Source organism: Myxocyprinus asiaticus, chromosome 14, assembly GCF_019703515.2.
Source record: "Myxocyprinus asiaticus isolate MX2 ecotype Aquarium Trade chromosome 14, UBuf_Myxa_2, whole genome shotgun sequence".
NCBI lineage: Eukaryota > Metazoa > Chordata > Actinopteri > Cypriniformes > Catostomidae > Myxocyprinus > Myxocyprinus asiaticus.
In genome coordinates this window covers 49,608,939-49,669,886 of record NC_059357.1, presented here as the reverse complement: position 1 = coordinate 49,669,886, position 60,948 = coordinate 49,608,939, and the positions used below count along the sequence as shown (strand labels likewise).

Genomic DNA, 60,948 nt, shown 5'->3' with positions numbered 1-60,948 from the left:
CTCTTTAAGAAAAATAACGAGGGCTTTATTCATCCTAGATGCCAACAAGATATTATGAGCACCTATTTCATCACCGATAGCATTTAAAACTTCTTCGACTGTGATCGATTCACCCGGAATGCATTTACATCCATGCCGTGCAGTTAATGAAGAGAAACCATCAGAATTTATCCCCATCTCAGCGACACTTAACACAAAAAGTTTAAATTACACCTTCAAAAAATTAACTGATCTACAAGAAAGTAGGAAGTGTAAAGAAAACTTACAGAAAGAACACCATCAGCACTCACTCAGATGCATAGAGAGAGAGAGAGAGAGAGAGAGAGAGAGAGAGAGAGAGAGAGAGAGAGATGGAGCTGTGTGTGTCTGCCGGCGCGTGTGTGCTAGATAGCACTTTGTATGTTGTGTCTGAGTTGACTGTTTGTAACTATGTCAAGTGTTCACCCGGTTCCAACTACCTCCTTCAATAGGGAAGGCAGGGGTCTGCCACAATATAGTTACTTTAAATATACAGTTAGTACAGCTTCAGGGGATAGTTCACCCAAGAATTATGATTTTTTGACCCTTATGCCAACTTCTGCAAAACACAAAGATTTCTTTTTTAAGAAAATATGACACATGAATTCAACCAGCCTATTTGTTTTACTCACAGACAAAAATATAGTGAGTAATAGCTAAGTGCATGTCGTTGTCCAGCATCATGGAACGCTAAACCAATTGTATTTGGATTCAGATCACTGCCACCCAGTGTTGGGTGTAATGCATTACTAAGTAATTAATTACTGTAATTAAAAAGTATGGGATTACTCTTAATTTTTCAGTAATTTAATTACAGTTACTTCTGATGTAATTGTGTTAAATACTGTATAGACTATAGAACAATTCTATATAAAACAATAGTGAATTTAAAATCGGAACTTAACGTCTAATGTTAAAATTTATGTTTTCTAGGGGGGGCCTTGGTAGCTCAACGAGTAAAGACACTGAATACCACCCCTGGAGTTAGCAAGTTAAAATCCCAGGGTATGCTGTGTGACTCCAGCCAGGTCTCCTAAGCAACCAAATTGGCCCAGTTGCTAGGGAAGGTAGAGTCACATGGGGTAACCTCCTCTTGGTCTTTGTAAGGGGGTTCAGTGGAAAGGAGGAGGCGAGAACCGGCTTGACAACTTAAATAATAATTTAATAAACAACTTAAACACACAACCAAAAACCACACAGTACAGCTGCCTGCAATTCTCTCTCTCTCGAACTGTCGTCCCCGGCCGCCTTTATCCCTCGCGCGCCCCATCAGGCTGATTAGGGACCGGGTGTGTCTCATTCCAGCCCAGCCCCGCCCTCCTCGGCTCTACAGCGGGTTAGCGCTGTTTTGGCGGCATGAGGGGGACCTACACAATATTAGGCAGGTGGTTTTAATGTTTTGGCTGATCGGTTTAATTCAAAATGGCTGACGCCCAAAATACCCGACATTCAGTAAGCGAACTACAAAAAGCTCTAGTACAACAGAAATTGATTCAAATTACTTGCTCAGGTAAGGATTGGAACCCAGGGCCTTTTGAACTACAGTCCAGTGCATTAACTACTCAGCTGACATACCCAATGAGTGGCAAAGAGACATCGCAAGGTTAGGTGGTGCTGTCTCTGAACTGCTCAGGGATCCTGTCACATGATGTAGATGATGCATTTCAATTTTCTTTTAAGTCTGACAATGCTTTTAAAAGATATATCACTTTTTAATAAAATTAAATATGGCGGAGGGATAGTATGGCTGATATGGAAAATGTGTATAGTTGAAATCCTCATGACCCAAGGAGTCCAAAGACACCAACCTCATGATTTTAGGACGTATGGTTCAAAAGATATGGGCAAAAATAGCTATTTTTCATAGGTGGTGCTGTCTCTTAACTTTGCATGTACCCTCAGATCATGGTCCTGATGAAGTATACCAAGTTTCACTTCGATAGGACAAACTGTTGCCGTGATACCACCTCAAATCCAGTTGTACATCAGCCTTGTTAACTTTGCGCTGTCGTAACTTAAACAATGGCGAAAATCACAGTTCTTTACTATCATTTCTGTGGCTTGGTCTAGAGATTTTTTTGAGCCATTGTTTGGACAAATCATACAAAGTTTGAAGGACATGAAACTTTTAAACTGTACACATCATTATCCAAGATGGCAGCTACTGTAATGAGCGGAGTTATAATGTATGGGGTTTCATTTGAAACATTAAGAGGAGAAATGGTTCAAAAATTACACGCAAAAGAAAATGTAATTTTTGAACTGGTGGTGGCGCTATGGAGTTTGTCCTAGAGGTCCCAAATTTGCTATGGGTACTATTCATGACCACCCCATCAGTGTGCCAAATTTCATAATTTTCCTACGAACGGTTCTATGGGCTGCTATAGACTGCCATTGTGGAGGAATAATAATAATACTAATGGATACAATAGGGGCTATGCACTTTCGTTGCTTGGCCCCTAATGATAATAAGAAAACCAACAAAAACCATAGGTGCCACAGCACCTTCAGTGCTTGGCCCCTAATAAGAATACTAACAGATACAATACGGGCTACGCACCTTCAGTGCTTGGCCCCTAATAATAATAATAATAATAATAATAATAATACTAATGAAAACCATGATCTTGACCACATGAACAATTAAACTGCATCAGGACTCTCATAGTGCAGTAATGTATAAATATGTCATGTACATATGTAAATTCACTCATTTTTAATTCAGTAACTGTACATACCCCTACCTTGCACATATATTACCACCTGCACATGTACATGTTATATGTCCTGTTTATTTTTTATTTTTTTTTTTGTACGTCTATTTATACTCTTACCTCACTGTCACTCTTTTACTCACTGTAATGTTCTGTGTGCACTTGCTTGTTTCTCCTATCACCAAAAAAATAAAAAAAAATAAAAATAAAAAATTCCTTGTGTACGTTAGCACACTTGGCAATAAAGCTCATTCTGATTCTGATACAATAGGTGCCACAACACCTTTGGTGCTAGGCCTCTAATAATAATACTAATGGATACAATAGGGGCTACAGCACTTTCGGTGCTTGGCCCCTAAATATAGGCTACAAATAAAAATAGACATAAGAGAAAAGGGATATGAAGGGAGTAATTAAATTATGAAAAATAAATCATAAGTGTACAGAGACAGATAAATAACAGAGCTATGGGGTCATATTATACCAAAAGTTATAAAGACACAGAACTTCGTTCACACATTCCGAGTTTTTATGTTATTGTTGATTTTTTTAAGAGATGGACAGAGTTTTAATGTAAATTCCAACATCTCTTCGGAAAAAAACAACAACTGCAGATAACAGTGGCTGTTGCATATGGACTAATGCAGTGTTTCACAAGCATTTCATGCTATCTATTGTTTATTTACCCATGTAAAAGCGAAAGAAGTGAGCATGATTTCTTTTGGTTGGAAAAATTAGAAAAAGTAGCTGTAACAGTTAACAGGACGGTCAAGGAGAAGGTGGGAACCAGCTGAACAGTAAACGTAAGTTTAATGCCAAAACTCAAAACAACATAAAACAGACACACATGCAACACAGCCACGTCTCTCTCTCAAACTGGCACCTCCGGCTCCCCTTTATCTCGCTCTCCCGCTGATCAGCTGATTCAGCACCAGCCGTGCATTATCACGGCCTGGCCACACCCTCCTCCTCATCACAGTAGCCTACACAAGCACAAAATTGTGTGATTTGAGCAGAGTGAAGTGGAGTGTTGAGGTTTTTATGTGTTGTTCGGACAATCAGACACCACAGCCTCATGTTTTGCAACATTTTCTGGAAGGACAAATAAAATTACTGTTAATGGACTGTCCATACTTTTGATTCAAGAGTGTAATATAGCATTACAGGCTTGCTATAATGTCACCTGTTCTATTGTATTTTGCCTGGTATTACAGTCAATTTCTTCTAATAATCCCAGATACAGACAAGCTAGCCTACTACTCCATTTCGACGTCGTCTTCTGATGTTTCTTATAATGCAATTATGTGAATTTAAAATGACAATAAGCTGGCAAATTTCAATAATTTACCTCAATACTCTCTCCATTTTATACAAATGTGGGGACATCTAGGACACGAAAGGTACACAATTTGCGATATACAGTACACAAAATTCTGTATGGAAACGGCTCAAGGGCAGATTTCTTTTGCACTAAACCAAAACTTATGTGCAAAACGCTGCGTACAAATATTCATACTTCTCTACTATACTGTATAGCAGTGGTTCCCAACCCTGTTCCTGGAGGCCCCCCAACACTACACTTTTTGGATATCTACCTAATCAAACACACCTGATTCAACTCATTAGCTCATTAGTGGAGACTCCAAGACCTGAATTGGGTGTGTCAGAAAAGGGAGATATACAAAATGTGCAGTGGTGGGGGACCTCCAGGTTGGGAACCGTTGCTGTATAGTATGCTGACAACAATATGCCAATGGAGTGCTGTAGTATGCCCAAATCCACAGTATTCGTAAAACAGTAAGTGAGAAATACCCGGATGACCTAATATTTCTAGTGAGATTTTTAAGTGCGGATTGACTGGGCACTTAACGATCCCACAATCCCTCGGGAGCTGAGGCATCGTCATGTTCAAAACACTAGATTTAAAAGAACGGCGGTGAATCGCGAAGTGGACGCCTCTTCTCAACTGTTAGTGCTATATATACCAAGATAATTGTTCCTTGTGCTTGAATGGTGCTTGTTTAACAAAACCAAAGCAGATAGTTTTTGCGGTTGTTGTTATTACGTCATATATTCAGGTCATGAGATGATGCCAACATGATGTCTTAAATCTATTCATTCTACTCGCATGCATACCTAAAAGAACATGCTGTTGGCAGATGTGTCCTTCATCAAATACATTACATACTGTGATAGCACACGGTTTTGGATGTGGCAGTAGTGCGTTTTTTTTTTTTTTTTTTTTTTCTTTTTTTTGAATTACGTCATCACGGACACCATTTTATCAGTAAAAGGCCATTTGAGTGGAAATTTCGCAAACATATTATTTTTTTTATTTTTTATATTGTTTGTCTCCTTTGTAACCCAATCCATTTAGTGTTGCATCATGTCATGAGAACGCATTTGGACAACATATCACCCTCCCTGTACTCTCAAATTGTAGAGGCATTAGCTACTCTTTAACTGATGATGATTACACTCGCATTAAAACACAATCACATTAGCGTTTACATAGTTGCTTTTTAGTGTGGCTACCACCAGAGATCGTTTTTCTTTCAAAAATTCACAAATTTGAAAACTCCAGCCAAAAACAGATTGGTGTAAAAACAGATTCACCACGAACGTCGAAGTCCAGTGAAGAGAAATAGAGGCGGGGTTTGTTTGTGAGTGAAAGAAAGAGGCGGAGGTTCATGTCTGAAGGACTTGTGTGTGACTGACAACGAGGGGCCTGGCTTGAGCCCTTCTGATTGATTGAATCAAACAGCTGAGAAGGCACGTTAACAGCCAAAGGGAATGTTGTGCTGCAGATGTTTGAAAGAAGAAACACAGAGAACACCGCAAAACACATTAAAACATTCACCCGTGAAGACGAACCTTCTGCGGTGAACGAACAAAAAAGAAGAAAGCGGACAATAGCCAAATGTGTATGTGTGTGTTTTTGAGGCGATGAAGAATGAGGACGACTGTCAAATGTCATATCGCGGTGGAAACTGATGAACAGCGCACGCAGCACTAATGTAGAAGCGCGAGAGGGAATCCGGTTTTTATAACGTTTATTATTATTAATAATAATAATAATCTCAACGCTTTTTGTTAATGTATGCATGACATCGTTTATTAATCAGATGAAGGGACGATTCAGCAAACGCTCTATTAAGCTGAATATTTTGGGGACAATCAAGTAACCATCTTAAAGAAGGATAGTGGGATTGTTCTTTTGTAAACCCAGCATAATCATCCACTGCATGAGCCGCAATGTGACATTTCCTACAAACGCGACACGCGCATTCATCGATCATTGGATTCTTTAATCGTTCAAGGTACGTGCACAGAGCAGCTACGAATAATGAAATAAATAATCACGGATCTGCTGTGTTCAGTGCTGTTTATTTTATGATTATTATTTTTATTATTGCAGTTATCATCTCTGTTCAATCTGACGCTATTTTTGAAATGTTGGCAGGGATTACTAGAGGTCTCATGCTGCTGTAAATGGACGTTTTAAAGAGAATATATTGAAGCTGAGTTGAAAATGAAAAGAGAGGGGCATGGGCACGTCAACAAAGCTTTATTTTCAATAAGAACTCAGGAGATCATGTCCTCTGGTACACGAAGGCTTTACTAAAAATGCCTTTTAGTATCTGAGCATCTGAATTAGGCTATACCTTACGTACTGACTAATAATTACATGAGACATAGAAGAGCACATTATGTGATTTTCTTTGAAAAAATAAATGATCTCATGCAGAAATGGAAGAGGGGTTAAATATTTTACATTTTAATTGCCATGTTAATTAGCATATGGCCATGCAATGAAGCAAGTAACATGTCAATGAGTTGTAATTAAGCAGGAGCTGGGATGCCTTCATACTACACCATTAAGAGACATTTGAAAGAACATTAATTGTTTCTCTCTCGGTCTCTGCATTTAATTTCACCAGCCATGTACAGTATGTGTATGCTTAAACCTTGCAGCTGGGGATCTGTGGAGTTGCGCTTCAACCCTAATCAAACACACTAGAATGTCATGTTCAAGTGAACCCAAAGGCGACGACGACGATTAGTTGGTTCATGTGGGTTATATACCTTGATAACACTGTCTTAATTGGGCAAAATAATTCCTGCCCTGAAATATTTAGAAAAGCTACATGCAAGCAGAATAAGGATAAGAGTTTAGTGCTATCAATAATTTCACATTATGTAAATGCAGAACTTGGCTTTGTAGTTAGTTAAGAAAACATTAGTCATCAAAAAGATACAACACTTTAGTCTCAGTGACTAGTCATCTTAATATCTTGATTTGTCAAGGGTTATGGGATTCAGGTCTTTCAATATGAGTGAAGTGACTTGGTAAGCAATTGCTTCTTAAAATGTTTACCACTGATTTTCAGAGCATAGGTTCAAATAGACATGCAATACTACAATGATTTTCTTTTAACAAAAACAACATGTTTTATCTGTCTAATAAAGATAGTGTTGTGCTAATGATTCAGAAATGCAGTCACTCAAAACAGTTTGAACATACAGTATCATTTAAAGTGAATATCTTTAACATCTCTCAAGATTGGACCTTAATGGCTCTAAACATAGGCTTCATTTTCTTAACACAAAAAATATAAATTTCATTTGATTTTTAGGTGAAATATATGCTATGCAATGTTGTTTGTATGTTATGATAAGGCATCTATGATTAATTTGGGCAGAAAATCTGTTTATCTGTCTGTCAGTTATTTGCTTTAGTTAGAAAGACTGCACAGGCTCATATTATGAAGCCTTAGTGTGAACCATGCAGCAGAACTGGTGTGAGCTGGATCCTTGTTATGTAATAGGAGACCAAAGCAGCACAAAAGAGTGGGAGCAGATTAAATGGGGGTGCTTTGGAAAGCTTTGGGCAGAGGAGGGCAAAACACGTCTCTCTCTGGATATCCTCAAATGGTGCAGAGATTTTAAAAAATGACAAATGATATGTGCATGGCAAACTTTTACAGAATATGATGTTCATATGTTGTGTTAAGGTTAGAAAGCTGTTGTTGATGCACAATGGAACAAGGCATCAGCTTTTCCCTATTTTTTTACATGGTGGAAAGGGGTGGAAAAAATAAAACACCATGACGGCATAGTCCAACTTAGAAGATACTACTTCACTGTTACAAATGTACAAACTACCACTTGAGAGTCTTTAAAGACACTGTAAAGTCAAAAGTTTGAAATTTGTTAAAATTTGTTTATTTTTTTAGGCTCATCTGTAGGCTAGTATACACCTAAAAGTTGACAGTAGTGATGTCAAAAGTACAGGTACTTGGGTACCAAGTCGATACTCAAATAAAAAAAGAGGTAATGATACCAGTGTTTCTGCAGTACCGTGTGCTGTCTGATTAACACAACTTTTAAATGCTCACAAGCTTATTTGAACGCATGCTCTGTTACTCATTTTACACTGAAATGGACAGTTAATCAAATTAAAATCGTGATATGTCCTTGTGTGATTGTTAAACCGTATTAAACTACCATTTTAATTCATCATTTTTATTTGTATAGCGCTTTTTACAACACACATCGTTTCAAAGCAGCTTTACAGAAAATCATGCATTGTCAAAAAATGAAAGCATAATATCTATAAGGTCTTAGTGATCATTGTGTAGTTTCATTAAATATGATTGAAAATTGTGTTTAAAAATTAAATAATTAAATAATAATTACATTTAGAACCCCTGTGCGCAAGCTGAAGGCGACTGTGGCAAGGAACACAAAACTCCATAAGATGTTGGTCTAACTAAAGCAGCCTAATTGAGAGTTGATGGATAAATTATGTGTATGCCTGGTTAAATAGATGAGTCTTTAGTCTAGACTTTGAGTGAGTGTGTCTGCGTCCTGAACAGTGTTAAGGAGACTATTCCATAGTTTAGGAGCCAAATTGGAAAAGGATCTACCTCCTTTTGTGGATTTTGATATTCTAAGAACTATTAACAAGCCAGAATTTTGTGATCGTTATGAACTTGATGGAATATAGCATGGTAGAAGGTCACTTAAGTACTGTGGAGCTAGACCATTCAAAGCTTTGTATATAGTTAACAGAATTTTAAAATTAATACAAAATTTAACAGGTAGCCAATGTAACGATGATAAAATGGGGCTAATATGATCATATTTCTTGGTTTTAGTCAGTTTACTGGCAGCTGCATTTTGAACCAATTGAAGTTTATTTATTTAACTTGCATTACAATACTCGAGGTCATGAGTGCATGAATTAGTTTTTCAGCATCAGAGAGCATGTGTTGCAACTTAGCAATATTTCTCAGGTGGAAGAATGCTGTTCCTCAAACATTGGAAATTTGATTTACAAAGGACAGATTGGTATCAAATGTAACAAGTTCTTCTCTGTCGAAGACGACAATACATCCATCGAGAGTCAAATTATATTTTAGCGGCTTAATTTTAGAGGTTTTTTTTGCCCAATAATTAGTACCTCTGTTTTGTTGGAATTGAGTAGAAGAAAATTTCTGGCCATCCAATCTTTGATTTCATTGATACACTCTACTGATTTGGAGAATTGTGAATTTTAAAGTTATATAAAGAAATAAAGTTGGGTATCATGGGCATAACAGTGGAAACTTATTCCATGATTCCTGAAAATATCTCCCAGGGGAAGCATGTATAAGGTGAAAACCAGAGGCCCTAAAACTGATCCCTGTGGCACTCCATACTTTTGTTTGATTTCACAATTCCTCGTTTACACATACAAAGTGGTAGCGTTCTGATAAATAGGACCTAAACCATGCTAATGCAAGTCCACTATTGCCAACATAATTCTCCAGCCTATTGAAGAGAATGTCGTGGTCTATCGTGTCAAATGCAGCACTAAGATCTAAAAGCACTAGAAGAGAAATGCAGCCACAATCTGATGATAAGAGCAAGTCATTTGTAACTCTGATAAATGCAGTGTCTGTACTGTGATGGGGCCTAAATCCTGACTAAATTTGTTCATATATACCATTTCTCTGTAGAAATGAACATAGTTGGGAGGACACCTTTTCTTTATACCTTTTCTAGTATTTTCGAAATGAACAGTGTTGGGCCTCATGTGTTCAGATAGAAGACAAAGGCAGGCCTAACAGTCATAAAAACATAACTCAAGCCCCCACCTTCTAAGTCGTAAATTTTACTGATAAAAATCACGCCAAACTCAAACAAAGGGAGTCCAAAACAGACTACAGATCCATGAAGCCTTGCCCTCTAAAGGATCGAGCTCTCAACTCCTATTGGATGAGGCACACCACAGAATGTCCCTCAAACATGACATCATCAGGACTTCAAATAATTCTAAAATGCATCCAGAGTTGCTTCCAGCGACTTAGTTCACCGAATACGGACGTAGCTTTTTGCTGCTCTCCGGTGCAACCTCGTGGCATAAGGAAGTAATGTCCGACTTGAAACTGTAGCCATACAATCTCCATCTCGCTGGACGAGTTGAGATTACTCTGTGTTCAACCGAACACTCTAACGGATCCGAAGGAGACCGCCGAGCAATTCGCATCTTCATCCGTTGGCCTACAGAAGTGACGAGATTAAAGATTTCTCTTCCATCTTCAATCAAGCCGACATTTCTGAGTTCTCCGCCAGCCCGCCGAGAATCAACAGCCGTACCGCCCGCCGACAGAGCGAGGAAACGGCCTCCCGTCATCACCCGAGCCTCAAGGAACCGGGTCAAAGTTAAAGGACGGAGGAAAACACATTCTACCTGTGTCCTCATGCGATTCAAGTAAGAGGTTACGTCTGGGCAGAGATAGAATATTATAGCGTGTTATTCTTGTGTTTCAAGGTTTTTGCTTGTATAGTTTACGGACCGCCATGTCCGCTCATTATTAATACACAGGGTATTAATTATCACGAATTTGTTTGCTGTATTGTGGTCCAACCAAATTGGATTGTTGTGCATTTTTGCCATCGCGGGTGAGACAGAAACTGAGTTAATCCATTAGAGTCAAATAACGCAGGACTTGTACGAGCCCCGCTCGTAAAACCGCGTCTCTGAGTGATGAACGCGGCTGCTTTATCTCCAGCTATCGTGAACTCAGCTTTCGGGCTGTCACTGAATAATCTCTCTCTCTCTCTCTCTCTCTCTCTCTCTCACTAACCACATTGACACACTGTCACACACACACCTTATGTGTTATAGGATTATTTTTATTTCCATATCTAATCATGTCACTTTTTAGTTTGTAGTTGTAAGTTGGAAGTTTATTGACTGCATTGTATTATTAATTGATGTTACTGCATAAATAAACTTTTGTTTATATTACAAAGAGAAGTGTTTTGGTTTGTTTTGCATATGCCTGTGTCATGCTGACGGGATGTCAGTGCTCGGATTCAAACCTTCATTCATTGTTTTTTTTTTCCCGAAAATCGATATTCTTCGGATGTCGATTTTCCTAAGAAAACAATCTAATATTGAGACTGTTTTAATATTCGGTTATTAGTCCCTGATTCCAGGGTGGTGCCCTGTCAATGTTAATCTTTATTAATATTCTATTGATTTTTGATAATTATCTTTGATTGAATTTGAATGATCAATAAGCTAGTGTTAATTTTAATGTTTCATCGATGTTAACAATTAATGATTATCTTTGATAAGTGTTGATTTTAAAGGATTAAAAAAAGCTAACATTGATTCTTATCAATGTTCTATTGATTTTTATAATTAATAATTATCTTTGATAATTATTAGTTATTGCTAATAACCAAACTTGCTCCTAAACGTAGCACACTACATTTACTGGAGTCCCATATGAGGTTTTAATGAATTAGATCCAATTAATTAATTTAAATATTGATTAATAACTACAGAAATAATTATTAATTATTTCTGATAGTAACACTGATCTAAACAACCAGTAAAGCCCGACAACAGGAGATTTGAAATCGGTCTATAATTGGCCAATTCTCCAAAGACTCAATTAAGAGCAGGGGAGTCATTACACTGATAAGTAAGCATCTACAATTCTCAAACAGATTAAAGATAAATTAAAGCTGCAAGCAGCGATTAACAGGCCCTTGCACCCTGGTGCACATTGGGGCTGCTGTGCCAGGGGAACGGCATTACATTTTTTGTAGCACTTTTTATGTTATAATGTATTTCATTCTTCAGGTCATGTATTTGTATGTAATTTTGAGAGGACAGGAGAGTTAAGGAGGTAAAGGCTTTTTATTTCACAACAAATTTTATCAAAGATACGGAAATAACATCAGAATAATGATCTCAACAAATTTCAAGATATTTAAACAAGACAACGCATTTTTCTCAGGCAGTTTAGTAGGCCTACTTCAGCTGCATCTGACTGGAAAGTTAATTTTTCCTGAGGTAAGATACTTATTACTTCACAACAAATACAACTTTTATAACTATACATCAAAACATGTCACATTCTGTTGCCAGTAGGTGGCGCTATGACTATAACTGAATATTGGTACGTAGGTGTATTCAAGCCGGGACTGTTATCAAATGTAAAGTTTTGGGCAGATTGGACATTGTATGTTTGAGTTACAACAACTTCCTGTTTCATGGCGAAACATCAAAATTTGTCAGGCTGCCACAGACACGCTGTGCAGTGAAAACTTGAAAGCTTCACAATTTAGCATCGTCAAGGCCTTTAGACTGACCAAATATGATGTTGATCTGATTTAATCTCTAGGAGGAGTTCGTTAAAGTACAAGGCCTGGAAATGGCAAAAACTGAGCAAAAAAAAAAAAAAGAAAAATAAAACTTCCTGTTGGGTTTAGGATATGGTTCTTAGAGACTTTTTTGTACGTGTTGACATGTTACAAATGCCTACTGATTTTCTTACGTGTAGGTGAAACGTGGCATGAGGGCTGCTTCGTTGAAATTTTGTAGGTGGTGCTATTGAGCCATTTTGCCACAATTCTAAAACCAGTATCAAATGTAAATTTTCCCTACTTCTGAGATGTGTGCAAAGTTTCATGAGTTTTCGAGCATGTTTAGGCCTCAAATGTAACTCATTTCATATTGAACTTTGTCAGGCCGCCACGGACACACCCTTCAACGAAAACTCAAAAGCTTTGCAATTTAACATCACCAAGGCCTCTAGATTAAGACTGACTAAATATAATGTTGATCTGATTAAATCTCTGGGAGGAGTTTGTTAAAGTACAAGACCTAGAATTGGCTGTTGCCAGTAGGTGGCGCTATGACTATAACTGAATATTGGCACGTATATGTATTCAGGCCAGGACTGTTATCAAACATGTGAAGTTTGGGGCAGATTGGACATTGTATGTATGAGTTATAACAACTTCCTGTTTCATGGCGAAACATGGAACTTTGTGAGACATCAAAAGTATTTAGCATCGCCAAGGCCTTTAGATTAGAATAACCAAACATGAAGTAGATCTGATGAAATCTCTAGGAGGAGTTCGTTAAAGTACGAGGCCTGGAAATGGCAAAAACTGAGCAAAAATTTAAGAGAAAAATCAAAATGGCTGACTTACTGTTGAGTTTAGGGCATGGGTCAGAGATACTTTTTTTTTGTAGGTTACACATGTGTACTGATTTTTGTATGTGTAGGTGAAACCAAGCGCACATCGTTGAAAGTTTGTAAGTGGCGCTATTGAGCCATTTTGCCACACCTAATTCTGAAACCCATATCAGATGTACATTTTTGTCACTTCTGCCACTTGTCCAAAGTTTTGTGAGTTTGAGTATGTTTAGGCCCTCAAAAATGCGATTCACTTTGGAAAAAAAGAATATGTAATAATAATAAACGGAGCAAATACAATAGGGTCCTCGCACCATCGGTGCTCGGGCCCTAATAAACGCCTAGAAGAACAATACGGTCCTCACACCATCTGTGCTCGGGCCCTAAATAGGAAGAGTCATTATTGTTTTAGCTGATTCAGGGGAAAAGTCTTATTTTGGCTAATATTTATGCACCTAACATTGATGATCAGGGCTTTTTTTATAGATCTTGAAGGGATGTTGCAAGCCGCTGGCACCCCTCTTGATATAATATTGGGAGGAGACTTTAATCTTTTGATGGACTCAGTCCTTGACCGTATTGAAGCAAAAGTTTGCAAGCCCCCTAGAGCAACATTGACACTTCACAGGATGTGTAAAAATCTTGGGTCTTGCAGATATTTGGAGACTTTTGAACCCATCTGGGAGGGACTATAAAAAAATGTTATCCATCCATAAGATTTACTCTAGATTTTGTTTTATTTTTTTATATCCAAGTCCCTCAATTGGAAACATTTTGGTCTCAGATCACACCCTGGTGTGTTTAGAGGTGTTGCCACATATGGAGAAAAGAAAATCATATAGTTGGTGCTTTAATGTATCCCTTTTCCAAAATCCTGAATTCCAACAAATGCTTAAGACTGAAATCAATGTCTATACAGAGACCAACAGGTTTTCAGTATCCTCTGGGCATGGCTTTGGAGGCACTTAAGGCAGTTCTTAGGGGCCGGATCATAGAATATGCCGCATTCACCAAAAAATCCAAAGCACAAGAACTCGTGGAATTGGAAGGGAATATTACAAGTGCTGAGGCAGAGCTGAAGCACCGAATGTCGTCCAGTGACCTCAGAGAATTGACCCGATTGAAATACAGATATAATATTATTTTGTCACGGAAGGTGGAATTTTGGCTATTCGGGGCAAGACAGTCATACTTTGTGTCGGGGGACAAAGTAGGGAAGTTGTTGGCTAGATACATAAAGCAGAGAGAGTCTTTCTACCATTCCCTGAGAAAAATCTGCTGGTGCTGAAATATTTACCTCAGCCATTGATGTTATTAATGCTTTAAAATAATATTATCTTGATTCTGAGATAACCTTGGAGGAGCTTGGTGAGGTAATTAAGGCCTTGCCTACAGGCAAGGCTCCAGGGCCAGGCGGCTTTGCTGCTGAGTTTTTTAGATCTTATGCTACAGAACTGGCTCCACTTTTGCTAGAAGTTTATATGGAATCATTAAAGAATGGAAAGCTTCCGCTAACCATGCCGCAAGCCTGGATCAGTCTGATTCTTAAAAAGGACAAATCCATGCCAGTGTAAGAGTTACCGTCTACATTCCTTGATCCAGCTAGACGTTAAAATATTGTCAAATATTTTGGCTAACCGATTAAGTTCTCTTATGACATCTCTTATACATATAGATCAGGTGGGGTTTATTCGGGCCGTAACTCTTCTGATAACATTAGGCATTTCGTTAATGTCATGTGGGCGTTGGCGAACGGTCAGACACCGGTCGCTGCCATCTCACTAATTTCAGATTATTTTACTCTGTATAGGGGCATCCGGCAGGGTTGCCCTCTTTCCCACTTATTGTTCTATTAGCAGCCGCGATAAGAAAGGAGGATTATTTTCCAGGGGTGGAGGCGGGAGGTGTGGCGCATAAGCTTTTGCTTTATGCAGATGATATTTTATTATTTGTCTCCGATCCTACTAGATCTATGCCTTGCCTCCACAGAATTATTAATTCCTTTTCTAAGTTCTCAGGATACAGAGTGAATTGGTCTAAATCCGAAGCTTTGGCTCTGATAGCATACTGCCTGGTAATGGCTTTTCAGCCAGGCGCCTTCCAGTAGCCCAAGCAGGGCATTAAGTATCTGAGTATTTTATTCCCATCAAATTTGTGTGATTTTAGTTAGAGGTAATTTGACCCTTTTTATTAAAGGTTTTCGAGCGATCTGGGCAGGTGGACTTAATTACATTTATTATCATGTTATTAAAATGAATTGTATTCCAAAGTTCAACTACCTGCTACAGCTCCCTGTAGATGTCCCCCTCTCTTATTAAGCAGTTTGATAGCATAGCAAAGTCCTTCATTTGGAATGGTAAGCATCCTAGATTGCATTTTTTATTAACATTTTTATTGATTCCATTCATAAACCAATAGACACAACATAAAATACGGAGTCAGTTATATAAATTAAACCCTTCCCTCCAAACATCTCCCCACCCGACACAAACACGCATTACAGTGGTCTCGTACAATTATAGCAAAAAATTAGAAACAAACTAAAAATAAAATACTTTCAAAAAGCAAGAGTGCATATACACATCAAACTAAAAGTTAAAAGAAAAAGCCCCTCCCCGAGAACCCTCCAAAAAATCAAAATATCCACCCCACTTCCTATTAAACAAATCCCACTTTCCTAACCTTCTGAAGATTGCCTCCTCAAATGCCGCAACCTCGCTCATCTCCCCGCACCACTCCCGAAACGAGGGTGCCCCAGCCATCTTCCACCCCCTGAGTATTATTCGCCTGGCCACCATAACTCCGGCCAGGACCCAACCTCTCCAGTGGCTATCCCCATCACCCAAAATGCAGAGTCTGGGGCAAAATGAAAACCTTGTGTCCAACACATCACACATAAATCTCTGAATCTTTAACCGAAATTCCTATATTTTAACACATCCCAAAAAAACATGGGTTGTGTCCCCGTCTTCTGATTGGCATCGCCAGCAGGTGGGTGTGTATTTAAGACCAAGTCTATACAATCTAGAGGGGGTCCAATATAATCGATTCAAAATCTTAAATTGCATCAGACGCACCCTCGGATCTCTAGATGTAGACTTGACGTTTTTTAGAATCTTAGCCCACACTCCCTCCTCCAATACCAAATTTAAATCTCTCTCCCATAATCTTTTGAGAGAAGTTGAAGCTCCATTCCCCAGACTATGAATTAACAGGGAGTAATACACTGATGCCTCATGACCTTTTCCAAAAGCAGTAATCATCGTTTCTAGAGTATCTGCCCTTTTAGCGGGGTGTATGCTACTCCCAAAAATAGTACAAAGCAGGCGGCACAGCTTTAAGTACCTGAAGAACTGCGATCTAGGAATCCTGAAATGTTGGACCAAATTTTCAAACGATCTCAACCCACCACTCTCATATAGGTCACCGAGTGTATTAACACCCCTCTCAATCCACTCTGACCAACAGAAAGAATGGGTTTAGCCATATGCTTGAGGCAACATTTAAATAAATGTCTGAATTAAACACTCTGTACACTTGTCCATAGCACGTGCAGATGCGAGATAATGGGGTGCGACTTCTCCAATTAGTTTAATAGGCTTTGTAATAGTAAAATAGGGGCAATAACTTACTGTTCAATTCCAAACCAGGGAGGGGCTCTCTCAGGTGGAAGTGACCAATGAGCTAAATGTCTGAGACTGAACGCATAATAATAAAACAAAATCTTGGGTAGGCCTAGCCCACCTTTGTCAATCGGCCTATGTAACTTGTTGCAATGTAACCTGGGATGCTTTCCATTCCAAATTAAGGACTTCGCTATACTATCAAATTGCTTAAAATAAGAGAGGGGGACATCTACAAGGAGAGATTGTAGTAGGTAGTTGAATTTTGGAATACAATTAATTTTAATAACATTAACCTTCCCAATCATCGATAAATGTAATGAAGCCCACCTGTCCACATCATTTGGAAACCTTTTTATTAAGGGGTCAAAATTAACTAACTAAATTAGAAAAAATTGCTGGGAATAAAATTCCCAAATACTTAATTCCCTGTTTGGGCCACTGGAAGGTGCCAGGCTGAAAAGCCGTTATTGGGCAGTACGCTGTCAAAGCCAAAGCTTCGGATTTAGACCAATTGACTTTTGTATCCTGAGAACTTGGAAAAGGAATTAATAATTCTTTGGAGGCAAGGCATAGATCTAGTAGGGTCAGAGACGAATAATAAAATATCATCTGCGTAAAGCAAACGCTTATGCGCCATACCTCCCGCAATCACCCCTGGAAAATCATCCTCATTTCTTATCGTGGCTGCTAATGGTTCCAGGGCAAGACAGAACAACAATGGGGAAAGAGGGCAACCCTGCCGGGTGCCCCTATCCAGAGTAAATAATCTGAAATTAGTCCATTTGTTTGTACCGCCGCTACAGGGTGTCTATAAAGTAGCTTAATCCAACCAATAAAAGTACTTCCGAACCCATTTCCAAAATCTTAAAGATAATCCCATTCTACTATATCAAACACCTTTTCGGCATCAAGTGAGATGGCAGCGACCGGAGATTGTTCGTTCGCTGCTGACCACATGATATTGATGAGATGCCAAATGTTATCAGAAGAGCTACGGCCTCGAATAAACCCCACCTGATCTATATGTATAAGAGATGTCATAACTTAATCGATTAGCCAGAATTTTTGACAATTTTTACATCTAACTGGATCAGGGAAATTGGACGGTAACTTTTACACTCGCTTGGATCTTTGTCCTTTTTAAGAATCGGACTGATCCGGGCTTGTGTCATGGTTGGCGGGAGCTTTCCATTCTTTAATGATTCAGTATAAACTTCTAACAAAAGTGGAGCCAAATTCTGTAGCATAAGATTTGAAAAACTCAGCGGCAAAGCCGTCAGGCCCCGGAGCCTTGCCTGTAGGTAGGCCTTAATAACCTCGCCAAGCTCCTCCAAACTTATCTCAGAATCATGAGAATTTTTTTGCTCAGTCGTCAGTTTAGGGAGATCTAATGGTTCCACAAAGTTTCTAATATCTTCATCAGTAGACGAAGACATGGAACTATAGAGATCGGAGTAGAATTCTTTAAAAGCATTATTAATATTAATGGCTGAGGTAAATATTACACCACCAGCAGATTTCACCGAGGGAATGGTAGAAAAAGACTCTCTCTGATTTATATATCTAGCCAAAAGTTTTCCTGCTTTGTCCCCCAAGTCAAAGTATGACTGTCTTGTCCTGAATAGCTAAAACTCCACTTTCCGTGACAAAATAGTATTATATCTGTATTTCAATCGGGTCAATTCTCTGAGGCCATCAGATGACAAATGGCACTTCAGCTCTGCCTCTGAATTTTTAATATTTCCTTCCAACTCCAAGTTCTCGTACTTGGATTTTTTTGATGAATGAGGCATACTGTATGATCCGACCCCTAAGAACTGCCTTAAGTGCCTCCCAAGCCACACCCACAGAGGATACTGAGGACCAGTTGGTCTCCATATAAACATTGATTTCAGCCTTTAACATTTGTTGGAAATCAGGATTTTGCAAAAGGGACACATTAAGGCACCAACTATATGATTTCTTTTTCTCTGTATATGGCAACACCTCTAAACTCACCAGGGTATGATCTGAGACTAAGATATTTTCAATTGAGCAATCAACAACAGATGAAATGAGGGATTTGAATATTAAAAAAAACAATCTATTCTAGAATAAATCTTATGGACTGTTGGAAAAAAAATTTATAGTCCCTACCAGATGGGTTCAAAAGTCTCCAAATATCCGTAAGACCTAGATTTTTACACATCCAGTGAAGCGTCAGTGTTGCTCTAGGGGGTTTACACACTTTTGCTTCACTGTGATCAAGGACTGAGTCCATCAAAAGATTAAAGTCTCCTCCCAATATTATATCATGAGGGGTGCCAGCGGTTTGCAGCATCCCTTCAAGATCTATAAAAAAGCCCTGATCATCAGCATTAGGTGTATAAATATTAGCCAAAATCAACCTTTGCCCTTGAATTTCAGCTAAAACAATAATGACTCTCCCTAATATATCTTTAATCTGTTTGAGACATTTGAATTGTAGATGCTTGCGTATCAGAGTAATGACTCCCCTGCTCTTACCTGAGCCAGCAATAAAGAAAACATGTCCACCCCATATCTTCCCAAATTTTTCAGCTTCTTGCAGGGAAAGATGCATTTCTTGAAGAAACACTATATCATATTTCTTGTGCTTAAGAAGAGAAATAACCTTCCTTCTTTTTATGGGGTGCCCCAACCCATTTGCATTCCACGTGGAGAGAGACAATCCGCTCATATTAAAATTTGACATTTTGACATAATAGAAAAAATAGATTGTGTGTCAAAAACAAAATTATAAAGACCACATTAGTGCAACAATCAAACCCCAAACTTCCCCCCCACAAAACCAAACAAACAGAAAAAAGAAAAACATGTGCATTAATCCTGCACATGACAGCGCCAACTGGCGTCCATCGCTCTAAACTCGAGAGCCCCCGTGACAACTTTGCTGTCGGATTGCTGAAGTTCGGTGTTTCTATACAAATTTGTGAGACAGAATTACAAAAATAAAAGATCATCTATAAAACAAACTCTAGCCAATATGTGGAATAAACACAAAGAATGTGTAGATTCATCCACATAAGTGTCCCGAAGGTGTGTTCCTCCACAAAACAAACTCCAGCCGCTAGGTGGAAGCAGCACAAATAAAAAAAAGGCACTCAGTTTCCTCGGACAGTCAAACGAATGTTCAGCGAGCCGGCCCATTCGGCTGCTACATGAGTGCAACAAATGGACCTAATCACTCCAATGACTTTATGAAGGACATCGCTTGCTGGGGACATGTGAATGTTTTATGGCCATCCTTAGCATCTATTCTCAATTTGGCCGGGAACATCAGTGCAAATGCGACCTTCCATTGATGTTAGAGTTTCTTGCATTCCTTGAATCGATCATATTTCTCTCGTCAAATTCGCAAAGTCTGGGAACAAGAAAATGCTGTGGTTCTTCCAAGAAAGCCTTCCTTTACTCCTCGCCTCATGTAACACGAGATCATTATCGGATGATCTCAGAAATGTGGCCAGAATTGATCAAGGCCTATCTCCCTCAGTGGATCGCCAAGCCGGAACCCTGTGAGCTTGCTCAATTTCCAGTTTATAGCCTGTTATGTCGAGCAGATTCAGAAAGAGCCCGTCCAGGAATTTCACCATATCCTGACCCACTTCGGCCTCAGGAATTCCAACAATACAGACATTATTCCTCTGGCTACAGTTCTCCAAGTCCTCCAACTTCTCCCAGACATGCTCCAAATCCACCTTAGTCGCTAGCGGATTAGCAGATAATGCTAATTTTTCGACATCCCCATCTCAGTGAATTTTGTCTCCATGGCAGTGATCGATCAATATATTACAGCACGATCCTCCAAGACAGCAATGACCTTCGTCAGCATTGCTGACATGTTCAACATTTCTCACAGAATTTCCAGCACTTCACCAACCAAATCGACTCCCTGGCTCAGGGCCTGCTGCTCGGGGGTGTCAACTTGAGCACATAAGTGTCTTTTTCATTTCTCCAGAGCCCGAGGATTTTGAATTCTTTGACACATTGTCCACCTAGAACAGTTATGGAACAGAGTATATCGAATCTCACCGGTTTATGACATTAATAGTGTTAAAACTAGCAAAGTGTGCAGAGCTCACCATTCACACATCTGAACCTCGCATGGCATCCATGTTCCTCCCTAACTCAACGTTTTAAATTAATTTCTGCATTATTACGCTACATGCATCAACAAAGTGCATTTCGAACTCAACGTATATTCAACATTCAAAATCTGTATAGACTAAAACTTGCTATTAAAATGAATACGAGAATGGATTTCGTAACGCGACTCGAGTATGTTAATCATACGTGGAAATCCCACATCTTCATCAACCGAGTAAGGGCAACATAACTTTGGCTATGAACACCCCAAACGCTTTTAGTTCTTGTTTCATGTCTGTCTGAACTAGCACCGAGTGCCTGCTTCAAGACGGAAGGCCCGAAGCTGTGTCTGTGTGCAGTTTCGGGCTCACCTGCGACTCTGTGCGCACCGCGTGTTATATATCCTCGGGTGATGTCAGCATAAATAGCTTATCAAACATCGATGTATTACCAGTATACAGCAATCGTGTCGAGCAATGTCTACAAACATTGTTGTAAAAGTTTTTTGACCATCACTGTTGTAAGTGACTGCATAAAGAAAAAGTTCCCAGACAGGAGACTTAAATGACGCAGGGGCTTCTCACTAGTGGCTTGTTTTATCCACTTGCCATTTTGCCAACTAACACGTGCAGAACTGTGATGTCATCAACTGATTTAACATACCAACAGTTAATAGGACAGCTTCTCTCTGTAGAAAGTTGACCCACGTGAAACGCAGGTGGAGTGTGTCCATCTACAGAGCCATAACTGTGCATTAGCGGAGGTTACAACTGCGCATGACTATATGGTGCTTTTATTTTCTTCGCCAAACTGTATGATCCAGATGCGTCATTAAACTAGAGATGAACCGCGGAGCAAATGCTTACTGAACCGTGGTTGGCAAACCGTACAGTTCCTTTTTTTTTTTACCGAGAACTGTTACACCCCTAGTGAGAACTCACTCTTAAAGATACAGATCTATGCCATCATTACAGAGTAAATTACTGATCCAAAAACAAGGTACTACAAAAAATTATAAGCGAACAGATAAAAGATACATGAAACATGCTTGTTGCTGTATTATTGTAAGTATTATTTTTGAAGCAATATAAAAAATAATATCAGATTTTTGTATGGAAAGGTATATGAAATACCTTTTATCTTACACTGTTTATTAGCATTCTATAAAATGTTTGTATAGTCATATTAACAAACTATTTAAGTCAAACCTTTCCATACAAAAATATGTATGGCCAAGTAAACTTCAAATGAGTGAAATATGAATATACATTGGACTAAAAAAAAACTCTGCCTCATTTGAAAAGCCTAACAACAAATTATACATTTTTGTCTGTAAAAAGTATTTGGAAACTTAAGTCACACTTAAAATGTGTGGATGTTGTTGTATTAGAAATATCAAAGCGTCATCTGCATATGTCTTTTGGAATCAAATGTTCACATATCTAAAGTTCAATACTGGTTTTAAAGTTCATGAAATCCCCCTAGTTCTGCACCACTCGTTCACAACTTAGACTGAAAAAAGACTCACGGAATTAGGCACCTATGTAAAAATGTGACCTGTTTTGGAATGGGGCAGGATGGGAGGATGACGAGAGCTTCTTCCAAAAAAAAAAAAAAAACACACAATAGAGATGGCTGAACATCACATTATGAGTGGAGATGAAAACAAAAGAGTTTTGGGGATCTTTGCTGTATATCAGTCATGGGACAAAAATGAGGAGTGAAAATGGTTGAACAGTTTTCAAATTTGCAAAAAGATTTGCAAATGTTTTTTGGATGTTTTGTTCAAACTTTTGAAAATGAAGTGTGAACAGCACTCAGAGCAGACATTACCATCAAAACCAGCACTTTTTTTGAGACTTTACATTAATTCATAGATATTTAGTCTTACAAGGGGTGTGTTTCAGCATTTGTGGCATAATGTAGATTTACCACAGAAAATAATTTAGAAAAAAATCACATTCAGTAAGGCACACACAATGAAAAGTAAACGGATCCCATACATAAAACATTAAATAAACACTGGGTATATTGCGTAAATGCACACACATTATTTATTTTTTTAACTTATACGCACAGGAAAAGTTTTTACGACAGGTTCATCGTAAATGAATTTGTTTTTATCCTCATTCTTATGTTAATGAATCCGGACTAATCAAAATGGGGTGCGTGCACGAAGTTAGTAATTTGCATAAAACGCACCCAAACCATCTAAAAATAAGGGCTTTCAGCACCATTGCACCTGTACAGTTTCAAACGTGAAGGGAAAGATGCCACCGAAGCAAAAAAAAAAATAAAAATAAAAAACACACACACAAAATACACACTATAAAATGCAGTACATTACAATTTAGAAATATTTTATAGTATGTACCGCATACCTACCGTAGATGTTGGATGAACTGCGCTGCTAGAGCAGGAGGATTTATCTGTGCCTGATTGTCCACTAATTCAGGCTGTACATGTGGTGAATATGGCAGTGCTCGACATGGGAAGAAACCTTTAGCGGTCCTCCCCCTTGTCGTGATCCTTTCACGAACAGGACACCGGACTTACACCTTATAAGAGTTAGAATCGCTGCCAGTATTGTGACACGAATTTGGCACTTTGAGCACTGCCATGAGAAAAAAAAATGTATTTTAAGAATGTGAAATGTCAGAATAATAGTAGAGAGAATTATTTATTTCAGCTTTTATTTCTTTCATCACATTCCCAGTGGGTCAGAAGTTTACATACACTTTGTTAGTATTTGGTAGCATTGCCTTTAAATTGTTTAACATTTGGGTAGCCTTCCACAAACTTCTCACAATAAGTTGCTGGAATTTTGGCCCATTCCTCCAGACAGAACTGGTGTAACTGAGTCAGGTTTGTAGGCCTCCTTGCTCGCACACGCTTTTTCAGTTCTCCCCGCAAATTTTCTGTCAGATTGAGGTCAGGGCTTTGTGATGGCCACTCCAATACCTTGACTTTGTTATCCTTAAGACATTTTGCCACAACTTTGGAGGTATGCTTGGGGTCATTGTCCATTTGGAAGACCCATTTGCGACCAAGCTTTAACTTCCTGGCTGAAGTCTTGAGATATTGCTTCAATATATCCACATAATTTTCCTTCCTCATGATGGCATCTATTTTGTGAAGTGCACCAGTCCCTCCTGCAGCAAAGCACCCCCACAACATGATGCTGCCACCCCCATGCTTCACGGTTGGGATGGTGTTCTTCTACTTGCAAGCCTCACCCTTTTCCCTCCAAACATAACGATGGTCATTATGGCCAAACAGTTCCATTTTTTTTGTTTTTGTTTCATTAGACCAGAGGAAATTTCTCCAAAAAGTAAGATCTTTGTCCCCTTATCCACTTGCAAACTGTAGTCTGGCTTTTTATGGCGGTTTTGGAGCAGTGGCTTCTTCCTTGCTGAGCAGCCTTTTTTTCTGTGGATATAGATGCTTGTCTTTCTGTTTCCTCCAGCATCTTCACAAGGTCCTTTGATTTTCACTTTTCGTGCCAAACTACGTTCATCTCTAGGAGACAGAATGCATCTCCTTCCTGAGTGGTATGATGGCTGTGTGGTTTATACTTGTGTACTATTGTTTGTACAGATGAACATGGTACCTTCAGGTGTTTGGAAATTGCTCCCAAGGATGAACCAGACTTGTGGAGGTCCACAATTTTTTTTTTCTGAGGTCTTGAATGATTTCTTTTGATTTTCCCATGATTTCAAGCAAAGAAGCCCTGAGTTTGAAGGTAGGCCTTAAAATACATCCACAGGTATACCTCCAATTCAGTACACCTCCTATCAGAAGCTAATTGTCTAGAGGCTTGACATCATTTTCTGGAATTTTCCAAGCTGCTTAAAGGCACAGTTAACTTAGTGTAGGTATACTTCTGACCCACTGGAATTGTGATATAGTTAATTAAAAGTGAAACAATCTGTCTGTAAGCCTATTCCATGTTTATAAGGCCACCGGGAGTATGCATTTTTTGTGTACGTGTGGTTTCAGTTGATCCTTGATTATTGATGAATCATGATTTATTCATGAAAATGTTTGTACGCAGATTTCACACACCAATACGTGTGTACGCACAGTTATTTAATGATGCTTGTTAACATGACTCGTGTGATAAAATCACTTACTAACCTTGTCTGCGCAAAGTTATCCAGTATTTTGACTCCATTATCATGACAACTTAATGCTGGTAAACCATGTAGGCTTAAATCCTGGGAACTTTTGCACGATGTAAAGGATGCAAGAGAATTGACGTCTTTGAGTTTCGGTTTTCATCATTGTCTTCTGTTTTTAAACATACGTTGTGTTATCCTGTTTATGATTAGACACACCAAGAACAAGCGAAGGAATCGGCTAAACTAAACAACAGCCTCCCCTCATAAATTGCTGCTTCATGTCTGCAACCAAGAAACGCTCGCGCTGGTCTGGTTATGGACTGTGGTCAATTTTGATGTGTGATTTCAATCACATCAAGGTGTTTAGTTGTAAAAGTCTGCTCCCATGCCTGTTCCGCGAGTGCTGTTAAAGTCTCCCGCATGCCTGGAAGAGCCGCTATGTCCATGCTTTTGAATTCTCTGCTATAATAACCTGCTCCTGTATGAGGCAACACTGTGATTGGATAGAATGAATTATGTCAAAAAAATGTAGAATCTACTGACGTACAGTGGCAAGAAAGTATGTGAACCCTTTGGAATTAGCTGGTTTTCTGCATTAATTGATCATAAAACGTGATCTCATCTTCATCAAACTCAAAAGTATAGACAAAGCACAATGTGCTTAAGCTACCAACACACATACAATTATAATCTTTCAGGTCTTTATTGAACACATCCCATTAAACATTACACCTGCACAACGTTCAGAAGGAATTTTGGACCATTCTTCCTTACAGAACTGCTTCAGTTCAGCCCTATCCTTGATGTCTGGTGTGAACGGCTCTCTTGAGGTCATTCCACAGCATCTCTATTGGGTTAAGGTCTGAGATCTGACTGGGCCACTTTGACTTGGTGTCCTGCCATGGACACCATGGTTGTTTTAATATTTTCCATATAGTAGACTCATGAACAGAGATGTTAATCAGTTCCAATGATTCCTTCAAGTCTTTGGCAGTCACTCTAGGTTTCTTTTTTTTTTAAACTCACTGAGCATCTTGGCTGGACAACCACTTCTAGGGAGAGTAGCCACAGTACTAAATCATCTCTAACTATGGACAGATGAATATTCAAGATAACTTATTAACCCTTTTCAGCTTTATGCATAGGAAACATTCTTGATCGTAGGTCTTTTGAAATCTCTCTTTTTGTGAGCATGGTCCACGTCAGCAGATGCTTTTTGTGAATAGCAAATTCAACATTTTTGAGTGCTTTTTTATCAGTCAAAGTAACCTTAAATCTCGTTTTATTTATTGGAGGCCAGGTTTGCCAACTCCTGACTCCAATTAGCTTTTGTTGATTTCTTTAGCAAGGCCCTATGATTTCCGTGTAAATTCTTTTTATAATTAACTATAAAACAAAGTGTGTCACAGAATTGGACATATTTGGATTAAATGAATGTATAAATGCGCAGTTAATCAAACTAAAATTGTGATCTGTCCCAGTGTGATGATTAAACCACAAAAGGTTGAGATTTAATTAAACAAATAGCCTATACGATCTGCATATGCTTCAACAGAAAGTGAATGTGAGAAACCACTACTTATACACTAACCCCATGATAAACATCACGTGCGCTGTGTGTGTGTGTATTAATGACAAAGAGTAGATCACTTTATTCGATGTGAAGCGGAGCACATATAGACTCTATATTGTGGCAGGGTGATCAAGATACATACACAGTGGGTGTGGCATCAAGTCTCAGAGAGGCATTTATTGGAAACAGTAATAAACGTAAAATGTCCAAAAGAGGTAATAAAGTGTCCAAGGGGGAATAGTGTTCATAGGATAGCCCAGGCATGGGCTGGGTCAGTTGGCCGCTCGCGCTCCCCTCCAAAGTCCATGGCGTGAGGGGCGGCGGCATTGGCCTGTCTTCCCAGGCCCACAGCAAGCGTGAGAGGAAAGCGGCCCGGCATCTAGCCTGTCGGTGGCAATGTGAGATGTTCACCCTCAGCGACTCATTAACAAGTCCGGTTGGTCTGAGGAACGGGTCCAGCAGCACACCATCTCGTCCAGCTCCCTCCCAGCTCTGGTCCTGGGCGTGCGAGGATGCCAGTGTGTGCACACGTGGAGATTTGATGCCGGCTCCCCGAGAAGAGGTGCGCCCTGCGTTTTAAAGACAGCGGTGATGAAGCATTATCCCCATCAGGTGTGCTTCATTCACCGCTGACTAGATGAGGCTTATTAATTATGCACCCCTACTCACTCTCCCGCCCAACTCCCGTCATGAGCCTGGCTTAAGGGTGGCCCTAAGAGGCGGGCTGACGATGACGAGCTGGAGGGGCGGATCATTCCACCACAATATATTTATAGAATGAAATCATAGCCTTTTGCAGTTTAATGAGCACATTAGCCCATTTAGCGAACTGTTTTCCTGAGGTGAGAAGTGAAGCCATCAAAAACATTAGATTTTCCGGCAAAATGCCAAAATAAAAGCTCCATTTAAATAGACCCGGTAAATTGAAAAAATGCGACAGCAATATTTTATTTCTGTATAGTAAAATGTAATATTCAATGTAGTAGTAGTAGTAATAATAATAATGATGATCACCTTCTTTGTCTGCTCCTGTTAGGGGTTGCCACAGCGGACCATCTGTGATATGCATATTTGACTTGGCACAGGTTTTATGTGTAGGGCTTTACTGGTTGTTTAGATCAGTGTTACTATCAGAAATAATTAATAATTAATATTTATATTAATTAATTGAATCTAACTCATTAAAACCTCATATGGGGCTCCAGTAAATGTAGTGTGCTACGTTTAGGAGCAATTTTGTTATTAGCAATAATTAATAATTATCAAAGATAATTATTAATTATTAAAATCAATAGAACATTGATAAGAATCAATGTTATCTTATTTAATCCTTTAAATCAACAATTATCAAAGATAATCGTTAATTGTTAACATCGATGAAACATTAATTAAAATTAACACTAGCTTATTGATCATTCAAATTCAACAACCATCAAAGATAATTATCAGTTATCAAAAATCGATAGAATATTAATAAGGATTAACATTGACGGAGCACCACCCTGAAATCAGGGACTAATAACCAGATAGTAAAACAGTCTCAATATTTGTTTTCTTAGGAAAATCGACATCCGAAGAATATCGATTTTCGGGGAAAAAAAACAATGAATGAAGGTTTGAATCCGAGCACTTGACATCCCGTCAGCATGACACAGGCGTTTGCAAAACAAACCAAAACACTTCTCTTTGTAATATAAACAAAGTTTATTTATGCAGTAATATCAATTAATAATTAATACAATGCAGTCAATAAACTTCCGACTTACAACTACAAACTAAACGGTGATATAGGATTATTTTGATTTCCATATCTAATCATAACACATATGGTGTGTGTGTGTGTGTGTGTGTGTGTGTGTGTGTGTGTGTGTGTGTGGCTAGTACGAGAGAGAGAGAGATGACTGCCCTAAAGCCGATTTCGCGATAGTGGGAGAGAAAGCAGCTGTCAGTTTATCACTCAGGTGGACGGCTCGTAAAAGTCCCGCATTATTTGACTCTTTAATGGATGAACTCAGTTGCTGTCTCACCCGCGATGGTGAAATTGCACAAAAATCCAATTTGGTTGGACGACAATACAGCAAAACAAATTCATGATAATAAATACCCTGAGTATTAATAATGAGCAGACATGGCGGTCCATAAACTGTACAAGCAAAGAAACCTTGAAACACAAGAATAACACACTATAATATTCTATCTCTGCCCAGACGTAAACCTCTTACTTGAATCGCATGAGGACACAGGTAGAATGTGTTTTCCTCCGTCCTTTAACTCTGACCCGGTTGCTTGAGGCTCGGGTGATGACGGGAGGCCGTTTCCTCGCTCTGTCGGCGGGCGGTACGGCTGTTGATTCTCGGCGGGCTGGCGGAGTACTCAGAAATGTCGACTTGATTGAAGATGGAAGAGAAATCTTTAATCTCTTCAATTCTGTAGGCAAACGGATGAAGATGCGAATTGCTTGGCAGTCTCCTTTGGATCCGTTAGAGTAACCTCAACTCGTCCAGCAAGATGGAGATTGTATGGCCACAGTTTCAAGTCGGATGATACTTCCTTGTGCCATGAGGTTGCACCTGAGAGCAGTGATAAACTACGTCTATATTCGGTGAACAAAGTCACTGGAAGTAAATCCCGAAAGCATTTCAGAGGTATTTCAACTCCTGATGATGTCATGGTTTGAGGTGCGTTCTGTTGTGTGCCTCATCCAATAGGAGTTGAGAGTTCGATCCTTTAGTGAGCAAGGCTTCATGGGATTTGTAGTCTGTTTTGGACTCCCTTTGTTTGATTTTGGCGCAATTTTTATCAGTATAATTTATGACTTGGAATGTGGGGACTTGAGTTAGGTTTTTACGACTGTGTTAGGCCTGCCTTTGTCTTCTATCTGAATACATGAGGCCCAACATATGCCAGATGCCCTTCCTGACACAACCCTCAGTGGCTGGGGGACTCTCACTTACACCTACGGGGCAATTTAGAGTCTCCAATTCACTTAACCTGCATGTTTTTTTGGACTTGTGGGGCACCCAGAGGAAACCCACACGAACACAGGGAGAACATGCAAACTCCACACAGAAAGGCCCAGTTCAGCCAGGACCTTCTTGCTGTGAGGCGACAATGCTAACCACTGAGCCATATGACACTGAGCAATACTAATTTTAATAATATGCTTTACTGTGCAGCACTGTATTTGAACATAATAATAATAAAATAAGAAAACTTCGGTTTCGGATTGACGCTCTTCATTTAATAAAAAATAATGCAATGGTATGTTATAAAGTAATTGTTCTGTTTTTATTTTATTAAAATTCTATTAATGTGATTTTTTTTTTTTTTTGTTTTTTTGTTGATAAAATGAAATTAAACTTTAATCCCGGAATTCAGAAAAAAATTAAATGGAAAATTTGGGGTAAAATAAAATTTAGCCTTTAGCCTAGGGGGCTCGCTCACTTTTTCCACAGCACTGTGAATGTTTGAGATGTGTTCAATATAGATATGAAAGATTCTAATTGTTTTTGTGTTGTTGGCTTAAGCACATCACCAGCTAATTCCAAAGGGTTCACATACTTTTTCTTGACACTGTACATGTGTACTGTCCTACCAAACATACCTCATTTTTGTGACATTCGTTTTTAAACCAGAAGAACAAAATGGCTCAATAAAAGGAAAAGGAAAAAATAACCACTTTCCCTTTAACTACAAACATAACGAGTGCTATCATTTTTAATGATGTGTAAATTTGTTAACATCTCAAATTTTGGGCGGGGGGGGGGGTTTCATGTAGTGGTCAACCGATATGGGTTTTTTAATGGCCGATGATCCAGAGAGCAGGGTAGCTGATTGGCCGATTCAATGCTGATATATCACACAGTATAATAAAGTAAATTACAAACATAATATTGCTCAAATATAACTCGTATTTAGCACTATATTTACTCAGTTTCACACAGAACTAAAAAGTAATATTGTATTTTAAATGGTAGATAGCAGTTTCTTCAGATTTCTGTTTAGTCATCAAATTTTAGTAATTTATTTGTACATGAAGAAATTGTTAATATATTAGGAAGAAGGAAATAACAGTACACACAGTAGTCCAGGAACCATGGATGGCATGTCCACATTAGCAGTCGCATTTACGCAGAAAATACCGACTCAAACCAGTGCATAGTGAATAATACATTTACTCATAGCACACATTTTTTTTACCTTGGGCTGCATCTGAAAACATTTTCAGATTACCTTGGGCTGCATCTGAAAACATTTGCTACATTTTTGCCTAATCAGTTAATGGCTTAACTGACAGCTGTTTTGAATGAATGGAACTCTTTAGGAAACTGGTCTCCGAACAGTTTGAAAAGCACTTTATTTTCATCCTACCTCCGTATACAGCCTCTGGAGGCAGCATGTTCCTGGTTTTGGATGCAGCCTTGAAGTTGCATTCACACGCTCGTGCAGATCCAGTGCGAGCAGCAATCTCTTGACAGTTTAAATGGCCTGGATTGACACAGAGTGACCGTCATGATTTGTGAATCAGAGGAACATTTGATCCTGACGTTTTTGATTCTGGCTGATGGAATACACGCTTCAGAGGAAGAAATTAGATGAGTGCTCGATGGGAAGAAAACGCTGGATTTTCGTGAGGTTTGTGAATTACATCTTTTAAACAAGATATCTGCATATTTGCAAACGGTATATAATATAAGTTTTATTGTTATTTAGCTTTTATCATTAGAAAAGAAAGTTAAGTGACAGGGAACTGCTGAGGAGAGGCTGATAGAACACGTGCTTTAGAGGTAAATAAATGAGTGCTCCACAGGATGCTGGATGGATCTGCTGAATTTTTGTGAGGTTGGGTTATTACATTTGTTTAAACAAGATATGCGCATATTTGCAGACTGTATATGATATTAGTTTTATTGATATTTGCCTTTTTATCATTAGGCAAGACAGTTAAAAGTTACAGGGAACTGTTGAGGAGCTAGAGGGAGAATGAAACAGATGAGTACTTTAACATTATGAGCTCAAACCTTGACTGGTCAAACGATCATGTCTCAGTTGCTTCACATGCAAGCAGGCGATTCTCAGTGCCCTCAAGAAACAAATCGGCCAAACGGGAAAATTTATCAGCAGATGCCGATAATTAAAAAAGTCAGAATATCGGCCGATTTATCGGTTGACCACTAGTTTTAAGTAATTTTAGTGGATCTACGAAGTCTGTTCCCCTTACGTTCACACAAGTGTCCAAGAAAAGTAACCACAGGTGTAGTTCATCACATTAACTAAGGACATGTTCCACTAATGTTTGACAACCATGAAGTTTCACAATACTTTTTCTTGTCATTTTCAACACTTATCTTTTTTTTATTTTTTTTTAAACAAATTTCTTTTTGTGAAGTGTTTTGCTTGAGTGTGTTTGTGCTATTGTTCTTTTAAAAAATACATTTGGTTTCATACTTTATTTAATGCTACCAAAAGCATTATTTGTGTGTTCAGATTTTCAAGGAAGTTAGTGTATAAAATTGTATTTTATTTTTCTATTTGACTGAAAAATACTCTAAATGTGCAGTGACCCCAAAATGTATTTGGACACTCTGAATGTCTCTGAATGTCATTGCATTAGATAAAAAAATCTGAGAAAAGCTCTAGCATCATTTGTTTGCAGAACACACGTGATTTGATGCTGTTATCTAATGCAATGAAATTGGGATATTTTTAAAAGTGACTTGCATGTTGAAATACGTTATGGGGCTACTGTATGTGTTATTAGATGAGTTAGACCAAAATTGAAAAGAAGACATTCTATTTTTCTCATTTGATGTGTTTTCTCTCTTTCTCAGATGTCGCTTGTCCATGTGTTTATGCTCGTCGCGGGGTTACATGCGAGTTTGTCTCAAGATGAGAAGCCGACGGTCCCGTGGGGCTGCGGATTTGGTTTTTCACCACCTTACACTCTCTTATGTGACCTGGATGCCTTGTGGGGTGTAGTGGTGGAGGCTGTAGCTGTGGCTGGTGTGTTAGCTGCCATCTTACTGTCTGTGGTGTTACTATGTCGCTTGCACTCAGTGACAGACACGGCGAAGCGAAGCGGCATCGCCCTGATTCTCCTGCTGTTGATGGGCATTATTGGGCTGTTTGGGCTGAGCTTTGTTTACCTTATCGAGCACAATGAGAGTCTTTGCGTGGTGCGACGTGCCCTGTGGGGGGTGTTCTTTTCCCTCTGTTTTTCCTGCATGTTGGCCCAGGGTGTGAGGCTACGCAGGCTCGCGCAGGAGTCTAACAGCCCCAGTGGGTGTGCTCTGGCTGGGTTAGCACTTGGGCTGATGGCAGTGCAAGGCATCATCGCCACGGAGTGGCTTCTACTAACAGTGCTGCGTGAGGGTCACCCAGCTTGCCAGTACCAGCCACTTGACTTTGCACTTGCTTGTTCCTACGTGCTAGCGCTCCTGTTGGCCGCTCTCGTAACTGCATCATTAGCAATGTGTGGAGAGATGCGACAGTGGCGCTGTAATGCTGTGTGGCTGCTGGTCTCTTGCTTGCTGTCCGGTCTTCTGTGGGTGGCTTGGGTTGGCTTCTATATCTACGGAAACCAAGTGCTCATGAAGTCTCCAGAATGGGACGACCCGGCGCTGGCTGTAGCGCTGGTGGCACAGGGTTGGTTGTTGTTGCTGTTCCATGCAGTTCCTGAAGCTCACGCCTGCATGCAATCTCCACCTCAGCCTTCAGCTCCAGACTACTTTGACACATCCCAGAACTCCACATGCATGCGGGAGGCCAGCCTTGATGGAGACATCCCACTTTCACACAGGCAGTTTGTGGAGAACCAGGGATATGCTTTCGATGAAAACACTGCAGGTAGATTTTAACATAAAGATTTCTAGAATGTTCATACCAGAAACACATGCTTACTTATCCTCTACTGTTTTAGGGTTGAGGAGTGGCAGCCATCATAATGGCAACACAGGGGCAAGACCAAGTGCACCCTTCCGAAGTAATGTCTACCAACCAACTGAGATGACCATGATACTAAATGGTGGAGCAGTGAGTATATTTTCATAAATAATACACTGAGCTATAGCAACCCTATTCCTCACTTCTTTACTACATTTGAAATACCAAGTGGGTGGACATTGGTGAAAGACCCCTTTTCTCTGCCTTCTCTGTAATTTCATTGTGAATATGTAATTGTACCCCTGTTCTCAACTGTTAGTACACAGCCTAATATACTGTATAGCCATAATTATTGATACAATAACAATAATTAATTTAATTATTTGCTAGTTATTTTTAATGTTTTCTTTGCTACTACTGAGCTCTCTGTTCTTATATATGTGGCTGAGTGTTCACGTCATAGTGTAACACACTGGTTTGTGTAAGTGTAATAAGCACGATCCACTTAGCATTGGAGTCCTGATCATGGTTTTATTTTGCGATAAAAATGGCTGACTATTCAACTCCTTACATACATTAATCAAACACAGACAGATGAAACATTAGAATTAAAATTGCAGCTCACCATGTCCAATATAGTTTTCACTGCTCCATCTTTCAATAAAAGTTTCTTTGCAAAGCCTGAATCTTGGTTCTCAAAAGAATCCATAGAGAAATGTGCTTAACAAAAATAGTATAATCCCACATTGACGCGTTCAGAGAATTTGTTTGAATAAGCCACTCATTCCTAACATTAGAATCCTTCTGAAGGCTATGCAGAGATGCATAGGGACATCCTCACCTTTTCACTGGTTAAAAGCAAACTACAGTAACAATATTACCACTTTCAGAGTTTGAGTACCTCAGCAGCTCTTTCTCTTTTATCATGACGATGTTGTGGAGGTAGGGCTATTCAAATGAACACCACATGCTGACATCACAATGCAGGTGATTTCAAAACGAGTCGTTTTTGCAAAGTGGAAACAATAAACTCTCTTTTTGGACTGGAGATGTTTTAAGTTCTGAAACTTGCAGTATGTTTTTAAAGTACCACTTAGTCTCCCCATAAGTTAAACTGTCATTCTCAACAATATTAATCTGCTGGTAGACTGTGGCTGTCCGCTTTCCTACAGCAATTGTGAAGCTGCGTTCATGATTCGAGTCAGAGCATCAACGGCTTTGAACTCCACATAAAAAGCGATTGCAACGTGCGTTTTGGTGATAGTTGAGACTAGGGATGTGCCCGAAGCCGAATACCTTATTCGGTAAGGATGAATAATGACTTCAAAATGAATAACGGATTCATCCGAATAATAGAAAAAAATATTAGTTTGACTGATTATCCAAGAAGCACAAGGATAAAGCGACATTTTAAATAAACATATCCAAAATTATAACAAATGTATTAATCTGTAAAGCCAATATTTCTAAAATGGAAACCTTATGAATGAAACCTTACGGTTGGATTTCAGATCGGATGGGTGCGGTCTCAACTGCTTTTGCGGTCTCCGTTAATTGTGCATGTCTGGAGCTTGTCAAGTGTAACATTAACTAAGATATGACATCATGTACATGTTCCACTTCTTGAAATGTCTATGTTAATGTATCACATGATTCGCACGTAATGATTCCCATGTATTCGTTTATAGCCTAAACTGAGCAGAACAGGATTTTAAAGTCCTGGCCAGAAGTGATGATTTCACCACATTTTGACTTTTAATTATCTGGTTAAGACTTTATTCTGAAAAAAAAAGTTCAAATGTTCCATAAAGGTTTAGATGCTCCATAGAGTATTCATCTATTCAGAATATCCCTGCTCATGTAAAACGAAGAAACTGAAACATGCTCAGTCTTTTTTTTTTTTTTCTTCTTCTTCTTTAAACTGTGCTAAATTTGAAAATGGTAAGTGTTTTTGAGCTCTGGAATGACACTATATAAATGTAGTAATAATAATAATAATAATTATTATTATTTATTTAACTAAATAATGGTGTTCTATCGTAAAAATTCCTGATAGGCTTACTTTCACCTGCTTTTAGGCTATATCAATTTATTGTAATTTATTTTAATGTATGAATTTGTATTTAATATTCACTGCAAAATGTGTGCTTGACATTTCACATTTTGCTTGACACCTCCTGCCTCCAGAATAGCATTATACATGCACTGACAGAAATGAAAATACTGTTTCAGCAGATATTAATGTCAGAAATACCAAGAGAAACCACAGTTAACAACATATTCCACAGTTAATGTAGCCTACAAATTCAGTTTCAGCTCGGAAGAAAAACTAAAATAGCCTAAATTCAATTAAATAATATTTGTAGCCTACAATAATAATCGTTGTTGTTGTTGTTGTTATTATTAGGCTATTATTATGAAAAGGCATATAAAAGGCATATTTTATTTATAGAAACTATAAATGTAAGAGTAACATTTAAAAATTGGCGTTTCATTTAGTTTCTAGAAAAATTTCCAGTTTAAGCCCTGCCCACATCTGGTTCTATCCAAATACAGAGACAGATACAGATAATTTTGTCATATGAACAAGTACAAAACAATTCCAGATGGGACATCAGATTGCGCCAAGAGGTCCTTTCTCTGTCATTTTTATCACTGACAGGGAAGCACTAGTGTGTGCGTGCGTGCGTGCGTGCGTTGCGGAATGTGCATGAGTGTAATGAATCCGGGCGGACACATTAGAAAGGTTCCTCCCTCTCAACAAGTGTTTATGCTGGTTTATTCTGTATTAATGGTAAATGCATTAATCAATAATTCATAATAAAATTATTTAAAAAAGAAATAGCATTTCATGACCCCTTTAATAATAGAGGTCAGAATTAAGGTGCACTGATAATGTTATTAAAGTGTTTTGTTTTGTTTTTTTTTGCACCAGAACTTGTCATATTTGGTCATATGTGATTTTCATTTTCATATATTCATTTTTCACCCAGTCTCTGGCTCTCTGACTGAAACGCTCAGTTTTGGCCTAAGCACCTCCTTAAAACTTCAACAGAAACGGCCACTGTTATGATCCGCTAACATCGGGGAGCCCTCAAATACAGCCATATTTGAAACTCAATCGGAAGAGAATGAACAAAGCTCCAAAACATTATAAAACATCCAACACATTGCATCCGAATATTGTATAAGCACAATTGTTAACACTCAGCACCATAAACTATAAAACAGTCCTGACATTTGAAATATTCATGTAGGAAACGGTTTACTCACTGTTTTGCTTTCAGTTCTAAGTGTTTTTAACTGCCCCATCTTTCAATAACCGTTCCTTTGCAAAGCTTGAGTTGTATTATGACTGGTTCACAAACAATGCACGCTGATATGAGCCAAAAAAAAAAAAAAAAACGGACATATAGGTGCACTGAGGCACACGTCATTGGAAACACATCAAAATGGTCAAAGATGTCCATATAGTGCATGTTTACAAACACCAATAATTAAAAATGGAGCAGATGGGCACGAGAAGGCCAAAATAAAGAGCGTCCATGATGCATTTGTGCTCAAAACAACAAGAGGCTGAATGAAAGAGAATGGCTTCTCTACAGAGTTGTAACTTGACATCATGTCTTTTAAAAGCAACAAGATACATGATAGCAGTCAAAGATGTCTGTGGTAGTGCATGTTAATATAGAAAAACAATTCAAAATAGTCAGATGGGTCTCCTTTGGTGTTCAGGAATAGTTAGCCACACTAGGCATTTCTGTAAAAAAAACATCTGTAAAGAAGTTCAAATTAATGAGAGAGGACTCTAATGGCTTTACCTCATCCATGCTATGCATGATTCGAATTTTTGTTGTCTCTTTGATGAACAACTGACTGTACAGAACAGAAAGGATATTAAAAGAGACATTATTCAGAGACAAATGAGTTGTGTGGATCTCGTCTTTGGACACGCATTACACGGAACTTGTACTCTCAACATGCAGTGAAAGGATCTCAATGCTGTATAATTTACCACTATACTACACAATCACTGGTGAGTAAAATCTAAACATTTACCAGCCAGCTGCCAAATACATTTTAGTTGCATAGCGGGAAATTTGGTTGCAAATGCGAGCGATTTCCTCTCATTGTAGTAGTGTTGCGCGTAGAGTAAAAGATCGATCTTTGGATTTAAGAATCAATATCAAGATTGTTCAAATGAAGATTGAAATGCATCGAAAAATCTATATTTTTTACCCACCCCTTGTGTTCATTGTTCATAATAATACAGGGGATATTGAATGTCCTGTTGGGTGGGGGTGCAGGTGTCTCCTCTGTCTTGACCCCAACTATAAATAGAAGAAAAGCTCCAAACAATGCAGCTCCGGAGCCTCTTAAAAAGCTGAGCTAACATTCATGCAAACAACAACAGTATTTCAGCACACAGAGGATGAGTCGCTGCAGTCACAGAGATGTTATACACATGAAGCCCTGGAGGAACACTAACATTTCCACTTCAGTTTTATTTCTATAGTGATTTTACATATTACTCCAAAGCAATTTACTGAAAACAGTGCCTTAAAACACTCAGTGAACAAGCCAAATGTGATTTGTAGTAAAGAAATTTCCCATTTGAAGAGAAGAACATTTACTTTTAGGAAAGAATTTACTTTGTTTGTCCACTTATGAAAAGCTAGACCTTTCACTGAGTCAAGACATTTTGTCATAGACAAAATGTATAGACCTTATATAATGTGGGTGCCATATTTAAGAGAGAGTCCATTAAGTAACAGGAAAAAATAACTAAATGGACACTGCTCTATTGTAGTGTTTACACTTCAATACAAATCACGTAGACATGAAACTGGACCTGCCTGCTTGTCTTGTGTGTCATTGGCTAATTGTGGTTGTGGTTGTCACAGGTTCCATCTGCCCCCCCCACATACACAGGAAGACAGCTGTGGTGAAGGAGGAAGAGAATGAGGACAATGTCAACAGCCATCAGCGGTGCAGTGTCACTGAAACAAGACTTGTGTGTGTGTGTGTCCCAGAGCAATCTGACATGCATGACAGGAGGACTGCTAACAACTTTAAAAACGATCAATAGCTGTAGTGATTTTTAGTTAGTGAACTGGTGAAAATATTGACCCATTTTCAAGCAATTCTATAGTAAAAGCTTTAAAAAAGCATTCAAACACTAATTTATTCCATTACTATTGATTGCACCAAAATATATCTGTGATTTATTATGGAAAAGTTTACCGGTCTCTGTATTTTTTTTTTTTATATATATTTTATTTTACAAAAGTAGAGCTTGGACATGTGAGTATCCTGTTAGGACATGACGCTTTGGTCTCTCTGGTGAAAGCTGTTTTCTTTGTGCGGTTGTCTGTGTGTGAATGGTGTGACTGCAGTGCCGGGGCTCCATGCGGCAAATCAAAAATCAAGAGTCCAAATCTCACTCAATTCTCAGTGACTTTCCAGTCTGGTCCATCTGATCCATCAGGGGTCTTGCATGTAAAATGACTGGAGTGCTGAAATATCCCCTTAGTTTGGTTTGAACTGTTTGATTTAACACAGTAACATAGTTAACTACCTGCTATTGCTGTATAGATGGGATGGTGTGAACCGTTGATGTGAGAACCGAGTGGGAGTAAATGAATCGATTGTGGTGATATAGAGAGGGTTGTTCATATAGATCAGACATCTGCTTGTAGACTCAGTATGCTGCTTTTGTCTGAAACTTAATTTAGAAATAGCCAAAAGGAAAATTGTCACACAAAAGAAGATGTGAAGCAGAATGATAGCCTCAGTCACCATTTACCTTTTGTTTTGCATTTGGAATGACATGAGGATCTGTAAATAATGACAGAATTATGATTTTTGGGTGAACTATCCATTTAGGAACGGCAACCCTCAACTGACACATTGCAAAGTTTTTGGAGTGACAGCTGCATTTAAATTTAGAAATGATCCTCTAAATTGTTTTTCCGTGTGTGTATGGAATATAGGAGTCTTCAAAGGATGACATGGTGATATCTACAGAAACGATAACAAGAAACATGGATGCCAACAATTTATTTAGTTTGGTGTTGGCTGTTCTTGACCAAACTAACGTTAGAGACTGGATATGTATTATATTCTGCCATTTATTAGTAAACTGCTGTTGACAGAGATGCTGTGTTTTGTTTGATCTTTAAGCTGCTGCTTTTAAACCATGCACTCTTGCTGAACTGTAATATATGGTTTAATGCTAGACTGCAGGGCTGGTGTGAGAAACTAAGATGGAGAGACACACTGTTATGAGTTTAGACACACCTGTTTGTGTGATTTTTCTAGCACAGCACCTCAGACCAGCTGTCAGTGTCCAAAAGAGAGTGAGGTCACTACATTAACAACAAGTTCTTCAGTTCTGTACACACTGTGTGAATTAAATGTAAATGCATATGTCACTAATTGAATTTTTTGGGAAAACTGTTGTAGAATGTGGTTGTCATAATTGAACTCTGGGCACACAGAACAGATTGAACAGTCAGGCCCTGTTTACACCTAGTATTAAGATGTGTTGTGGGTGATCAATTTGAAGCGGGATGACACTAAAGACATATTTCAAAACATTTTGATATTTGTCCACTTCAACCACTCGGAGGTTGTCAAAAATGCGGGTGACACATTCATGTGTTCAAACAGCAATGAAGCGCCTATACACTTGTTAAGTAACCGCTGCTAAAAATATTTGAAACGTTGCCGGTTTTGATATAACCATCCGATCTGAAAATGTGAAAAAAGCGCATTCGTGCAAAATAACTTAATGGAACTTTTTCAGTGTGCTTGAAGCTCGGTTAATACATTTACTCCATTTAAATAACTTGAGAATTCTGCTTGTAACTTATTTTAATTAAAACAAGTATAATTGGAAAAATAGGTGCGGTTATTTCTTTCACGCTTTTTCTTTTACTTTTTTGCACTTTATCGTCACGATAACGCACTGATGTGATACTTATGTATGTATGCTGCATGAAATCCGAACACAATTGGTCAAAGGAGGCGAATATTATAACCAGGAGTAAACAGCGATGTGTCTCACCTGAGCACATCGGATCTTGTGATCGCTCGAAGTCTTAATACCAGGGCTCCGTTCTTCGCACGTTATCTGTATTAAATTGTTGACTATTTGACTCGATTCTGGATTGATCCATTATTAAAAGAACATCTCGGTAACTTATCTCTTCCGAGATAAGTTACATCTCGGAATTGCCGACCTAGCAACAGGTCCATAGACTGAAACCTGCTCTGAAGAATGTTTAATAAATGTAAACCTGATTAGATCGCAGCTTTTTTTGTGTGGAAATGATACTGGAACTCTGTCCGAGTCACTGCATCATTCTTACGAGAGCTCCCTTTGGAGCAATGGGCAATAGTTATTTTGTATAAAAATAATAATTATAATAGGCACACCCCATTTTATTCATTGAGAGTACCGCTTTAGTCGTGAGGGAGTAATTTACATTAGAAATTTATTGGAGCATTAAATGTTGTACAGATCGTCTCAGCCATGCATTAACAGTCTGTGTTGGCCTTGGTACTTTCTGCGCTCTACAGCTCAAAAGATGCAGAGAGGTTAGCAGGCTTTTAAAGAGAGATTATGCCATCGCACAACTCGCATTACTATACAATTAAATTATTTATTAAATTAATCTCAGTACATGACTTTTTTTTTTTTTTTTTTTTTAAATGTGAGAAAAAGTAAAACCTGTAAAAACCAAAAATACAGACATAATGCAATTGGAAATAATGTACTGTAACAGTTACACTTTCTTTTTTTTTTTTAGAACACAAGTCAGGTCTTTCTCTTTATGTTGGCCACTTTGGTGGTTTTCCTTGCTCTTATAAGGTCCAAGAATTATTCGTAACCTTCTAAAATGACCTTTTTTTTCAGCCAGTTTTAAGAATCAAGTCCTATTCACACCAAGTCCGTTTTTTCGGTGCAAAAGTTCGTTCCAGATGTGCTTTTGATTTGGAACAAGCACAGAGTCTGACAAATCATCCGCCAACAATCCACTAAGTTTTTCAGGTTTTTTTTACAGAGAGCAGTCTGATTTTTTTTATTTTTGGACTGCAGTGAAAACTGACTGACCAATGAGATTAGAGCTTTTTGTCATTTTTCAGAGTTGCTGCTGCTGCTGCACACTCTTTTAGCTCTTGGTGGCGCTACTCAACTGGCAAACACAGGTGCTGTGCTTTTTACTTGTCTCAATTCAATGCAAATATGCAGTAAATAAATAAAATAGAAGCTGTAAACACATTCTTTCTTTTTTAGAATATAACTGTATTGTGCTGATACCTCATATTATATAATACCTGGTGTTTTGTCTTAATGTATATGTATATCACTGTGCCTGTTATAGTATCCAGGCATTAGAAATAGCAGTGAGATTCCGCAATTTGTTTTGACTAGCTCGTAGTAAAATATCTCATGAAAAGCAATATTTTACTATGAGTGTCTACAAACAAATTGCAGAACATCACTGTATTTTTCTTGCAAGGATAATATAACACAAATTATTCTTGTAATTGTGCCGTTTTCTCTCCATACACAAGACACCCTGAATTAAATACAAATATGCAATAAACAAATAAAGAAAAGACAGTGAGCCTGTGTTTTCTTTTATAATGTTTTGCATTATATTTTCTATACATTTTTTCCCTTTAATGTGCTTTATTCTACATGTATTTATATCACTGTACCTTGTGTTTTATCTAGGCATTAAAAAAAGAGATCCTTGGTTCGGGAATCCGTTTGGAATATTCTCGTAGCAAAATACATGTGCAAATATAAAGAGTATTTATATTTATACAACATTGCTCTTGACTCACCTCACTGGTATAAAAAAAAAACTGATTCTATATTCCTGAAAATGCAGTAAAAACATGGAAAAAACATAATTAAAAAGTTACTCCAAATTAGTTAAATAAATGTCTTAACATTAAAAATATAAATTTTATGCATTGATAGCTGAATAAGGTCCGAGCAGGGAAACAAAATAAATATGTTTGTAGATTTTATTTGTTACGGTCTTGGTGTGACTAGACCTTTCGTTGGCAGTTCGTCCCACAAATTCATCACGAATTTGGTGTGAATAGACCTTTAGTCTTAAAAATCCTACAGTTTCATTTGAGTATTATGACTGCAATTTATTTTAAATATGTGCAAAATAAATCTCTCATAAGTTTATATAAATAAAGTGATAAATTACTACTTAAAAAAAAAAAAAAAATATGATGTCATCACATTGGTCTACTTTGTCACCAACCAATTGCTGCATTGCTGATCATGGTTTTGAGTAGTGGTACTTGTGTCCTTCTTCAGTTAACACAGGAAAGCACTGTTATCTCAGACAACTCGATCCAAATATACTAATCAAATCTGCACTTCTGTTTGAAGAACAAAATTAGCTACAGAGGAATTGTCACAATTAGAAAAAATGGTATGCATCATATAATCTCAGATGTATTACGCAATGTACAAAGAATGGGCCCCTGGAGTAAATAGGGCCTCAAAGGACGAGTCATGCTATATTTAGCTGTAATATGAACATGGCCACATCAGTGAGCTATAGTTAAAGGGTATGATTACTTCATTTTGTATTTATTTTATTTCATTTTAAGTTTAGCTTTGAGACTGATAATGCTATAAGTCAGTTGTTTTTTATTTTATTTTATTTTTTATTTTTTTTAAATGAAAGTGTGTGTGGTTGTTGGCTTCTGACAGTGTGTTGTGAGCCTGTGACCCTCTGAAAGAGACAGTGTGTGTTAGAGAGCTTAATTACTGATGTGTTGTTTGTAGATGTGAACACTCTCCTTTTCCTTAATATATAAATGCTTTACTCTCACATTAGTATTCATCATTCTGTGCCATAATTGGAGTTTTAAACTCAATGTCAGTGTCAGTGCAACAGTGTCTTAAAGATATTATTATTATTATTTTATTATTACAATAGTTGAACACATATTTGGTGTTGTATTGTGTTGTATATGCTCATTGTTTTCAGTTTTGTTTTTATTTTAGAGGTTGGTTCATCGTAACAGGATATCAGGCCTAAACCCTAAATAGGCAACCACAGGGTGACTAGGGATGGTCAATATACTGTAGCTAAATAAAATTATATACTGATATTTTTAAACTTTTTGACAATATTTGAAATGTATCTTGATAATTATTGATCTGCTCTAAAATAGCTTAGAAGGGTGTGTGTGGTTTTTACAATCAGCAGAACCTCATTATGACCAAACAGATGTTCAGAAGATTAAAAATGTTTAATGCAAGAAGTAAAATACAGTAAAAATCTAGTTTAAAATAAAGTTTTTTTTTTCCACATGCCAGAAAAATCATTGCAACTATATTGCAAATATTTACCCAGCCCTCAGTGTGACACAAAAGCTACTGAGAGTAAAGAAAATCCCATCTTCCTGTTATGCATCATAAACCAGTAGGTTACTATTACTAGTAGAAACTGAAATTATGGACTGAAGAGTGAACGTCATTCTTATAACTGTTGTGATAAATGTACCTGCTTGATTTTAACAATCTTTCTAAATATAGTATATACTAACACATTTGTGTAATTATTTACTTCATCACATTAAGTAAATAATTACAAATGCAAAATTGGTGTGCTACATTGTTTATTGTCATTCTAGAGAACTATATGTCAGTTTTAAAAGACACAAGCGTAGCTTATGTTGCATTTTCAGCATTGTCACAAGAGGCACTATAGCAGGCATTAGTGTAAACTGCCACTTTCAACTCAACTACTGTCATGGCAGAGCAATAGTTTGAAGAGAATCTGCCTAAAATGTTTACAACTAGATAACTGAATAATGCAAGTGGTTTAATGTCACAGACATCTGAAGGTAACTCAAGAGGTCACCCTCTTGACCTGGTATTTTATCGCCACAATAATGCAAAAACACTCGTTAAGTACAATGGGACTTTACATATGCATTTGTCAAGTTTGTCTGCGTTTGAGTACTTTCCGGCCTCGTTCCAATCTTGTTGACAAGTACAATATTCCACTACATAGTTCAGGACACCTGAAAGTATAGCAGGCTGGTATCCTTTAGTATAGCTGTTATAAAGGTTGAGAAAGGGCCTGACTGATTTTTAGGGCCTTTATATTGATAAAATGTTCATTGTTTGTCATTTTGTCAAGCTCCTTTATATACATATATTGTGTGTGTGTGTGTGTGTGTGTGTGTGTCTGTTTATGTTGGGGTTTACATGAAAGTCATAAATTAAGCTCACATGCGTTTAAGTGAAATTAAGTGTTTTCGCATGACTCACAAACAATATTTGCTGTACTGTATGTATCACAACATTGAGAAAAAGGCATATGTGTTTCAAATGGCCATTGACATGTGACCGTTAAAGAAAAATATTTATATTATAAAGATATCATATTCTTGAAAATATTTATATGTAATCCATGTTCATAAAGTTAGTAAAACAATGGTGAGCGTTGCACATCATGTCAGTTTCCACAGTACTGAATTGCCCTTGTTTCTGTATTCTTCAATTTTCTCACCAACTCTGGATTGTTTTGCCCTCAGACTGTTTTTGGAGCTGTGCTGTTATGTCTGTGCACAGAACAATTCCCACCAAAAAACAAGAAATATATAAGGATTAAAACAGTTCAACAACCAGTGGTAGTGTGCTCTATATTTTGTTTTTTATTTTAATATTTAAAAGCCAGCATGATCACATGGGAAGTCAGCATGTTGTTTCTGAGAGTTTCGTACCCTTAGATCGGACACATTAAGCCGACTCAAGCGCCATCTCCTATCAGATATTTTTGCATTGGCTCCAGTGAGTTTTCCTTACCCTGTGGTGCATATTTTTACTCCACTTATGGTTAGGTTTAGGTTTGGGGTTTGGGTTGGAGGGTAGTTTATAAAAAAATTAATTTATCTTTACTGTACCACTCAAAACAACTTGCTTTTGGCACCTCTCCTTTTACATTACACCAGGAAAATGGAGCTTACACGTGAACTGACACCCAACAGTTACTGCTTTGGCCTTTGGGAGTAGTGTTTAGGATTACGGTAATCACAGACCGAATTTAGCAAAAGAAAAGTCAACCTACGGTTTATGATTTCACTGTCAGATCAGTCTTATAAAGCAGAGCATAATTAGACACCTTGGTCATGGAATTTTTCCAGGTTTCCCATGAGGTTGGCAACCCTGTCGAATGTACATTTTTATTTGTAGATGATTTTCTTTTTAAAATTTGCCCAGAATTCCAAACATCTATTGTTCCTTATATACAAATTCAGCTAAGCAGAAGTAAAATTACAAGATAAATATTATAGATGAGAATCCAAGAGGACTTTTGTAGTGAAGAACACGCCAATCACCAAACTCTCTTTTGGTTTGATAATGATCACCATTATACTTTCTCTAAATGAATGAATGAACACCTCATTGCATTTCTTTTTATCTGGAGGCAGGAGAAGAAAATTTGATGTTATTAATGATCACAAAAATGATTTGAATACTTTTGTAATTGTAGCCACTTTCGGAAAGACTCCAATTTCCTTACTTTTGTAAAAGTGTGACAATGGAGGGAGTCACATGGCACCATGCAAGGTTCGAACGTGTGAATGGTGAGCTCTGTGCATTTTGCTAGTTTTAATACTTTCTGTGTCATAAACCGGTGGGATTCGATACACACTTAACTGTTCTAGGGAGACAATATGTCAAAGAATTCAAAATCCTCGAGCTCTGGAGACATTAAAAGACACTTACGAGCTCAAGCTGAAGCCCCCGAGCAGCAGACCGCAAGCCTGGAAGTTGATTTGGCCGGTGAGGTGAAGGAAATTTGGTGACAATTAATGAACATGTCTGCAATGCTGATGAAGGTCGTTGCTGACTTGGAGGAGCTTGCTGTAATATGTTGATTGATCACTGCCATGGAGAGGAAATTCACTGAGATGGTTACAAGAGTGGCGGATGTTGAGAAATGGATTGATTATTTGGAGTCATCGGAGAGGGAATTAGCTGCTAATTCGCTAGCGACCAAGGTAGAAAAGTTGGAAGATATGGAGAACCGTAACCGGCGGAATAACATCTGAATTGTTGGAATTCCTGAGGGAGCAGAGGGTCAGAATATGGTGAAATTCCTTTCAGAGTCTGCTTGACATAACAGGCCATAAGCTGGAAATCTAGCGAGCTCCTAGAGTTCCGGCTCGGCGATCCACTGAGGGAGACAGGCCCTGATCAATTCTGGCCAAATTTCGACAGGTGGGCTTCACTACATTTATCGATGATTGGGAAGGTCAATGTAATTAAAATGAATTGTATTCCAAAATTCAACAACCTACTACAGTCACTCCTCTCTTATATAGATGTCCCCCTCTCTTATTTTAAGCAATTTGAAAGTATAGCAAAGTCCTTCATTTGGAATGGTAATGAAGTCCCAGATTGCACTTCAACAAATTACATAGGCCGATTGACAAAGGTGGTCTAGGCCTACCCAAGATTTTGTTTTATTATTATGCTTTCGGTCTCAGACATTTGGCTCACTGGTCGCTTCCACCTGAAAGGGCCCCTCCTTGGTTTTGTATTGAACAAGAAGTTCTTGCCCCTGTTTCGCCATTGCAGGGCCTGTCTATCAAATTAACCGGTGAAATTAAGTTACACCCAGTCATCTCGCATTTGAACTCGATATAGACAGAGTATTTAATTCGGACATTTATTTGAATGCTGCTTTGAGCATATGGTTGAACCCAAAATTATGTATTGATAAGTCCCCCTTCTGCTGGTCAGAGTGGATTGTCAGGGGGGTTGCAGCACTCGGTGATCTATTTGAGAAAGGAATATTGAGATCCTTTGATAATTTGACTCAACATTTTGGGATTCCCAGATCTCAGTTTTTAGGTATTTACAGTTGCGCCACCTGCTCTGTACTATTTTTGGGAGTAGCATACACCCCCCTAGAGCAGCAGATACTTTGGCAGAGGTGCTTGCTGCTTTTGGTAAAGGACATGAGGAATCAGTGTATTACACTTTGCTAATTCAGAGTTTGGGGGATGGAGCTTTAACTTTTATTAAGAGATTATGGGAGAAAGATTTTAATTTGGTGTTGGAGGATGGGGTGTGGGCTGGGATTTTAAAAAACATCAAGTCTGCATCTAGAGATGCAAGGGTGTGCCTTATGCAATTTAAGATTTTGCATCGATTTTATTGGACCCCCTTTAGAATGTATAGGCTTGGTCTTAAAGACACACCCACCTGCTGGAGATGCCAATCGGAAGACGGGGACACATCCTGTGTTTTTTGGGGATGTGTTAGGATACAAGAGTTTTGGTTGAAAGTACAGAGGTTCGTATGTGAAGTGGTCAACACACGGTTTTCGTTTTGCCCCAGATTATGTGTTTTGGGGGATGGAGTGGTCCTGCATGTGGGTGATAAATACGTGGAGAGTTGGGTCCTGACAGGCGTGATGATTGGCAGGTGGTTAATTCTCAAGGGATGGAAGTTGTCTGATGCACCCTGGTTTCGTGAGTGGTGCGTTGAGCTGGGTAGGGTGGCGGCGATTGAGGAGATGGTGTACAGAAGGCTGGATAACATGGATATTTTCATTAGGAAGTGGGGTGGTTATCTGGCCTTTTTGGAGGTTTCTCGGGGAGGGGAAGTGGAGAGGGATTAGAGTTTTTTTTTTTTTATGTCTAAATATTTTCTGTTTTATTGTCTATTTGTGTGTCTTTGTCAGTTGACTTCCGATCACTAGAGTGCTTGCTTGTGTTGGGTGGGGTGGAGGGATTATTGCTCGGGGAGGAAAAAAAAAGTTTTGATTTCATGTGGTTTGAGGTTGTATTTTCTATTATGTCTGTGTGATTTGCTGCATGAATCGCTAAAAATGTGTTATTAAAAAAAAAAAAAAAAAAAAAATTCTGGCCAAATTTCTGAGATCATCCGATATAAATCTTGTTACGTGAGGCAAGGAGTAAAGGAAGGCTTTTTTGGAAGAACCACAACATTTTCTTGTTCCCAGACACTGCGAATTCGACGAGAGAAACGTGATCGATTCAAAGAATGCAAGAAACTCTTACATCAACGGAGGGTCGCTTTTGCACTGATGTTCCCAGCCAAACTGAGAATCGATGCTAAGGATGACCGCAAAATATTTACATGTCTCCAACAAGCCATGTCCTTCATAAAGTCAGTGGAGTGAGTAAGTTATTTTGTGGTACTCATGTTGCAGCCGAATGGGACTGACTCACTGAGCATTCACTTGACTGTCTGAGGAATCTGGGTGCCTTTTTTATTTCTTTTTGTGCTGGTACCTCCTATTGAATGGAGTTTGTTTTAGAGATTATCTTCTGTTGTGTAATTCTGTCTCACAAAATTTGTATAGAAACACCGGACTTGAGCAATCCGACGGCAAAGTTGTCGTGGGGGCTCTCGTAGGCATACATGGACTGTTTGAGTTTAGATGGATGGATGCCGGTTGGCGCTGTCATGCGCACATTTTTCTTTTTACTGTTTGTTTGGTTCGGGGGGAAGTCTGGGGTTTGATTTGTTGCACTAATGTTGGAATGTGGTCTTTATAATTTTATTTTTGACACACAATCTATTTTTTCTAATATGTCAAAATGTCAAATGTTTGTTATTAACAATTTTATTAATTCCAAACATAAAAACATAAACACAGCATAAAAAACGGAATCAGTTATTCACATTAAACCCCCTCCCCCCGAACATTCCCACCCGACACAAACACGCACTACTGTGGTCACCAACAACTAGAGCATCAAAATAAAAATATAAAATTTACAAAAAAAAACAAAATAAAAAAACAAGATATACATTCAGACAACATCAATAAAACACATACCCAACTAAACTATAAATCCCTCCCCACAGCCCCTCCCTGAGAACCCTACAAAAAACCATATAACCTAATATGTGTCTTTAAGACCCAACCTATACAATCTAGAGGGGGTCCAGTAGATTCGATGCAAACTCTTAAATTGCATCAGATGGACCCTTGCATCTCTAGATGTAGACTTGATGCTTTTTAGAATCCTAGCCCACACTCCCTCCTCCAATACCAAGTTTAAATCTTTCTCCCATAATCTCTTGAGAGAAGACGAAGCTCCATCCCCCAGACTCTGAATTAACAGGGAGTAATACACCAATGCCTCATGACCTTTTCCAAAAGCAGTAATCACCACATCCAGAGTATCTGCCGCTTAGTGGGGTGTGTACTACTCCCAAAAATAGTACAGAACAGGTGGTGCAGCTGTAAATACCTAAAGAACTGGGATCTAGGAATTTTAAAATGTTGAACCAAATTTACAAAAGATCTCAGCACCCCACTCTCATAAAGGTCACCAAGTGTAGTAACCCCCCTCCCAATCCACTCTGACCAACAGAAAGGGGACTTATTAATACATAATTTAGGGTTCAGCCATATGCTCAAGGCAACATTTAAATAAATGTCCGAATTAAACACTCTGGACACTTTTGTCCAAATGACGTGCAAATGCGAGATAACGGGGTGTGACTTCTCTGGTTAGTTTGATAGAAAGGCTTTGCAATGGCGAAATAGGGGCAAGGACTTCCTGTTTAATACGAAACCAGGGAGGGGCTCTCTCAGGTGGAAGTGACCAATGAGCCAAATGTCTGAGACCGAATGCATAATAATAAAACTAAATCTTGGGTAGGCCTAGCCCACCTTTGTCAACTGGCCTATGTAACTAGTTGAAATGTAATATGGGACGTTTACCATTCCAAATAAAGGACTTCGCTATGCTATCAAATTGCTTGAAATAAGAGAGGGGGACATCTACAGGGAGAGATTGTAGCAGATTGAATTTTGGAATACAATTTATTTTAATAACATTAACCTTCCCAATCATAGATAAATGTAATGAAGCCCACCTACTCACATCACTCGAAAACCTTTTTTATTAAAGGGTCGAAATTAACTCTGACTAAATCACACAAATTAGCTGGGAATAAAATATCCAAATACTTAATGCCCTGTTTGGGCCACTAGAAGGTGCCCAGCTTAAAAGCCGTTACTGGGCAGTACGCTGTCAGAGCCAAAGCTTCGGATTTAGAACAATTGACTCTGTAACCTGAGAATTTAGAGAAGGAACTAATAATCCTGTGGAGACAAGGCATGGATCTAATGGGGTCAGAGATGAATAATAAATTATCATCTGCGTAAAGCAAAAGCTTATGCGCTATCACCCCTGGAAAATCATCCTCCTTTCTTATCGGGGCTGCTAATGGTTCCATGGCAAGACAGAACAATAATGGGGAAAGAGGGCAACCTTGCCGGGTGCCCCTATCCAGAGTAAAATAATCTGAAATTAATTAATTTGTTTGTACCGCTGCTACAAGGTGTCTATAAAGTAACTTAATCCATCCAATAAAAATATTCCCAAACCCGTACATTTCCAAAATCTTAAAAAGATAATCCCATTCTACCATATCAAAAGCCTTTTCAGCATCAAGTGAGATGGCAGTGACCAGAGTCTGATCATTCACCACTGACCACATAATATTGATGAAACGCCTAATGTTATCAGAAGAGCTGCGGCCCCGAATAAACCCTACCTGATCTATATGTATAAGAGATGTCATAACTTTAATTAATTGGTTAGCCAAAATTTTTGACAATTTTTACATCAAGCTGGATCAAGGGAAATTGGATGGTAACTCTTACACTCGCTTGAATCTTTGTCCTTTTTAAGAATCAGACTGATCCGGGCTTGTGTCATGGTTGGCAGAAGCGTTCCATTCTTTAATGATTCTGTATGAATTTCTAACAAAAGTGGAGCCAGTTCTGTAGCATAAGATCTAAAAAATTCAGCAGCAAAACCATCTGGCCCCAGAGACTTGCCTGTAGGCAGGGCCTTAATTACCTTGTCAAGCTCCTCCAAGTTTATCTCAGAATCGAGAGAATTTTTTTGCTCAATCGTCAGTTTAGAGAGTTCTAATTGTTCCACAAAGTTTCTAATATCTTCATCAGTAGACGAAGACGTGGAACTATAAAGATCAAGATAGAACTCTTTAAAGGCATTATTAATATCAATGGCTGAGGTAAACATTTCACCACCATGGTAGAAAAATGGTAATGGGAATGGTAGAAAAAGACTCTCTGCTTTAAAAAAAAGCTTCCCTGCTTTGTCCCCCGACTCAAAATATTGCCCTAAATAACCAAAACTCCACCTTCCGCGACAAAATAGTATTATATCTGTATTTCAATCGGGTCAATACTCTGAGGCCATCAGTTGACATTCGGCGCTTCAGCTCTGCTTCAGCACTTTTAATATTCCCTTCCAATTCCACGAGTTCCTGTGCTTTGGATTTTGTGATGAATGAGGCATACTGTATGAGATGACCCCTAAGAATCATCTTAAGTGCCTCCCAAGCCATGCCCACAGAGGATACTGAGGACCAGTTGGTCTCCATATAAACATTGATTTCAACCTTTAACATTTGTTGGAAATCAGGATTTTGCTAAATGTTTACAATTAAGCAATCAACAACAGATGAAATGAGAGACTTAGATATTTAAAAAAAATCTATTCTAGAATAAATCTTATGGACTGATGAAAAAAAAAATTATAGTCCCAAACAGATGGGTTCAAAAGTCTCCAAATATCTGTAAGACCAAGATTTTTACACATCCTGTGAAACGTCAATGTTGTTCTAGGGGGCTTGCACACTTTTGTTTCACTATGATCAAGGACTGAATCCATCAATAGATTAAAGTCTCCTCCCAATATTATATCAAGAGGGGTGCCAGCGGCTTGCAACATCCCTTCAAGATCTATAAAAAAGCCCTGATCATCAGCGTTAGGTGCGTAAATATTAGCCAAAATCAACCTTTGCCCCTGAATTTCTGCTAAAACAATAATGACTCTTCCTAATTTATCTTTAATCTGTTTGAGACATTTGAATTGTAGATGCTTACTTATCAATGTAATGACTCCCCTGCTCTTACTTGAGCCAGCACTAAAGAAAACATGTCCACCCCATATCTTCCCAAATTTTTCAGCTTCCTGTGGGGAAAGATGCGTTTCTTGAAGAGACACTATATCATATTTCTTACGTTTAAGAAAAAAAATAACCTTCCTTCTTTTTATGGGGTGCCCCAACCCATTCTCATTCCATGTGGAGAGAGACAATCCACTCATTCTAACATTTGACATATTAGAAAAAAATAGTGTGTCAAAAATGTAATTATAAAGACCACATTCGAACATTAGTGCAACAAGTCAAACCCCGAATTTCCCCCCAAACCAAACAAACAGAAAAAATAAAAATGTGCGCATTAACCCCATGCATGACAGCTTCAACCGGCGTCCAACTCTCTAAACTCAAACAGTCCTTGTACGCCTACAAGAGTCCCCATGACAGCTTTGCTGTTGCTCAAGTCCTGTGTTTCCATACAAATTTTGTGAGACAGAATTACATAATAGAATATAATCTATAAAACAAACTCCAGCCAGTAGGCAGAATAAAGACAGAACGTGTAGATTCATTCACAAAACTGTATCGAAGGTGTGTTCCTCCACAAAACAAACTCCAGCCGCTAGCGGAACCAGCACAAAAAAGAAAAAAAAAAATTTTCAGTTTCCTCAGGCAGTCAAACGAATGTTCAGTGAGCCAGCTATTCGCGAGTGCAGCGGATGACCTAATCCTTCCAATGTTCTGCAAAAAATACTCCAAATGCCTCCAATAGGAGGCATAAGCACAAAGAACGAGCATATTCATCCACAACTGTTTCGAAGGAGTGTTATTCCACAAAACAAACTCCAGCTGCTAGGTGGAACAGCACAAAAAGAAAAAAGAAAGGCGCCCAGCTTCCTCGGAGGGTCAAGTGTATGTTCAGCGAGACAAGCTCACATGAGAAACACACCATAACTTCCTCAGTCCATTGATTTTATGAAAGACATCGCTTGTGGGCATATAAATATTTTATGGCCATCCTTAGTATCTATGCTCAATATGACCAGAAACATCAGTGCAAAAGCGATCCTCCGTTGATGTAAGAGCTTCTTGCATTCCTTGAATTGATCACGTTTCTCTCTTGTCGAATTCTGGGAACAAGAAAATGCTGTGATTCTTCCAAGAAAGCTTTCCTTTACTCCTTGCCTTGCATAACACGAGATCTTTATCGGATGATCTCAGAAATTTGGCCAGAATTGATCGGGGCCTGTCTCCCTCCGTGGATCTGCGACCCAGGAACCTATGAGCTCGCTCGATTTACAGTTTATGGCCTGTTATGTTGAGCAAACTCAGGAAGAGCTTGTCTAGGAATTTCACCATATCTCTGCCTTCCTCATGCTCAAGAATTCCAACAATTCGGACATTGTTTCGTCGATTACGATTCTCCAAATCCTCCAGTTTTTCCCAAATGTGTTCCAAATCTACTTTGGTTGCTAGCGGGTTAGCAGCTAATTCCCTCTCTGATGACTCCAGATAATCAATCTGTTTCTCAACATGCGACATTCTTGTAACCAGCTCAGAGAATTTCGCCTTCATAGAAGTGATCGATCGGCGTATTACCACAAGATCCTCAAAGTCCGCACAACTTTACAGACATGCTCGACAGTTGGTGTTGAATTTCTACCACCGCACTGTCCAAACCGAGTCTCTGGTCTGCGGGCCTGTCTGGGGTATCAGCTTGAGCAGTGTCTTTTAATATCTCCAGAGCCCAAGGATTTTGAATTCTTTGACATGTTGACTTTTTAGGACAGTTATGTAGCAGGGTGTATCGAATTTCACTGGTTTATGATACATAAATAATTAAAAACTAGCAAAGTGCGCAGAGCTCATCGTTCACATGTCTGATCCCTGCGTGGTGCCACATGACTTTCCAAAATGTCAAATGTTAATATGAGTGGATTGTCTCTCTCCATGTGGAATGTGAATGGGTTGGGGCAACCCATAAAAAGAAGGAAGGTTATTTCTCTTAAGCGTAAGAAATATGATATAGTGTTTCATCAAGAAATGCATATTTCCCTGCAGGAAGCTTAAAAATGTAGGAAGATATGGGGTGGACATGTTTTCTTTAGTGCTGGCTCAAGCAGGGGAGTCATTGCACTGATAAGTAAGCATCTACAATTCAAATGTCTGAAACAGATTAAAGATTAAATTAGGAAGAGTCATTACTGTTTTAGCAGAAATTCAGGGGCAAAGGTTGATTTTGGCTAATATTTACGCACCTAACGCTGATGATCAGGGCTTTTTTATAGATCTTGAAGGGATGTTGCAAGCCACTGGCACCCTTCATGATGTAATATTGGGAGGAGACTTTAATCTATTGATGGACTCAATCCTTGATCATAGTGAAGCAAAAGTGTGTAAACCCCCTAGAACAACATTGACGTTTCACAGGATGTGTAAAAATCTTGGTCTTACAGATATTTGGAGACTTTTGAACCCATCTGTTTGGGACTATAATTTTTTTTTTCATCAGTCCATAAGATTTATTCTAGAATAGATTTTTTTTAAATATCTAAGTCTCTCATTTCATCTGTTGTTGATTGCTTAATTGTAAACATTTAGCAAAATCCTGATTTCCAACAAATGTTAAAGGTTGAAATCAATGTTTATATGGAGACCAACTGGTCTTCTGATAACAGAAGAGCTATGGCTAATAATCAGTCTCCGGTTGCTGCCATCTCACTTGACGCCGAAAAGGCATTTGATATGGTAGAATGGGATTATCTTTTTAAAATTTTGGAAATATACGGGTTCGGGAGTACTTTTATTGGATGGATTAAGTTACTTTATAGACCCCGGTAGCGGCGGTACAAACAAATGGATTATTTTCAGACTATTTTACTCTGGATAGGGGCACCTCTTTCCCCATTATTGTTCTGTCTTGCCCTGGAACCATTAGCAGCCGCAATAAGAAAGGAAGATGATTTTCCAGGGGTGGTGGCGGGAGGTATGGTGAATAAGCTTTTGCTTTACGCAAATTATATTTTATTATTCGTCTCCGACTCTATTAGATCTATGCCTTTTCTCCACAGAATTATTAATTCCTTTTCTAAATTCTCAGGATACAGAGTTAATTGGGCTAAATCCGAAGCTTTGGCTCTGACAGCGTACTGTCCGGTAACGGCTTTTCAGCCGGGTGCCTTTCGGTGGCCCAAACAGGGCATTAAGTATTAATTTGTGTGATTTAGTTAGAGTTAATTTTGACCCTTTAATAAAAAGGCTTTCGAGCGATGTGGGCAGGTGAGCTTCATTACATTTATCTATGATTGGGAAGGTTAATGTTATTAAAATTAATTGTATACCAAAATTCAACTACCTGCTACAGACTCTCCCTATAGATGTCCCCCTCTCTTATTTCAAGCAATTTGATAGCATAGCGAAGTCCTTCATTTGGAATGGTAAACGTCCCAAATTACATTACAGTAAGCTGCATAGGCCGATTGACAAAGGTGAGCTAGGCCTACCCAAGATTTTGTTTTATTATTATACATTCGGTTTCAGACATTTGGCTCATTGGTCGCTTCCAGCTGAGAGAGCCCCTCCCTGGTTTTGTATTGAACAGAAAGGCTTTGCAGTGGCAAAATAGGTGCAAGAACTTCCTATCAAACTAACCGGAGAAGTTAAGTTACACCCTGTCTCGCATTTGCACTTGGTATGGACAAAGTGTCCAGAGTGTTTAATTTGGACATTTATTTAAATGTTGCATCAAGCATATGGCTGAACCCAAAATTTTGTCTTAATAAATCCCCTTTCTGCTGGTCAGAGTGGATTGTGAGGGGGGATGCTACACTCAGTGACCTATATGAGAGTGGAGTATTGAGATCCTTTGAAAATTTGGTTCAGCATTTTGGAATTCCCAGGTCTCAGTTTTTTAGGTATTTACAGCTGTGTACCCCCCCCCCCCCCCCACACACACACACACACACCCCACCCCAGAGTGGCAGACACTCTGGGAGTGGTGATTTACTGCTTTTGGAAAAGGTCATCAGGCATCAGTGTATTACTCCCTGCTAATTCAGAGTCTGGGGGATGGAGCTTTAACTTCTATCAAAAGATTATGTGAGAAAAATTTAAACTTGGTATTGGAGGAGGGAGTGTGGGCTAGGATTTTAAAAAACATCAAGTCTGCATCTAGAGATGCAAGGGTGCAATTCAAGATTTTACATTGATTCTATTGGACCCCCCCTAGATTGTATAAGCTTGGTCTTAAAGACACACCCACCTGCTGGTGATGTCAATCAGAAGATGGAGACACAACCCATGTCTTTTGGTGGTGTGTTATGATCCAAGAATTTTGGTTGAAGGTGCAGAGTTTTATGTGTGATGTATTGGGCACTCAAATTAAATTTTGCCCCAGACTCTGTATTTTAGGCGATGGGATGGTCATCAATATAGAGAATAAGCACATAACAAATTGGGTCCTAATCAGCGTCATGTTCGCCAGACAAATAGTTTTAAGGGGTGTAGGATATTAGAGGCAGAAAAATTGCTGTCAATATGACTTCAATCTAGAAAACCCAACCTTTTAATCCTGGAATTCCTCAACGTCATAAACTAAAAGGCATCAAGAAACCTAACTGATGCTCACATCTGGCCAATAAAACTAACAAAATAGACTTGTCCAGATCACACATGACTTGAGAACTTCACTGCAAAGAGGCCCTAAGTGCAAAGTTTATGAGCAATAAAAGACAGGGAACACACTCCTTGGAATTCCCGAGAAAGACTCGGAACACACTCTGTTTTGTCCTCTGATACAAACCAATTTGCTACACTTAGACTCATCAGATCATGAGACATCATGATTATTCTGCAAACAGCAGCTAAAAGGAATCCATGAACGTTGTACTTCACTGAGTTAACCCTCTAAAATGTACAGAATGCATTTAAACCTACAATGTACACAATACCTAGCCTTGCTAGATAATTCTGAAATGTACTTTGACCTGTGATTAATTTTATAACTGACAAATTAATGATTATAGCCTGATGTACCTTTTAAAATATATGCAGTGATTTGTAATCACTTATAACTGGCTAATAAATGATTATAATTTTTAATCTTGTATTATTCATCTCATTCTACTAAGAATGATAACTATTTAAGGCTTAACCTGATAATATTCCCCGACAATCAGGTTTCTCATAATGTGTAATGTTTTATCCATGTTGTAAAACCAATGAATTAACCAGTATGGTTTGTAATCTGGGATTTTCATGTTTTGTTACTTACATGTATAATATTCATGTAAGTATGTCACATTTAGTATGTAAATGCTTGCTTGTTTACGTAGAGAATGTTGATGTCAATGAAAATCATGTCTCTTGCACCGTTTTCAAGATATAAAATTTCATGATTAAACATTCACTATTTTGAGCGGGAAGAATGTAAGGATTCTTCACACAAAGGATTGTATATCAACTTTGAAAAGGACAGACCAGTCAACCATGTGACTCTGAAAAGTCACTTCTGATTGGCTCAGGACACCTTTCGGGTGTGGCCAAATTCAGTTCAAAACTTCCCTACCAAGGAAAAACTCTCCTCTCTTCTGCTCTCTTGGAACGGTCTCTTGGTCCTGTCTTCTGCTCTTCACTGCAGCTCCGCATCCTCTGTACCATGTAGAGTCCAAGGAAAACTCGGGACTCGTCCCGAGGAAGCCTCTCACTCTCTGCTCTATGGTTCACACACCCAACGGGAGTCGCGAGTCTTCCTTGCAGAAGGCCTCGCTTCAAAGCCATCTCATCATCCATCCAGAAAACAACTATAAGCGATCATAACAGAGTCCAAGACATCAACAGAACGATCTTTCTTCAAATGTCAAAGAACCAAGAAACAGAAGGAAACGCAATGACATGCAAGTACATCTCCGGACTTTTGTTCAAAGTGCTGGTGTATTAGTTAAATACTTTGGGTAATCCGATTGCAACTCGATTTAGACTCAAAGAAGGATAAATGGTTCTTAAGGCATTGTCAACAGATTCCATGAAGTTCATTTTCTCTGTATTGATCATTTATTTCACATTCTGTCACTACTCACCAACCTGTTTCATGTTGTATGTGTTAGATTAGTTTTATGTTTAGAATAGCAATAAAGTTTGTCTGTATTCAAAGATAATTTGACTGTGGTATATTATGATAAATAATCTCATCCCTGTTTTTAAAAGATTTCGCTTCAAAGCTGTACCTAAATATGTGTAATATTATTTTCAATAAGCCCTGAGAATAATATTACTCCAATAAGTGAATTAATCATAATTTCCTTATCAAAGCTAATTCCTTACAATAGAAATTGTGAGCGGATACAATGAGACATTGTATTACGATTTTAATGGTGGAGAACTTTATTCAGATAAATAATCTAGTTATTTGTCATTTATCTAATTTAGAATGGTTGTCGAACGCGACTAATTCCATTATACATTTCCTTACATAATAATGTATAATAAGGACAGTTTAATTTAATTCCTAGCTCACACATACTGTTTTCCTATATATAATGGTGGGGGTATGTGGGCACTTTAACCCATCCCGTTAACATTTATACTATCAAATTTCCCATAGGGGATAGAAGTCGGCTGGAGCGCCCCCATTTCAGGAGTGGTGGCTTTTGAAGAAGGGTCATCTAGAAGACGGGAATTTGGACATGTTTGTGGGGAAATGGGGCAAATATCTGGAGTTTTTGGAGGGCTCTTGGGGAGGGGCAGTGGAGAGAGATGTGTAGTTGTTAATGTGTGTGATTATTATATATACAGTTGTGCTCAAAAGTTTGCATACCCTGGCAGAAATTGTGAAATTTTGGCATTGATTTTGAAAATATGACTGATCATGCAAAAAACCTGTCTTTTATTTAAGGATAGTGATCATATGAAGCCATTTATTATCACATAGTTGTTTGGCTTCTTTTTAAATCATAATGATAACAGAAATCACCCAAATGGCCCTAATCAAAAGTTTACATATCCTTGAATGTTTGGCATTGTTCCAGACACACAAGGTGACACACACAGGTTTAAATGGCAATTAAAGGTTAATTTCCCACACCTGTGGCTTTTTAAATTGCAATTAGTGTCTGTGTATAAATAGTCAATGAGTTTGTTAGCTCTCACGTGGATGCACTGAGCAGGCTAGATACTGAGCCATGGGGAGCAGAAAAGAACTGTCAAAAGACCTGCGTAACAAGGTAATGGAACTTTATAAAGATGGAAAAGGATATAAAAAGATATTCAAAGCCTTGAAAATGCCAGTAAGTACTGTTCAATCACTTATTAAGAAGTGGAAAATTTGGGGATCTCTTGATACCAAGCCAAGGTCAGGTAGACCAAGAAAGATTTCAGCCACAACTGCCAGAAGAATTGTTCAGGATACAAAGAAAAACCCACCGGTAACCTCAGGAGAAATACAGGCTGCTCTGGAAAAATACGATGTGGTTATTTCAAGGACCACAATACTTGTTGACCCCTCTCCAAACATAGCGCTTATGATTGTGACCATAAAGCTCTATTTTGGTCTCGTCACTCTAAATTACAGTGTGCCAGAAGCTGTGAGGCATGGCAAGGTGTTGTCGGGCATATTGTAACTGGGCTTTTTATTTTTTATGGCATTGGCTTCTTTCTGGCAACTCGACCATGCGGCTCATTTTTGTTCAAGTATCGACGTATTGTGCTCCTTGAAACAACCACACCGTCTTTTTCCAGAGCAGCCTGTATTTCTCCTGCTACTGAACCTGCACTTAAGATCTGTGAGAAGGATGTGTGCCGGGTCTTCTGGAAACAAAAGACAAGGAAAGTATAGGGCCCAGATGGTGTTTTGCCCACTTGTCTAAAATCCTGTGCTGACCAGCTGGCCTTCATCTTCACACAGATCTTTAACAGATCACTGGAGCAGTGTGAAATTCCCTTCTGCTTCAAATGCTCCACCATCATCCCTGTCCCAAAGAAATCCAAAATCACAGGACTTAATGACTACAGACCTGTCACTCTGATGTTTGTGGTAATGAAGTAATTTGAGAGACTGGTGTTGGCCCACCTGAAGGACATCACTGGACCCTTTCTGGATCCCCTTCAATTTGCTTATCGAGCAAACAGGTCTGTGGATGATGCAGTCAACATGGGATTGCATCATATCCTGCAACATCTGGACAGACCAGTGACATAAGCAAGGATCCTTTTTGTGGACTTCAGTTCGGCTTTCAACACCATTATCCCAGCTATTCTCCGGACTATATTAAACCAACTCTCTGTTCCCACCCTCTGTCTGTCAGTGGATCACCATCTTTCTGACAGATCTGCAGTTAGTGAGACTGGGGAAATTCACTTAAAGCACCTGTGCGATCAGCACTGGTGCCCCCCAGGGATGTGGGCTCTCCCCACTATTCTCCCTGTACACAAATGACTGCACCGCCCAGGAC

At 38.6% G+C, this 60,948-nt stretch overlaps 1 protein-coding gene across 3 annotated transcripts; it reads left to right on the top strand.

Moving 5' to 3' along the window:
• The first annotated feature begins 5,426 nt into the window (after positions 1 to 5,426).
• Positions 5,427 to 39,686, top strand: LOC127452169 (G-protein coupled receptor family C group 5 member B-like). 3 transcript variants are annotated; one of them, XM_051717466.1, is made up of 6 exons: positions 5,427 to 6,052; positions 7,970 to 8,066; positions 31,030 to 31,281; positions 32,478 to 33,492; positions 33,566 to 33,678; positions 38,433 to 39,686. In XM_051717466.1, the coding sequence occupies exons 4-6, from the start codon at positions 32,478 to 32,480 to the stop codon at positions 38,475 to 38,477; spliced, it is 1,173 nt and encodes a 390-aa protein (XP_051573426.1). In that variant the 5' UTR covers positions 5,427 to 6,052; positions 7,970 to 8,066; positions 31,030 to 31,281; the 3' UTR covers positions 38,478 to 39,686. The 3 variants fall into 3 exon arrangements, with proteins under 3 accessions (XP_051573426.1, XP_051573427.1, XP_051573425.1); XM_051717467.1 differs by lacking the exon at positions 7,970 to 8,066; XM_051717465.1 differs by lacking the exons at positions 7,970 to 8,066; positions 31,030 to 31,281 and having other exon boundaries at positions 5,428 to 6,052.
• Positions 39,687 to 60,948: the final 21,262 nt, after the last annotated feature.

What these genes read in the sequence shown, in the direction of transcription:
- LOC127452169 (XM_051717467.1), top strand. Translation starts at nt 32,478, where the DNA reads ATGTCGCTTGTCCATGTGTTTATGCTCGTCGCGGGGTTACATGCGAGT. An exon ending in TTTCGATGAAAACACTGCAG is followed by an intron (nt 33,493 to 33,565) that starts GTAGATTTTAAC and finishes CTACTGTTTTAG; the next exon opens with GGTTGAGGAGTGGCAGCCAT. An exon ending in TGATACTAAATGGTGGAGCA is followed by an intron (nt 33,679 to 38,432) that starts GTGAGTATATTT and finishes TGGTTGTCACAG; the next exon opens with GTTCCATCTGCCCCCCCCAC.